Consider the following 72,089-nt stretch of genomic DNA (forward strand, 5'->3'; position numbering starts at 1 on the left):
CACTGTGTCGGTGTGTGTGGACCAGGTGAGATCCTCACTGATGTTGACACCCAGAAACTTAAAGCTGCTCACACGCTCCACAGGTGTCTTGTCGATGGAGATGGGTCTGTGTTCTCTGCTCTGTCTCCTGAAATCCACCACCAGCTCCTTGGTCTTGTCAATGTTTAGTGAGAGGTGGTTCTTCTGACACCATTTGGTCAGAGTGCTCACCTCTTCTCTGTAGGCCGTCTCATCGTTGTCGGTGATCAGGCCTATCACCGTTGTATCATCAGCAAATTTGACGATGATGTTGGAGCTGTGTGTAGCTGTACAGTCGTGTGTATACAGGGAATACAGGAGTGGGCTGAGGACACAGCCCTGAGGAGCACCGGTGTTGAGGATCAGAGGGGATGAAATATTGCTGCCCATTCTCACCACCTGACTTCTGCCTGTCAGGAAGTCCAGAATCCAGTTGCACAGAGATCTGTTTAGTCCCAGAGTCTGAAGCTTCGCTACAAGTGTGGCAGGCACTATTGTGTTAAATGCTGATTTGCGCCAAATCAAATAGTGGCAGGCACTATTGTGTTAAATGCTGATTTGCGCCAGTTCTCATTAATATTCAATGAGCTATGCTGCTTGGCTCCGATTGGCTAACCGCTAGGATATGAGAGCATGACTATTCATTCACCCAGCGCAATAAGTAGCCTAGGATAGAGGAACTTTGTTTACAATCACCTGGAATTATGGCAGAATGGCTTCTTCAGGTATATCACATATGTATATTATATGACCCTGAATCTGAAAAGGAGACAGAAGCACCAGAAGAACCACAACCAGCTCGTGTAGTCATGGATGTATCTGGATGGTAATTTAACTATTTAAGTAAACCATCAAGCATTTTGAAACGTAATAATATGTATTCGAGGCAATTGTCTTCTGACATTATCACTTTTAAACCATTACACCATTGGCTAGTGGCCAAATGTGTGTGTAGATGACAAAAAGGGCAATGCCTGCATTTTCTTCAGAGTGCTGCTGCATAAAGTTTCATTCACATGAATGGGCCTTCCGAGGTCTGTTAAATCTATATAATTAGGCTACAGTATATAATAACCGCAGTGAATGGCAACGGATTTTGTGCTTTTAATTCACGTCTTTCATATCATTCTGCAAGAGATCCGTTCAATTATTTCAATATAATTCCATTGAAGGTGAAAGTCAGCTAAGACGCCTCGCAATTACCCACGGACAATACCCCTATTATTATCAATTTACAATTATTCCTTACATAAGCAGCCGAATTTATACCAATGTACGTATTAGCCTAATAAGTTTTGGCTCACAAAAAACCTGATCTTTGACGTTCAGCCATCCTTGCTGTATTGGAAACTCACTGAGCTACACAAATTCTGTGGGCGCGGTCTCAAGTGGGAGAGCTCATGAATAGTAATGAGCTTGATCATTTCTACAGTACGTTACTCTGAGCAGCTTTTCTAACTGACCTGAATTCTCCGCTTATTTCTTTTAAGTGGCTAGAACTGACAGGGGAGGTAGCAGTTCATTTTCACATTCCCGACAAAACACAAACACATATGGACCTACTGTAACACATATCAAAAAAACAAGTAAAAACAGTTTTGTGTGGAAGGGCACCTTTAATATTTTATCCTGACGCTTTAGTTTATTACATTTTTTACTTTCCTATCACAGTTAATTTTATTCTTATTTTTTGGGATACGTTTTTTGTTTCCTGTCTTCAAACAGCTACTGCAGGAAACGCTATTTGGATCTTTTTAATATTCCGTTTAGAGGAGATTTCCATCTTAAGGCATGTGAAATAAGCTAGGCCTTTAGTTGCACTGGTTAGGTGTATTCCGTGAGCTAGGGCACCGGACATAGCAGGTAATCCTAGGGTCCTAGGCTAGCATAGGTAGTCGAAGGTAGTTTTCCATTTAGGAGCTAAAAATATACACCTTTGTCAGTCAGAGGTTACTAAGAGTAATATTGTAGAGGTGTGTAAATTAGCAAAGGCGATGTCTGATGATGTAGCATGCTATGATTCCATCCCAATGCGGCATGGCAATGCAGCTTACAGCAGGTTATGGTCGCTGAACTGCAGTATGTCCAAGTGGGGTCCAAAAACAATATGGGGTTCATAGATAATTGGAGCACTTTTGAGTGCAACACTGGCCTGTTAGGACAGGAAGGTGTCCATTACACTCAGGAAAGTGCTTCTCTCATTTCTTGCAGAATAGCACATGGTTTAAGAACAGGTCTAGTTAATTGGTGACCGTCTAAAGCCAGGGCCAGGGAGCAGACAAGCAGTCTCATCTGACAGTCTGTTAGCTAAAATGAGATGGTTCACAAATGGTTCACAATATAGAGACTGCCTGTTTCTCAAGTTAAACAAAAATAAATAAACACTCAGAAAATCTGTTTTAGTAACCTTATGGCTTAAAATTAGATCATAGTGAATACACAGCCACCTTTGATCTATTCAATTCAATTCAATTCAAATGTATTTTTATAGTGCTTTTAACAACGAACATCATCTCAAAGCAGCTTTACAGAACTTAAGAAACATAATAAAATGAAAACTATATTATACAAAGATTAATATAATACAAAAATTCAAGATTAAGACCTTCTGGTCTGAAGAACCAGACTCAAAAACAAACCCATACTCATTTGAGTGACACTGGATGGTGTAATTATAAATATACAGTCCGGAAATTGTGTATTGATTAGCAGGTTGTTGTCTTCAAAGATGATATGTAGTTGGCATCTCCTCTTAGAATGTCCAAATACTTCATAAAGCGGAATCCACCTGGAGCTGGTACTGTACATGGCTAGATGCCTCAGGATCCCCACAGGGTTGGCCTCTTCTCAATGAAGGTCCAAAATCTTCATGACATGGAACACAACTGGAGCTTTTACAATCTCTGGATGCCTCGGGGATGGGTAGAAAAAGAGAAGCAGTGGAAAGGAATTAGCATAGCTGATTAAAACGTTTTAAGCATATATTTATGTCTGCTACTGCACATTATCGTCCACGATTGGATCACTATCTGACCCTACAGAATTTAATCAGGTGACTGACTATTTAGAATGTTAGAACTCCACTTAAAAGGAATGTAATTAAAGAGAAAAATCTTGGACCCTGGTACAATGAACACACAAACTGTGTAAAAAAAATCAGCTAAGAAATATGAACGTAAATGGTAACTAAATTACTAGTATTTCAATTAGCATAGATGGAAAGCCTTCATAGCTAGTGCTGCTAGATAAGATTATTTCTTCAGCCTAATTTAAGATAACAAAAATAAATCCCAATTTTTTATTTAATATGGAGCAAACATAACTAGGAATAAAAACACTGTCGAAATATTGCACACCATCTATTTGTAGACGTAATGATTTCATGAATTATTTAAATGGAAAAATTTACCATTAATTTAATTCCAATGTAGTTGATAGATAATGCTCAATTAAAAATTGTGTGAACCCCATCAGCTAGACCCACAGTTACGCACCAGTACTTCAGACTTGCACCTTTTTTATGAACAGCAAATATGTTAATCCCTCTACATTACTTCTCTCTTTCTACCCATCCCGAGGCATCCAGACATTGTACCAGATCCGATCGTCTTCTGTGCAATGAAGATTTTGGACCTCCACTGAGATGAGGCTGACTTTATGAAAATCCTGAGACATCTACAGATCTACCAGCTCCAGTTGGACTCTATGATACCAAGAGGAGATCTGAACTCCATGTGATCTTTACACCAATTCAACACTTGTTTGACTGTATATTTGTAATCACACCCCAGTGTCACCCATATGAGGATGGGTCCCCCTTGAGTCCGGGTTCCTCTCAAGGTTTCTTCCTTACCAATTAAAGTTTTTCCTTGCCACTGCTGCCTGAGTTACCTCAGACTTGCTCATTGGGCATAAATAAATACATACATACATACATACATACATACATACATACATACATACATACATACATACATACGTACACACTGTGAACTATATATATCTTAATTTTTTACTATATTAATTCTTTTTTCTCTTTATGTTTAACTTCTGTTCTATGTTTATGTTCTGTAAAGCTGCTTTGAGACGAAGCCCATTGTAAAAAGCGCTATACAAATAAACTTGAATTGAATTGAATTGAATTGAAGCTATCGGATGTTTACTACTTTCTTCTGCTTAACTCTGACAAGACAGAGGTGCTTTTTTTTTTCTAGGACCACAGGCAGCCAGAAGTGAGGTTTCTGATTACAGAGTAACTCTAGATGGTCTTTCTATTTCATCATGTGCAGCACTAAATGACCTTGGTGTGATTATTGACACTGGTCTCATTTAAAGATCACATAATTAATATCACAAGGGTAGCCTTCTTTCATCTCAGAAATATTGCTAAGGTAAGAAATATTATGTCACTACATGATGAATAAACACTAGTTAATTGATTTGTTACCTCTAGGTTGGATTATTATAATGCTTTACTGTCTGGATGCTTTACTGTCTGAATAAAAAAGCTCCAATTTGACCAGAATGCAGGGGCTAGAACACATTACTCCATCTCATCCACACTGCATTGGCTCCCAGTCAAATTTTGCATTGATTATATAATACTATTACTGACCTATAAAGCACTTACTGGACTTGTGCCACAGTACCTGAGAGAGCTGATGTTTTTTTTGTTTTTTTATCCATCATGACAATAAAGGTGCAGGCTATCTGGTAGTTCCTCAAGTACAAAAGGCTACATCATGGGGCAGAGATTTTTATTACAGAGACCCACAGTTATAGAAGAGACTTCCAATTAGTGTTCAGGACTCAGACAGTCTCAGTGTTCAAGTCCAGGCTGAAAACGCATTTGTTTAGTCTAACCTTTTATGAATAGCCTTTCTTAGGTAAAGGAGCAGATCTGGAGGGTTACTGGGCCTAGGATTTTTTTGGTAAATTTGGGTGTCTGGATGCTGTCTACTTACCACCCTCGCAAGTCACTTAGGTTTGCTGACTGAAGTTGTGGATGCTTTACGTCCAAGGAAGCCTACAGGTGTCTGTGCCACCTTCTGGCTCTCCCTTTACTTATGCTGTCAGAGCTAGTTCTGCCAGAGTCCCTGACTGCATTTTGCACATATTGTACATGTCCAACACATGAATACAATCATACCTAACATCCCCTTTCTGTCAAGCTACTTCCTAGCTCCCCGTGTTCTGAGTTCCTAGTCCGATCACCTCTTCTTTTGGACCTACTTCATAAATCCTTCATGCAACTCCTGGTTGGAGTCTGGTTCCCCGGTGTGCACACTGTCGGGGATTGAACTGCATGGACAGTGCCTGGGATTGCTGTGGATTGGGCCACCCAGCGACAATCGTGTCTTTTTTGAACCACTGTTGCATCAGTCAGCTTTATGGGGTAAGTCAGTTTTATAGGGTCTTTATCAGCGATCATTTGAAGACTTTGGCAGAAAGGAATTAGTGTTGGGTCTGTGGTTAACTCAGAATTTGTGCTGACACATTAGTTCCTCAGGGGCTCTTGGCTGCACAATTATAAACTGTTGTAGAAAAGACATTATGTGCAAATAGTGGATATACATACACAAATTCAGGTATACTCAAAATTGGTTATCTCTTAATGTCATTCCTCACACAAAGATAGCAAGGGCAATTTTGCACCCCGACTCTCAGCCACAGATGACTGGGGTAACATTACTATCCAGCTATGATAGACTGAATGCTTCTCTATTGTGCTACTATTGATAACATGTGAGTTCTTTGTTTTTTAATTGTTGTCATATGTTTTGAGAATGATGTTAAGGTGAGAATGATGTTAAGCGAGGTGAACCTGATCTGAAATGGGTAGGTTTAAGATCAGGTCTCTCAAAAAAGAGAGGGGGCATCTTAAAAATTATTAATTTATGATCATAGTGTCTTCAAAGTTATATAAGTTATATAAGTCTGATGTTCACACACACACACACACACACACACACACACACACACACACACACACACACACACACACACACACACACACACACCTTTACAATGTAAGAAACAGACACACCTCCTTCTTTTCCATTGCTGTCTTTCTACCCCTCCCTTCTGCCTCTGTAATTCATCATACTTCCATCATTTTCTTAGTCACTGTGACTTTTCATGGTTTCCATGAAGAATATGATGCATGTACTCTGGACCTAAAATAAATTAAAAAATATAAAAATGAGCAAAATAAACTTTCTGTTTAACCAGGAATTGTTCCTTAGATTGTGATGTACGGTATAATGACAGCAAAAATGGAAAAAAGGCTGAAGCAATACACCAGATTCACTGCTAACCCAGAACAGAGTTAATAATCTTGTCTTTCTGACATACTAGGGGCATGACAGACTACAAAATCAGCACCACATGTGTTTTTAGATATGGTGAGATTTTTATTAATTGACAATGATGTCAGCCACAGAGAGAAGTGGAAAAAAGTAGTGATGGTGATTCACACCTTGAATGCTCAGTGGGCATGCATCTGCACACTTCACATAGCAGTGGGGTAGCAGATGACATTTTGACTTCAGATAGGTGGACTTACGTCATGCTGTGTTGGTTTCTTTATTGAACCCAGGAAATACAATTGCCTACTGCACCATATGGCTGATTTGGTTTCTCTTTATAAAAGTTCCTCTTAAGGGTTTAAACATTTTCTCATCTTTATTATTTTCTCAAATTTATTAGGTGACATTAACTCGAACAGAAAAACTCTGTAGCTCTATCCCAAGTGGAACACAGAAATTGATACACACTTTCAAAGTAGTCCCACTCATTTGTCATGCAATTTGTGGAATTTGTGGAGTTTATTTATATAAATGATTTTTCTTTTGATACATACTGACAACTGCAGACCAGGAACACCCACAAGAGCTGCAGTTATGGAGATTCTCACAGTCATCTAGCCATCATAATTTGGCTCTTGTCAATCAAAACCTTACACTTGCCCAATTTTCCTGCTTCTAAAACATCATCTTTGAGTAAAAAACGTTCACCTGCTGCCTAATATAGTCCAACACTGCTCGCAAGGCACACAGAATCACTCCTAGTACCTCCGAAACAGTAGTGCTGAAACAACAGCATCACTTCAGAACCTAGGCTAGCACATTTGAGTGTGGATGCAGGCAGGTGACCATCAGCACGCCAAAACTAGATGGATCGATCAGTATGTGTGTAACTGAGAAACTAATTAAAGTGTTGTTCTTCTCTCTTTACTTTTTTTTTGCTCTCTAGAATTGGCAAATTAAGAACGCGATGATTCCCATGCTGCTGAGCTTGGAATTTATCCAATTAAGTTTAGGAAGTTTCGGTGTGTTTTAATGTGTCAATATTTATGAAACCTTCTCTTAGCTTACTTTTGTTGTATATGCTACCATAATTTATGACCACTGCCTTTGGTAAAAAAAACAACTCCCCCTCAACACACCTTTATTTTCATTCATGTTTAATTAGTAACATGTTATTCAGAAATGTACAATAAGTAGAAGTCACCCCTATCTGTGGTGTAAATACCTTTCATCTTACCATTCAGGATTGGCCAAGTTAAAAATACATTAAATGTGTCCTTTCTCACACAGGAAAGTCTGCTTCACAATATCTTAATTGAAATCCTTATCTTACCCACATGTCCCTGGTTTTTTCATAGGTGAAGAAAAGAGAATCACTATATGATATGAGACAGAGGGGGGAAATAAAAAATAGTGAGAAACCTTTTCTTGCATCTGGCATATGCAGGTAGATGTCTGAAAATTGACATTTGACATTGACAATTCACAGTTGCTCTTTTTACCTGAAAACAAAAGTTTTTGTTGGAAGTCTGCAGAGCAGAGGTTTACTCATAACCTGTTAAGACTGCCGAGCAAAAGCATAAATATTTGAGAGAGGAGAAGAAAAAGGGAGAACTTGCTGCATTAATGTCGGCAAAAAAACACTCTCTGTTTGTTGCCAAAATGAGGATGGGTTCCTCTCAAGGTTTCTTCCTCATACCATCTAAGATAGTTTTTTCTTGCAACAATCACCTCAGACTTGTTCACTATGAATTAATAGGGATAGGCATAGGCATCTCTGTCCTCGCTCCATTATGGGGGATCGCTCACACTTTCTCTGCATTTTTGTTTGCTAAAGCAGCATGCATGGATGGTTCTGTAGGGAGATGGCTGTGTGCACTGTGAAACTTCTTCTCCATAAGCTCCAGCCAATTCTCCAGCCAAGCACCTTCACACTGTGACTTTGGTTCCACCTCTGCTGAGACAGGACCCCGAATTATCATGGGTCTTGCAGGTTGAATTAGTGGAGGTGGAACAAGAGTCCCCCTTCCTCTTGTCCCTTCTCCTTACAATTAATTGCTTCCTAAGAGGAACTGGTAGTGAAAGCAATTTTGTGCACTGTCGCTAAGCTCATTCCGCACTTGCTTGGGTGTATTTCTTGCCAAGCCCTATGGAGGTCACAGGATGAGCTAGCAGAAGTTGAACAAGAGATGGGTAAATCCCTTTCTCTCAAGATTCAAGATTTTTGTAGTATGCATCTAGGTACAATAAAATACTTATTTTCTTAGTTTCAGCTCCAGGAGCTTGTTTTGTGGTTTCTCCTGACTTGGATGAGTATATAATGTAGTCTGCATCAGACTCTGAGCAGCTCAATGTGGGCAATGAGGAGCAAGCAGCAGTCAAATTTCCATCACATTCTGTGTTAGAAGAGCTCTGGGCGGTGATGACGTGTTGTTGCTTAGCTTAGATTGGCCTGATGAAGAGGTTTGTGTTGTCTGCTCTAAGCTTGACAACCACTGCCTGGCATTGTGTCAACTCCAGGCATCTCCTATTTTTCTCAGACCTCCACACTGAGGTGTCAATGTAGTGGAATAATCCTTATTCTGTTTGTTTGTTCTCCTCGGACACTGCTAACTAGTCAGCCATTGTGGGCCTAAATGAACACAGGAAGGTTGCCTAGGGTTGAAGAGACAATTGCAAGCTATCCTTTCCCTTCATCAGTTGCATAGAGAAAGTCTGCGCTACCATTGAAGCTCTGTCTGGCCACGTCTGCCTTTATGGGGAAGGCCTACATAGCTGCAGGTTGAGCCATTGCAGCACTGAACACAATTACAGTTTTTCAAGTGTAACAGGCTTGTTAGGTATGATTGTGATCAGGTGATGGACAATGTAAATTATTTTGAAATAATTATTTCAATGTAAATTATTTATTGATTTGAAACTCCTATGTGGGAGGAATTGTGTAATCCTCATGAGGAGAATATCGACAATCTAACAGACTATATTACGGTGTATATCAACTTCTGTGTGGAGAATACTGTACCAACCAGGACTGTAAGGTGTTTTCCCAACAACAAACCATGGATCAACCCTGATATAAAGACTCTTCTTAAAGAGAAGAAGGGGTTTTTTAAATCAGGAAACAACAAAGAGCTGAAAATTGTCCAGAGAGAACTGAGAAAGAAGATCAGGGAAGGAAAGGCATGCTACAGGAAGAAGATGGAGGATCAGCTGCAGCAGAACAACGTCAGTGGTGTGTGGAAGGGGCTCAAAACAATCACTGGTCATAAGTAGCCCAGCTCTCAGGCTGAGGGTGATCAGAAGTGGGTGAATGATCTAAATCTATTCTTTAACAGATTTAATCAGCCACCCTCCCCTGCCCCATATAGTCCCCTCTACTGCAACCTCCCTTTTCTGCTTCCACAGCAGTTCCAGCCACACCTCTCTCTGCACTGCTATCAGCCTACACACAACATTACAGATGATGATGACGGGGAGTACAGAGGACTGATCCAGAACTTTGTGGACTGGTGCCAACAGAGCTGCCTCCAGTTAAATGCGTGGAAAACCAAAAGGACCTTTTTTGACTCTGTGGTTGCCTCAGCCAAATTCTGTGGTGTGGTATGCTGGTGTAGCAGCATCTCTACTGCAGAAAGGAAGAGACTGGACAAGCTGACCAGGAAGGCCAGCTCAGTCCTGCGGATTCCTCTGGACACTGTACAGGAGGTGGGAGAAAGAAGGATGGTAGCAAAACTATCATCATTGCTGCAGAACGACTCTCACCCCCGTGTATGAAACGGTTTCATCTCTGAGCAGCTCCTTCAGTGACAGACTGTTATCCTAAGTGTGTGAAGGAGCGATACAGACGGTCTTTTCTCCCTGCTGCTATTAGACTTTACAATCAACGCTGCTCCCAGTGAACCAGTCACTATAATACAAACTGTTATTACTGTTATTAACTGCAATAATAAACAATAACAAAGTAACAAAGTATTTTAAACATGTGCAATAACAGAAATGTCTCCATTCTTTTTATATATTTGCATTTTATAACTCTTGGCTGCTGTAACAGGGAAATTTCCCCATTGTGGGACAAATAACGGTATATCTTATCTTATCTTATCTTATCTTATCTTATCTTATCTTATCTTATCTTATCTTATCTTATCTTATGTACAAAGTGCAGTCAGGGACTAAGAAAAGCTATTCATAAAAAGCTAAGCAAATGTCTTTTTAGCCTGGACTTAAACACTGAGCCTGTGTCTGAGTCTGGAACACCCACTGGAAGTCTGTTCCATAACTGTGGGGCTCTGTAAGAAAAAGCTCTGCAGCCTGCTGTAGCCTTTTGTACTTGAGGTATTTCCAAATAGCCTGCACCTTTTGATCGTAGAAGGATCATAAGAAAACAAAAGATCGCTCTGGTACGGTGGCATGAGACCATTAAGTGCTCAATAATTTAGTAATAGTATTTTATAATCAGTGCTCAATAATCAATAATCAAGTTTGATACAGACTATAAGTTTAAAACTAGACAATTTGATAACTTACCCTGTAGATAACAGGGTAAGTTAGAATTAATTAAGTAATTTATGAATCAGATCTTAAATCTAATAATAAATTTAACAAAATTAAATTAAATTAATTTGTGTACTAGAAGACCCAATGAGATAATTTCGATTGCTGCTGCCATGAGACCACATACCTCTAAGCCAGATGACAGATAAGTCTTGGCCTATCCTGATTCTGTTCATAGCAGGGAGGATCAAATTCACATGTGCAGGAGACAGTTGTGCCTGAATCATGGTCAAATCCTAAATTACCTCTAATGAAGTGTTTCAATAAGTAAGATAAAGTGCACTCTTGGGGTTCAACCTGAGCCCTATGCACCTTATGTGGGCAAGCATGACATCTCCTTGCCTTACTGCTAGACCTTTCGACTGAGCTAAGATGAGGCAGTTTTCAATATAATTCAGTAAAAATATGCCCTGGAGTCACATAGGAACCAGGGCTGCCTCCGTGCACTTTGTGAAGGTGTGTGAAGACAAAGCTAGACCAAAAGGAAGAACCTTCAGAACAAATCAGTCTTTGACCATATTCATGAGTTTAAGAATCAGCATTTGCACAAAACTATGATTCAAGGTACACGGATCTAAAATTGGATGCAGCCCCCTATGCCTCTTAATAAAAAGCTTTAAAAGTCTTTTTAAAAAAGTTTTTTTTTTAACTATCTTTAAAAGTCTAACTCTTTCTTGGGGAGGGAAACATGTTCAATGTCCCCTTGTCCAAGAGAGTGAGATCTCTTCACTGTGCACCACAATGGGCATCATACCTATGAAAGAAGGGGGTCGGGTGGAGAATTGGATTCTGTAACCCTTCCTTACAATGTCTAGAACCCAAGAGATACATTTGGCAGAATTATCCATGCTGCCAATTGATCTGAGAGAGCTGCTAACTGGGTGACTGTTTAAATGTCTGTATAAATGTTTGTAAAGGGGTGTAAGTTTAACTTCTGCTCCTCCTTGTGGGAACTAGGCATTTTGAGATTAGTAGAAGGCCCTGGCTCCCAGATATTGTGACAGATTAGATTGATTCAGAGATGCCTCTTTGTGACAAATATGGCATTCATTAAACTGCCAAGCACTATCTGCTTGGTGGCATGGAGGCTAGGCCTTGGCCTAGTGGAGTTCTCAAACACTGCAAAGACTAATCCCTTATCCAACTCTTTCAACAGGTCAGCCTGGTAGGCCTCCAAAACCTCCCATCTTTTGCAGGGGTGCTCCAATCTGACCTGCCACCATATTGGCTTTGCCTATGAAGACAGACATAGCCCAACATGGCCTAGAGAGCAAAAGCAGGTTATTTCCAATACACTCCAAAAAGGGGAAAAAACAGCCAAGTACTGTATGGGTTCCAAGAAAGGGCATGCATAAACCACTAATGTTACACATCTCACATTTGGTCAGGAGGTTCCGACCTACAACATTCCAATACTCAAAGAATTGGTAAAACATATAATGCATTTTTTGAGGTATTAGAAAAGCTCTTAGAGTTTGATTCTAAACAATGTTTCTACACTAAATACAGTTGCTCATATTTACAAATAGCTTTGTAGCAATTAAAGATGACTACACTACATAGAACAGAACAAAACAGCAGAAGCACTACAATTATTTAGACAGCATAATAATTTTTCTGTGCTGATGAATTAGATTGGTTCCTCTGAACTGAAATGCAAATAAAATGGCCTGGTCCGAAAGGTAAGGCATATTGTTATGGTAATAAGCTGAGCTTTCAGAATTGTCATCATTACAAAGAAAAAAAAGAAATTAGTAGCCCTCAAATGTTGTGCATTTGAGGCCCAGTCTACCATGCAATAGAGAACATTTTAAAGTTAATTGAGAAACATGCAGGATGCTGCTTAAGATTCTTAAGGCTGCACCCATAAGCACAGCAAATTTTTCTGCACATTCCTTCTTGTATCTCTGTCTGGAGTAACAGTGCATTCAAAATTATCTTTAAAAGCCTGGAAGCCAGTTTGAAAGGTTAAACCAAAAGAAGAATGACTCAAATTTTGATGCTGTCAAAGTATTTGTTCTATGGAGTTTGGTGTGTTTGGACTGGATCGTGAGGGATGTTTAAGGAAAGAGGCAGAGCGCCCCCCCATGTTTGAAAAAATAAAAAACCCTCTCAATGCTTGCACCTGAGCCCCAGAAAACTGTGGGTTACCAGTGAGGGGTAATGAAATCCACTGTGAGCTCCAACTCCACACGCATACAATTCCTATGGAAGTCATTTACACTTCAAAGCCCCGCACAGCATGTGTGTATCCAAGTCTAAACACACCCATACACAAACAAATGCTTCACGGCATGGCAGCTTCCTCTCCTGCTGCCCCTCTCACTGTAAGTTATCACACACATACACATACTCCACCTGACTACTGATCTGCTCCTATCTCTCTCTCTTTACCTCTCTATACCTCTCTTTACCTCTCTCTCTCTCTGTCTGTCTCTCTCATGGACACACATTCAAAAAATTAAATAAAAATAAATAAATAAATGTGTGTGTGTGTGTGTGTGTGTGTGGTCCTTCTATGATATTTATATAAAGATCTTTATTCTAGCAGGGACATATGTAAAGGTTTGTGTCATAAGGCATTCCTTATCTGTCTTTCCCACCTCTGGCTATCTTTTCCACAATCTCATTTGACCTCTGGCACTCATTCACAGACTCCACTACTACCCACATATATATATTGTCACGAACACGGGAATAAAAACAGACCCAAATGCAGCCAAATTAACGGGATTTAATAACAAAAAGACATGAAACATGACACGGACTAGCGACAGGACAACAGGACAAAACAACAGTAGATTCCACATAGCACAAGGCAACGGTAAATAGACAAGGTAAAGACAATGGGAAACAGGTGTGTGGAAACGGGAGGAGCAGACAAAGGCAGGGCAGACACGTGACTAGGAACATAAACAAAACGCACATGGCCAACGTCCGGGCTGAGTCCTAAAAGTACCCCCCCTGAGGCGTGGCTCCCGAAGCACCGAATCCTGACAAGGTCCAGGAGAGGGGGGCGAGGCACACGGCAGGGAAGATGGTGTTAGCAAGGAACACAGCGAGGCAGGTGGGGGAGCAAGGCACACTGTGGCGCAGCCAGATAGGGCCGAGCGACGTCCACAGCCAAGCTGAAGGGCCGAGTGATGTCCACAGCCGAGCTGAAGGGCCGAGCGACATCCACAGCCAAGGTGAAGGACAGAGCTGAAGGGCCGAGCGACGTCCACAGCCGAGCTGAAGGGCCGAGCAACGTCCACAGCCGAGCAGGGGGCCGAGCGCTACCCCGACGCACCACGGCCAGGCCCACCTCTCAGAAACCAGGAACGGGGAGAGGGAGGGTGGGGGAAAAAAAATCCTCCACCAAACAGAACAAATCCAAAGGGGCCAAACACTGGCCTGCAACACCCCCTGCAGACAGGAAGTGGGGCAGCGTCCTCCACGGAAACCAAATGTGAAGCGACGCCCCCCACCGGACAGATGTGGGGTGATGTCACAGGACGCTGAAAAAACAAAACAAAACTCGGGCTGGTGACATGGCCTGCAAACAGGAAGTGAGGCGGCACCCTCCATGGAGAAACCGGAAGCGGAACAGCGTCCCTCACCGGAAAAATGCGGACCGATGTCACAAAAACCGCGAAGTCCAGGGGAAAAAATCCAATAAGAGAAACAAAAAAAAAATTGCTCCCAATCGGCCGGTCCAGGTTACAGCTATACTGCTGGGTCTTGGTGCGGCGGAATCTTCTGTCACGTACACGGGAATAAAAACTGACCCAAATGCAGGATAGCCAATTAAACGGTGTTTAATAACAAAAAGACACGAAACATGACACGGACTAGTGACAGGACAAAACAACAGTAGATTCCGTGCTGCACATGGCAACGCGGCACAATTAAATAGACAAGGTAAAGACAATGGGAAACAGGTGTGTGGAAACGGGAGGAGCAGACAAAGGCAGGGCAGACATGTGAAGAGGAACATAAACAAAACGCACATGGCCAAAGTCCGGGCTGAGTCCTAACATATAAATACATATAACACTGGGTTTAACACTGGGTTTTCCCAGATACAAATCATATCTAACTCTTGAGTGCAAGAGAACACAACAGATAATATTGACAGTATATTTCTTGTATTAGCCACATTTGATGTACAAGATAAATTGCAGGGAGTGTTGTTTGCTAAAGGTGTTGAACATAAGTAAAGACCCAGAGTAAGGTTCTATTTCTTATGTGAATCTTTAGTCCATAACAATTTCACTATTATTTATATATTAACACTTAACTAATGCTTTCATAAAGAATTAATAAATGCATTAATCCTTAGCATATCAGAAAATAATTAAGATAGACATTATAATTATATATGAACAGCAATTAATAGGGGAAAGTTGGGTAGATACTGTAATATCTTGAAAGTTGGGTAGATAATATATTGCTTAATTGTTTTATATAGATGTCCAGCCATTTTAATAAAGATCATGTACATGATAAAAATAAATGTCTGTTTGGAAAAATCCATTTGGAAATTTTAGGTCATATCTAAGGTAAATTTTAGATCGTTTTAAATATTTGATATTGTTAAACTTTTAATCCGAACACCCCGGACATTACTTTTTTGTGTTTAGAGAATGTTACTGCCACTGTCAGTACAATATAATTATCATTAGCAGTAGCAGTAATAGTACTATTAGTAGCAGTAGCATTATAATAATGATGATTGATTTTCCATACAATTATTTAGGGAAAGTAAATCATCTAACAAGAAAAATTAACTCTCCAAAGTTTTGTTTAAAAACACTCAAAACTCTATAAAGTCAACTCTGAACTTCTGTGAAAGAATCCAAACATTCATGCATGCAATTGTCTTTACTAAGCTAACTGCTTGTTTAAGGGCATGGTGGCTGAGGTTGGAATGAATTTGGAGCTAGTCAAGTTTGGAGCTCAGTCATAAGACATACGGAAGTAATATCTGTAGTTTGTCTTATTTTCTGTCTTAAGATCTCCTTCGAACTGTACAAACATAACTGTATGACATCAGCAATGCTGCTTCTACCTTAACCTTCCTAAAATCTCATTATTAATTATTACAAATTTTTGTTTCAGATTTGGTAGTTCTGAGTTATCCTAACTATGAAATATTACAAACTAAATTCAAGGGCTTAAATGAATTTAGAGTGAATGATCAAGACAGCTAAACTTTGAATCTGGTAAACTTCAATCATGTGTATCATGGGTATAGTAAATTTTACTGACTCTTATCTACCTAAATGTCCGCACAATTAGCACAATAAATGTGCTACCATCCTGCCCGGGAGCAGGGTGCAAACTGAATTGGCTATTTGAAATTATTGTCATATCTGTTTACAGTTGGTGATATGAAGGTTTAGGTGTGCCAAAAAGATAAAGATAAAAATTAGATAGTCTTGATAGGGTGCTTTAAGATTTTATATACTCAATGATTCTGTTTAGGAAGACTCGAACAAGCACTGCAAAAACTGCAACTGAAAATGCAGGAGCAGAGAACAAATATTTGTAATGTAGTCTCAGAAATATAAAATCCATTAATTATTACATAATGTATACATTAAAATCTAAACAACACTCTAGAGGCATTTTATTCTGTAATGATTCTATGTATGTGTTTGATGTGTTTGATTGGATTGAAGTGACTTTGTATTTTGTATTAGAGCCATTTAATTCTATATCCGCATTCAACTGACACCATCATGGGTGTTGGATCTTATCAACAAATGGCCAGTGTGCATAGAGGTTTCATTCCACTCAAGCAGGAGACACATCTTATTGCACATGTTAAATAAGTTGGTCTTGACATTCGATTATCATGTGTAGCTTATATAAGTGAAAACCTGCACCAATGGGGATCCTTTCCGAATAGGATTAATCACCCTCTTATAGGTTGATTGAGATCTACTAATATAAAGATGAAATAAATTCCACCATTTCATTCTTTTATTCAGGGATTTTGTAATTCCAATTTTAGTTCATTTTGAATTTGTTGGTTTTCTTTCACATTTCAATTTGCTGTCTCATCATTGGTTCATAGACATAATATATTCAATTACTAACATAACTGCACAAATCAAGCACTTAAACCCAATTTTCCAAACAATCTGCCTGTCTATTTATTTACTGGTTCATATTATTAAACTTGGCACTCCGTCCAGGGTGTATCCCGCCTTGATGCCCGATGACGCCTGAGAGGCACAGGCTACCGTGACCCGAGGTAGTTCGGATAAAAGCGGTAGAAATGAATGAATGAATGAATGAATGAATGAATGAATGAATGAATGAATATTATTAGACTAGACCCCTTCTCTTTATACTTCTTGATGGAATTGTTTTGCCTTAATGCTTTTTTCCTGTATGATGTCCAAGCTCAAGTCAAATGTAGTTTGTAAAGGTTTAAAAAGTGTATGCAGTATGGGAGAAAGCAATGGGGTGCCTTCCAGATCTTCTAAATCCTTCCCGGTCTTTGGTTCAAGAATTAAGCACTATGTCCTTCCCAGTCTAAGAAAGAGGTAGAAACACAAAGAAGAAGAAAGATCAAGAGAGGAGGCATACTTTGATCTGAATCCTACGGCTTCTTTAGCCATCCAAAATGATCCAGTCACAAGATCATCCAGAATAGCTGTTTGATCGGAATGGAAAAGCCATAAGTGACATCACTACTTTGTCTCTTTTCTTTTTCCCCAACACATTCATACATTTTGTGTTTTTTTGCTCTTATTGCTCTTTATTGTCTTAAACTGGGAACAGATTGGATAGATGCTAAAGTGGCAATAAATTAAAAATAAATTATATATTTTTTGTCCTCTTATCTCTAGTTAACAAATATTTTAAAACGTTGTTTGTTTTTGTGAGAGCAATCGCAACAGCACCACCAGCGGTTGTAAGAAAAAAACAAAATGGTATGAAGCAATGCTGTGAGCTAACTTTAACAAGCCCAGTGCTGTGGATTCATACAGCCACTTAGTGACAGTTCATTACAAAGAGTGACACACTCCTTGGTTTTAATCTCCATGTGGGCTAATATCTTCCAGCTTGTTTCATTGACAATTCTATTGAATGTAGGCATGTAAATGACTAATTCTCAAGTGTAATGATGGAAGACAGTTGCCAGACTGAGTACACATTGTTTCAAAATACAACCTGCACAAAAGGACAGATGACAGGGTATAGGGTTAGTTATTTGTTAGGTATGTTTTGCTGGCAAAAATTTAAATATAAATTTAATAAGCTTCACTCTCTGCTACATTTTGAGGCTATGTTGGTTTTCATTCGCTGCTATCCATGTCAACATTTCATTTTCTTTGATTTATGTGCTTTTACTAAACACATTAAACATATCAACATAAGTACATTTTCAACTTTGCTGTATGATAATTATTCATGTTTCTAGTCATATAATGTCACAAAAAGTGGAATGACCTGAGTGGAAACAAAACTACAAAAGAGATTGTTGCACAACAACCTTTACTGTCAATGTTATTTTATAACTCTTATCATCTTATCAACCTTGGATCACAAGGTGAACCTGATAATCCACTGTCAATGGCACTGCTATATGTGTCCATTTCCGGCTCATGTGTTGATAATAAGCATATCTAGAGCTACATATGCAGTCATTCACTCCTTAATTAATGTGACTGCTAACTTCCTTTCAAAAGTACAAATGCAAATACAGAAATACAAATGCATCTTGCACTGTATAACAAATATCCGTGACTGGTGAATTACCGTGCCGGTTTGCCTTAAATGATCTAAACATTTTTTAGGTTTATGGTAGCCTATGTATGTATGTGTTTCTTTCGCTAATTAGTAGGTGCCATATAGAGACAAAACTGATCATATCTGTTATGATTTTACCCCAGCTGAAATTGAGCAACAGTGCAGTGTTGTATAAAGTACTAGAAAGCAATACTTGAGTGAAAGTACAAGTATCGTACTAGAAAAAGACTTTGGTAGAAGTGAATGTCACCTTTTAGAATATTACTCAAGTAAAAGTCTTAAAGTATCTGATATATACTGTACTTAAGTATCAAAAGTAATTTTCTGATATTTAATGTACTTAAATATTTGAAGTAAAAGTAAAAAGTAAAATTTCAGTGATTTTCGGTAGGCATAAGAGCAGGTGTGGTTCTAGGATTTCATCGTTAGGGGGCTTAGATCTCAGTGAGAATTTAAAACAAGAAGTTTTATATTGTATATTATATGACTACATACTGTAGTAAGCCAAAAGTTATGGTATTATTAAATGGCAAAAGTGGACACCAAAATTTTATGCATGATATAATGATGCCAGTCTAGAATCAAATCAGTTCATGTATGTGTGTATGCCAAACCTCCCTTACACATTTCTTCTGATTTTATTTTGTAGTAAGGAGTGACGAAGATGCTTAGTGGAAATATGACAGAGTAAAAGTATACATTTTTTCTAGGAAATGTAGTGGAGTAAAAGTGAAAGTTGATATATATTTAAATAGTGAAGTAAAGTACAGATACGTGAAATTTCTACTTAAGTACAGCAATGAAGTATTTGTACTCCGTTACATTACAACACTGCAACAGTGGGATTTATTTTTTACATTTACAGCATTTGGCAGAAGCCCTTATCCAAAGTGACTTACATTTATCTCATTTATACAACTGGGCATTTGAGTGTTAAGGTACCAGCAGTTGGATTTACTCACTCACTCACTCATTTTCTACCGCTTTTATCCGAACTACCTCGGGTCACGGGGAGCCTGTGCCTATCTCAGGCGTCATCGGGCATCAAGGCAGGATACACCCTGGACGGAGTGCCAACCCATCGCAGGGCCAGTTGGATTTATATTAGTTGATTTTGGTTTTGTTTTATTTCATGTGGCTAAGAGTATTTGCATGCCTATACCAAGTAGCATGTGATTAGTTGTGGTGAGGGGTTGTGGTAGCTCAGTGGTTAAGGTGTTGGGCTACTGATCGGAAGGTCATGGGTTCGAACCCCAGGTCCACCAAGCTGCCACTGCTGGGCCCCTGAGCAAGGCCCTTAACCCTCAGTTGCTCAGTTGTAAGTCACTCTGGATAAGGGTGTCTGCTAAATGCCGTAAATGTAAAAGATGGGTTGGCACTCCGTCCAGGGTGTATAGTCACAGGCTCCCCGAGGTAGTTGACCTGAGGTAGTTCTGATAAGCGGTAGGAAATGAGTGAGAGAGGTGAGTTTGGCTCCTCATTTTTCACCCCTTCAAACAGAGACTTATACATGACTGTATAATTATTTATCCTAATTTTACAAATGTTCCATGGGATTTTTATCTTGTTTTGACACAATGAGTAACATATAGTGTAAGTCTGACATATGAAGTATGTGGAAGACCAAGATATTTTATAACCATTGGTACTGTTGACAGACATAAACTTGTCATTTATAAGGATATTTTTTTCATTTTCAACCCAACACCTGCAGGGTACATGGCTGCACTTATCTCAGGTACAAGGGATATATGTAAACAGTTAGGAATAACAGATCTCTATTTTATCATTACCAACATTAACTGTTTAAAATGTATGTATATTCATGTTCACATAATAAATACATACCACACTTAAAAATCTTTTTTGCACACTTGTGAAACATCCTAGATATAGGACTGCATGTCTAAGAATAAATGGTAACTGTTTCTTGTACTATTACTATTACTATTACATAAAATAATATAGCAATCAAATCTAAGGAAGGTAAGGATAAGGTATACATGGACTATACATAAGGTATATATTATACATAAAATATAAAATTAAGGGTTATACATAACCAGAATAGCTATGATTATATTTATAGTGTCCCATTCCCTGCAAACTTCTTCTAATTAAAAATCATATTTTCTTGATATCTTCAAAATAAGAACAAAATTGATCCCATGTTTTAGCATAGTTGTATAAACTTTAAGCCTATTTGAAAGACATTCACTTGTAATTGTCTGCAGTAAGACTAATTTTCCAGGAGAAAATTTGTCAAATAAATCTACATAAAAAATATATGACGTACTGTAGGGACACAGCACACTCGAAGCAAACATACTGTAGGTCATAATCAATCAAACTTCATGCACAAACAAGGATCATAGTCTGATAAGGACTTTAACAGCACAATCAAAGCAGAGGCATAATAAACTACACTTTTGCCATTGTAGACGTGACCAGATAAAAGGTCAGAGAAACAATTACCAGAATTATTACTCCTTTTTACTGTAAGCATTGGCCAATCGTGTCATCTGATAGTATGCCATCAAGATCCTCCTTCGTTCTTAAGTCTTGCCCCAACTCCCTCGTTTGACAGAATGCTTTGAAAAACTATTAAACAGAACAGCCAGATTAAGATAGCAGAAAAAACTACCAGAAATTACTACAGCTAAAATTTTTTTAGAAGCACTAAACTTTTAAAAAGGGATACAATGGCAAGCCATATGTGGCTTCGCCTTCAAGTATTAGTCTGCATATACGTGACGATCACTGAAGCCTTATTAAGGTATGTTTTTTTATTATAATTTTTATATAATAATCTCATAATTGTTGAAAATATTATTACAAATTATTTATTGCATTGATTTCTTTTTAATTTACAAAGCAAGTCTTCAGTTACTCTTCCTGATTGGGGGCAGAATGCAGGTTAGAATTTAACCTTAATTCTTTTCTGTTTGTTGTCTGATACAGTATATTGTTGTTAAAATCACTGTAGTATCACTGATTTGGTGATTTATTTAACAGGTATACAAGTTGGTCCCGGTTTGCTATTCAATTCATTTCTTAATATTTTTCTACAATGCTTGTATTTGTTTCAGATTATATTACAAAGTGTGACTTTGACAATAATCAATCTCCGTTCTGTGACTGGAGTGCAAAGGGGTTAATCAGAAGCCAAGCAGGACATGGTAACTTGTACTTGGACAGAAATATTTTTTACAAATGCTATAAATTACCATACACACTTTGTAGATTAAGACAGAAACTTAAGAAAGTACTTCATATAATTTAATGTGCATAGACAGTTGCATTTTGAATCTGGTATATATATAATTAGATATGAAGAAATTGTTAGGTTTTCAGGACTTGACAATTAAATGTCTAGAAATGCGTTCATGACATTTACATGTCATGGTATTGTGGAGGAAATTCTGTTCTATTTATCAGAGATAACAGTTCAAGTGAACTTTTCTTAAGTTGCAGAGAAGAACGCAGCAGAGTCCAGGGGAATATCAAACTTCTTTATTCAAAGCACTGGCAAGTGTGAATCAGTTTGTCCCAACCTTAGTCTGAACAGAGTGAGATATTTGGATATGAGGTAGTTTTCTATTTATACATAGAGGTAGACAAAAGGTTTGTGAGTGTGGGTGTGTCTTCCACTGTTCTTACTGCAATCGTGTCATTGCACAAGCAGTGCGATGGGCACGCCGTTATTCTCCATTATTTCCACTCACATGCAGCCTACAATTTTCTTGTCTCTTCAGCCTAGTTTGCAACTGGAAACAGTTCAGTTCCCCTTTGTTACTATTTTGCTGTTCCTAGTTTTTAGTGTGTGAGTGTATTGGTACAGAATGTTCAATGTTCATTTTTGTTATTCACAACATTTTTCTATTACAGTATATGGTATATATTGTTTATATACCATATTTACCATGACATTTACATATCATTAATCATTATCAAAGTAAGTGTTTATAAATGACATTTATTGTTGTCTATATGTTTACACTATATTATTATGAAATTATGAATAGTCATCCCAAATTTGAAAACTAGTTGTTCTTGTGGTAGCAACCCATGCAACTCAGTCAGGCCTACCCTGAAATGGTGACATGGAACCATTTTGTGGGCCTAACACAGGTATGGGATACTGAAATATATAGAAGTTCTGTAGTTAAAATATATTCTGAAACTTTTTTATATTTTTTGAATGAAAAAATGCTTTCTTTTCAGCAAGCCTGGTTATAAATTTTATTGAGTCATATGTCCATAAACATGCTAGTTTTACTCAATAATTCTACCAATATTGTGGCATCATGCTAAGATGCTGTATTACATCGGGGATTGCACTTTCATACACATATATACTTATGTTAAATGTATATGTTTTTGTTAAATTCAAGATAAAGTGAAGTACTTCAGAAACATGCTCACATTGCACACAACACACGGCAGATACATATTTACACGCTATTTGGCAATGCACTGCGGTTAAAAAATTCTGGGAAAACGTTACCGACTCACTATCCAACCTTATGGGTTGTCACATCCCGCTGTCTCGCTCCCTCTGTATATTAGGTGACATAGCCATAATCAATTTAAACAGTACAAACAGTTAATTACTCCTAGTGGCTCTAACTATCGCCAAGAAAACTATCCTCACAAACTGGAAATCGAGGAACGCCATACACATTACAACTTTTGAAAAATTTACTAATAGAGTACATCTCCATGGAAAACTTGTCTACCTCCACTCAAAATAATACATCAGAATTACACCCGTCTTGGTTATCTCTCTTTAACTTCAAACAGTCATGAATCCACTGACCTTCATTGTCTGAAGCCATCCTCAATGATACACCATCATTAATGACATCAATAATCACACATGATTGGGAGGAGGGAGGGTCAGGAAGAGGCAGCAACACAGACTAATAAATATAAATTAAATACTTATTATATTTAAAACTCTCTCTCTCTCTCTCTCTCTCTCTCTCTCTCTCTCTCTCTCTCTCTCTCTCTCTCTCTCTCTCTCTTTCTCTCTTTCCCTTTTTCGCTGCTTATGGAACCTGGTTGGCTGTGGCATACTAGTCCCTGCCATGTGCAGTTCTGATTAGTCGTGAGTGGGTGTGATGTGGGGCCGGGGGCATTGGACTTTCACCCTCCAGCTTGTACTTTTGTCTGATATTTCTTGTCTCCAGCTGGCCCAGCACTTGTCTCGCTGTTTTAATGCATCACATATTAGATGAGGTGCACACGCATTCATTTGGAGCATAATAATATAAAAAAATAAAAGTAAATAATACATAGGGTAAGTGTGTCGTGTGCACATACGTAGGGTAAGTGTGGCGCGGGCGTGGTGGCCTAGGCTTTGCACTGGGCTGGTTCCATGCTACACTCCATGCTTTTTTAATGCATTATACACTAGTTGACAAACATATCATGAGTATAACAATGAAAGCAGCCATATTTATTCCACAAAAAAAAAAAAAAAAAAAACATATACAAAGTACAATATACAATATTATTATTATTATTATTATTATTATTATTATTATTATTATTATTATTATTATTGCTATTATAAAGACTACTATTATCATTACTATTAATGGCTGTAGAAGCATTATTATTACTATTACTACTACTAGTTCTATTGGTCCTCTTTCTGATCCTTTAACCTCCCCTTCATTCTGGATGAAATGAGTATATTTGTAAATATGTTTATCATTACTACTACTGCTAATGCTATTATTACTATTTCTTATTAAAAAAAAAAAGATAAAGTAAATCTCAACAAAATATTTCCAATACTATAATTTATAATTTAATACCACTGGAATTATTTAATCATTGGTTTAATTTTGTCCAAATACAAAATAAAAAGCAGACAGTAAATGTTCGAATAAAAATGTTTCTTATTTAACAGAAACACAGAAATCATTATACAGTATGTAATTTAAAAAATTGTTAATTCTGTTCACTGTTCTGTACATTTCAGAGAAATTCTACCTCTCAAGAGATATTATGAGTCCTGTAACTTGGTTAGAGACTGAGGATTTGTATCTCTCTGGAGACTCGTGTCTTGAATTCTGGTATTACAAGCCAGCGCATGACAGCTCAGAATTGAGAGTCCTGCTAAGTAATGATGATGTCCTAACACAAATCTGGAGCTCTCTGCATACTAAGGGCTATGCCTGGAGGCGGGTGCTCATTCCACTGAGTTACTCAGAGATTCATTTTAAGGTACAATAAAATATATTTATACTATTGCAAAGAACATCTTATATTATTTGCTAGCTTTATGAAAAGGTGGAATGTTGAACACATTTATTCTGTCTAGTAATAATATTCTCCTTTGCTTTAGAATATGACAAAGTTACATATACTTCTTGAAATGTTGTTTTTGCCTACAGATTATTTTTGAAGTTGCACAAAGACAGGGAACAGAAGAAATTGTATTTGACAGAATAGGAGTCCAGCAAGGACAGTGTCGTGAGTGGTTCTGCAATTATATTAATTAACCATTAATATGTAGGACCCCCATTTAGTTCTTTATAATCCTAAGCAATGAGTAAGCAAACACAGGTAATCAGACATCAATCAGGGCACTCAATGTAAATGTATTAACAGGGCTAGAATATTGCAATATACTCTGAATTAATTTTTTTGAAGAAAATCATAATTTGTTTTTCCTTTAAGTTCAAAACATTTATACAAATAGTTAAACAAACAGGTAAAAGTTTTGTTGCTCATTTACAATTATTAAATTTTAACACAATGAAAAGATGTTTATTATCTATATACTGAAAGCTATATATAATGCTAAATCACTGTTTTCACCAGAATCCCAGTGCCAGCCAGACACTCGGTTCTGGACAGATGAATTCACTCAGTGCACCTGTATTGAAAGTCAGCTGACCTGTGCCCAAATTGCTTGTGGGGATGGTCAACCCTGTAGTAAGACTGTTCGGTCTAAAAGGTCAAGTGACTCATTCACATCTGGCACCTGCAAACTTACAAGTGACCTGCGATACACCACATTTGATGGGGTGAAATCCCGTTTTATGGGTCATTGTATTCATCTACTGACGGAGGTGTGTGTTGAGGCTGGAGTGCTTCCAGACTTTGTAGTGGAGGTGAAGACTGAGCAAATAGGCAAATCATCTAAAGTCCAAATCCAGCAGGTTAATCTGAACATACAATATCTAAGAGTGACTCTGCCAAGAAGGAACAAAAGAAAGATCATGGTGAGTGGATTTGCTGCTTTCATTTGTCCATCCAACCACTATGGCACTCATGCAGTTATGAAATGCAGTTATTTGCTGAATCCTATAATAACCTAACGTCACTTAATTTAATGAGGACTTCTGAGGTCAACCACAAGAATGAACAGAATGTTTTAATTAATATCGGCTGCTCTGGTTGGAATAAATTGCCTGAAATTGTGGACTTCCATTAAGCTATATAAATGATCTTTCTTAACTAAGTGATAACTCCACAAGTAATAATTGTTTATTATTATTATTAATATCTTATTATTGTTTAGTATTAACTGCTATTACATGTAAAAGGTAAAACAAAAGTCATTAATTGTTTTTTTATGGTTATTAATTTTTAAGTTTTTCTTTTACGGATATGACTATTATTCACATTTAGTAGACTGTATTGTTTAGTATTGTAAAATGAATACTATTTAGGGCACTAGCTAAATAGTATTGTTAAATGAATACTATTTAGGGCACTAGCTAAATATTAATAGACAGATAAATAATTTTCAGTTCTTGTATTTTTAGGTAAATGGGATTTGGAGGAATCTACCCCTGAGTCTAGGTGAAGACACAATAAAAATTAATGCCCAAGGATCAGCCATAGTGCTTCAGACAAACTTCAACCTGTCTGTTTCCTTTTTCAAAACTGGTGCTGTTGAGGTAACTGTACCAATCCAATATTCAGACAAACTCTGTGGCATGTGTGGCAACTTTAACAATTTAATGGATGATGATAAGAACATACCGGGCGGATCTTCGGTCGAGGACACCCAGATTTTGGGGCAGACTAGGAAGAGTGACAGTTTCTACTGCCAAGACCCCATTGTATCAAGCGGGTGCTCAGAATCTGAGAAGCTGGAATATACAAGCAGGATGTACTGTGGCGTTCTGCTGTCCCAAAATGGCCCCTTCTCAAAGTGCTCTTCTTCACTTGATACCTCAGTCCTCTTCCAAAGCTGCATGTCTGAGATGTGTACTACTAAAGGAGACCATGAGGCCTTATGTGATGTAATGCAGGCAGTTGAAATGTCCTGCAGTGAGGTTGGAATTTCTGTGACTGGCTGGAGAAATGCAACTCATTGTTGTATGTTCCTCAGTATTTTCTACATCATAAAGAAAATTTTTGGTTAATATAAAGACATTCTTTAATTATCCCTGTATGATCCCTATGTTTTTGTCATACACTGATTCCAAAATTACACCACTTCACATTAAAACCACTTTGTTACAGTAATTGACACTCAATTGTTAATGAACCCTAAGCATAATATTTTGTTAAAATAAAATGAGCACAGCTAATGTAAAAGTGACATGAAATAAAACATGGCTGTAATACTTATAGATTTTCATATGTTCTATTTTAGATCTAGCCTGTGGGTCTAACAGCCACTTTAATGCCTGCTCCAGTGAGTGCCCTGCCACCTGTTCTAGCCTGGATGCTGCAGAGGACTGTGGTAGGTGTCAAGAGAGATGTGATTGTGATGATGGTTTCCTGCTTAGCGGAGGAAGGTGTGTACCAATGGAGGACTGTGGGTGCTGGGCCGATGGACAGCACTATGAGGTAAGAATAAAGACACAGCAGAAATAGATAAGCATACAAGTACCACATGTGGCACTGACCATTTTTTTATTCCACAATGAATAATCTATAATTAGTATGATTGTTATGAATGGTTTTTAACACTGCAGTTACAACTCTTTAATTGTGTAACTTTCAGATAGGAGAGAGATTTATGAAGGATGACTGTGAGAGGCAATGCATGTGTGCTGGGCAGGGCAATATTCAATGTTCAACTACATCTTGCCTGGCCCATGAAGTCTGTAAAGTCGAGAATGGTGTAATAGGTTGCTTCCCCTCCAGTCCAGTGACTTGCAGTGTCTATGGTGATCCCCATTACATTACCTTTGATGGCAAGGCCTATTCATTCCAGGGAACCTGTAACTACACCATTGCTAAAACATGTGACACTGGTGGAGTTCAGTTCACATTAACGGCACGAAATGAGGACCTGAGAAACTATACATCTTCATCTCTGAACTCTGTGGCTCTGGATGTGAATGGCTTTCACCTTGCAATCAGAAAGGACAAGCTGGTTTATGTGAGAAATACAATTTTTGTTTTGTTTTGAATATAAATTAGGCCATAGTGTAATATAGCAAATGGCAGAATTAAGAACTAATTTTTTCAAAAAGCTACAATGATATACAATATTCACATAAAAAATCTAACAATCATACAAGAAATAAAAAATAACTGCAAAATTAACAGATTAATCAGATATATGACAGAGTATTACTTAAAAAAACAATATAATGTATTCCTGTGGCTGGTCAAGTCAAGTCAAGAAGCTTTTATTGTCATTTCAACCATATATAGCTGTTTCAGTACATAGCGAAATGAGACAATGTTTCTCCAGAATCATGGTGCTACATAAAACAAAGACAGGGCTAAAGACTTGTAAGTAGTCTTAGCCACATACAGTGCAACTGTGCATCCTGGTGTAAACAGTGCAGGACAAGACAGACAAGACAGTGCAGGACAAAAGACAGTGTAGACTGAAAGTTACAAGACAATACAAAAAGTACAAAAAATACAATACACAAAAGACAATAAACAGTAACAGAAACAGCGCCGACCGACCAGTGTAAATACTGTATGTGAATACTGAATGTTCAAACAATATTTCGTGCAGCAACATTTGAATGAACACAGTTTCTTAGCAGCAGGTCCTTGGGATAATATATAGAATTGTGCAAAAAAAAAACAGCAAATGACTGAAATATTGAATAGTATGTGCAAAATGGCTGAGATATTGTACAATATGTGCAAAAACGGCTGAAATGTTGGACAGTTTGTGCAAAACAGCAGAAAAAAGTGTGCAAAACAGCATGTAAACAGTTTGATGTGTCAGTGTACGTGTTTTGTGAGGGTCTGTGCAGTCCATACAGATGATGTGTGTGTATGTTGTGTTCAGTACAGTTCAGTTCAGTTATTGAGAAGTCTGATGGTTTGTGGGAAGAAACTATTACACAGTCTGGTTGTGAGGGCCCGAATGCTTCGGTACCTTTTTCCAGACGGCAGGAGGGTGAAGAGTGTGTGTGAGGGGTGTGTGGGGTCATCCACAATGCTGTTGGCTTTGCGGATGCAGCGTGTGGTGTAAGTGTCCATGATAGAGGGAAGAGAAACCCCAATGACCTTCTCCGCTGTTCTCACTATTCCGCTGCAGGGTTTTGCGATCCGAGATCATACAGTTCCCAGACCAGACAGTGATGCAGCTGCTCAGGATGCTCTCCATGGTCCCTCTGTAAAACATGGTCAGGATGGGGGGAGGGAGATGTGCCTTTCTCAGCCTTCGTAGGAAGTAGAGAGGCTGCTGGGCTTTCTTGGTGATGGCGCTGGAGTTGAGTGACCAGGTGAGGTTCTCTGCTAGATGAACACCAAGAAATTTGGTGCTCTTGACGATCTCTACGGATGAAGTTGCTCCTGAAGTCAGCAACCATCTTTTTAGTTTTATCCATTTTCAGAGAAAGGTTGTTGGCTCTACACCAGGCAGTTAGTTGTTGCACCTCCTCCCTGTATGCTGACTCGTCGTTCTTGTTGATGAGACCCACCACGGTCGTGTCATCGGCGAACTTGATAATAAGATTCGATCTGTGCATTGCTGCACATTCGTGAGTCATCAAGGTGAACAGCAGTGGACTGAGCACGCAGCCCTGAGGGGCTCCAGTGTTCAGTGTGGTGGTGCTGGAGATGCTGTTCTCGATCTGGACTGACTGAGGTCTCCCAGTCAGGAAGTTCAGGATCCAGTTGCAGAGGGAGGTGTTTAGTCTATGAACAGCATTCGTACATAAATGTCTTTATTGTCCAGGTGGGTGAGGGCTAAGTGGAGGGCTATGGCAATGGCATCGTCTGTGGAGCGGTTTGACGATATGCGAACTGTAGGGGGTCCATTGAGAGTGGTAACTGGGTCTTGATGTGCCTCATGACGAGCTTCTCGAAGCACTTCATAACTATTGGTGTGAGTGTGACGGGATGATAGTCATTGAGGCAGGACACTGTAGACTTCTTTGGGACCATAACAATGGTGGTAGTTTTGAGGAACGCACCTTAGAAACAACTTCAGATTCTGGTCTTCAGGTCAGATTCTGAAGTCCAAAATCCACTGATTTTAAAAATGTTACAGGTGGTACATGGTACAGATTTTTTAGTCTTAGTCTTTATAACACTCATCTTAGATACAACCATAAACATTTCTAAGTGGATGAAATACTTTCCAGAGAAATCACAGCTAGAAAGAACAGTGTGTGTAGTCATGCAATGCATAGACTGACTAACAGTCCATTATAAGTTTAGTGACATGTTCAATGTAGCTATTACTAAATTTGGAATTTTAAGCATTGAACACATACAAGTGGAGTGAAACAAGTGTGCCAGTTCTGTTATACTAAATATTGGCACTTTTGGAACACCACTAATAGTTATGTAGCGGAACACTAAGATGCTGCCATTGAAAAAACATTGTGGAACTTCATTCATGTTGAGATCTTAGTCTATTTTTTTGCAATCTTTGGTATTAGATTGTCACTGCATTAAACTACTAGCAGCTTTATTTTAAAATAATAATGTATAAGCTGTCCTGTTGCTACAGCTCTTTAGCTTATTAACTTGATTCTATGTTCTTTTTTATGTAGGTGAATGGAAGCCAAACTACTCTTCCTTTTTCGCACAGCACCTCAGTGAGTGTGTCTCAAACAGGTCTATATGTGATCGTGGAAACAAAATTTGGTTTGAGGTTTCTGTTCAATGGAAATGACCGGCTATTTGTGCAAGTAGATGAGAGACACAAAGGCAGGCTGTGCGGACTTTGTGGAACCTACTCTGGAAGTCAGTTTGATGACTTCTTGACACCTGGTGGCAGTGTAGTTCCATATCCACATGATTTTGCTAATAGTTGGAATACTCATGACAAGGACTGGCCGTAAGCAGCTTAAGCCTAAATATATATCTAAATACAGATAATGGATATATAATTACTACAAAGTCTAAAAGTACTTAACAGCTATGTGTGTGACTAAGTGTATGAATTACAAGGTCTTTGACATACTTGTATAAGTGTATGACATACAGTACATAAATGTATGACTAACAAAATCCTTTTTTATTGACAGTTGTATCAATGGGTCTGAGAATAAACCTAAATGTTCATCTGAGCTAGAGAACAAGGGATTTCAGGAGTGTAGTAAGCTGTTTGGAGATGCCTTCAAAGCTTGCCACTGGTTTGTGCCCCCGCAGATCTTTGTGAACAGCTGTGTGCAAGACTTTTGCACCTCAGGGGGTGATCAGACTCAGCTATGTACTTCTTTAGAAAATTATGTGGCAGCCTGTGAAGTATCTGAGGTGTTTCTTGGAGACTGGAGGAAGGGAACAGTCTGTGGTAAATATTTTTTTTTTTTTGTTCAATTTTGTTTGGCAATGAACTATTTACAAAGACAGTACTTCTATAATTGTGGTAACTATGCTAAAAGATAGATTTTAATTCAAGACTCTTGATGAAAGCTTGGGTAAATTAAATTCCAATGTTGAAGGAATACGTGTAGCTTAATGGCATATAATGGCATTACAATCTGGTTCAGATTTTGATCATCCTCTTTTATCTTGTAGATGTTCCAACCACACTGCCAACAGTAAAACCAAGCACCCCAACACCTTTACAACCCACCACCCAAATTTCAAGTCCAAGTAAGCCATGGATCTGTGTGCTCAATTATTTATTCTTTGAGTTAACAGCATGGAAACTAATTGGTTATGGATTTAATTACACAGGTTGTTTATGGAGTTGCAACTTTGACCAGGATGAATGTGGATGGGATCAATTAATCCAGGACAGTTTTGACTGGTCAAGATTGTCTGGATCAACACCGTCTGATTTTACTGGCCCAAGCAGTGACCACACAACTGGAAGTACGAGCCTTAAAATTCTTTTGACTGGCAAAAATCTAAATTCAAAAGCTTCAAAAGCGTAGTTAATGGTTAACACTAAAGTTTTAAAGTTATAAAATATAAAAAAGAATTTCAATCTAAATCCATTTGATTATATAACATACTGTATGACTACTACTACTACTAGTAGTAGTACTACAAATCATAATAACAATAATAATTATACTACTACTACTACTACTACTACTATTATTATTATTATTATTATTATTATTATTATTATTATTATTATTATTGTTATTATTGTTATATTTGTATTATTATTTTTTTTCTTCTTACTACTTATTAGGTGGCTTTTACATGTATATTGAGGGTGACGGAGTCTATAATGGTGATTCGGCACGCATGTTGAGTCCAGAATGCAATACTTTGGGTACCCAGTGCATGTCTTTCTGGTATCACATGTATGGTGGGGCATCTATGATGCTTAACATTTACCTGTTAGAAGAGAACCGTGCCACCAAAATATGGTCTATAGCCAATAATCAAGGCAACCACTGGCACCCTGCCCAAGTTGAGATTAACCCAGTAGGACCATTCCAGGTATGTATTGGATAGGAAAAATTCTAGGTTTGTAAAACTGAAATTTATTAGATCTAAAAATACATTTTTGATCTATTTATATTTTAGGCCTAACATTGTCACCTCTTTTACCTCTAAATAAACATTTTAAATTGTATCAATGTATTTGCAATATTCAGATTGTTCCTAGTGATATTATCCTAAACAATGTTCCATTTCGACGGAACTCAACACTGTTCAGGGCTCACACTATGGGAATGCTTCATTGAGGAAGTTTAATGGCTCGGGAAGGACATGTGACAAAGTGATTACGCACCGGCAAGTCCATATAAGGGCATCTACGTTACATTATTCTAGCTTCTTTTCTTCGGGAAGCACTCTGTGTATGTTTGTGTCGATTGTCTGTTCTGTCGGTCTAGTGCAGGAAAAAATATATATATATATATACAAGAGGTGCGGGTGGGGAGGGGCTTTCCCTGGCCATGTCTGACTTTTCATCCATTATAAGGCTTGAAAATCATGGGTATGGGGTGAAGCCTGGTATAGAATAGATGATTGTGAGCTATGTCTCTCCTACATCTCCCGCATGGAAGAAGCCTGTGCCTCCATCCAAGCCTTGCAAAGCTACTTCAGCCCTTGTGGTTAAGGCCTATATGCAGTTTTGCATTCCTATCAGGCTGACCTGCTGAAAGAGGTTGATGGTGGCAAGGGATTGGAACATCAGGGGGTAGCTGAGCTCTGCCAAGCCACAGAACTTGCGCTCCGTGCCATAAAACAGACGCCCGCTTCATAGGCAGTTCAATGGCTGTGCTGGTTGCCACGGAGGTGCACCTGTGGCTCAACTTAACAGAGATTAGAAACAAGGATAGGTTCTTTCTCCTTGACGCCCCGATTTCACCTCAGGGCTTGTTTGGTGACGCATTAAGTACTATTGTCAACAGGCACCAGGAGGTGAAGCGTCAGTCGGCGGCATTCAGGGAGTGGCGAGCAGCCTGGATAAACTTTCAGCGGCACCTAACCCAACCAGGTCCATCATATCGGCCAGAGGAAACCATGATGCTTAAGGGCTGGGGTTCCTAGGAGCATCCTTTTCAAGAAGGCTTCTTTTACTTCCTGCCTTGCCACCTATGGTGCTTCAGGAAGCAGTAGGGTCTGTCCCCGCTCATCTTCCTTGCACATACCTGTACCCTGGGTTAGAACCTGCCAGTGCACTGTTTCAGGGAACTGGGAGATCTACCACAGGTTGACACAACTCTCAGACAACAGGGCAGTGTGGGAACAACTACCAGCCATGTCTCAGTGGGCCCTGGAAGTTCAAGATGCTGGTTTGTAATGATAGACCTCAAAGATGCTTATTTTCACATAGGCATTTTGGCAGAGCACAGAAAGTTCCTTAGGTTCACTTTTGGGGCTTAGTGTACCAGTATTGTTGTTCTTCCTTTTGGCCTTGCCCTTTCACCATGGACATTTATGAAGTGCATGTTCCCTGCCTTGGCACCGCTCCATCTCCAGGGCATCCATATAATGAATTACCTAGAAGACTGGCTCATTCTGGCCCAGTTGAACACTATGGCCGCAAGTTATTGAGATGCTGTGCTAGAACATATGAGGTCTCTAGGCCTCAGATTGAACCCAGAAAAGTGTGTGTTTTCTCCTTCTCAGCTAACCACCTTTCTGGGGGTAGTTTGGGACCCCACTTGCTGGCAAGTCTGTCCCCCGCTTGGGTAGCTTCCATCTTGTCAGCAGTGAAAGGTATTCGGCTAGGCCGAAGCCTCTCTATCACTAAGTATAGATGCCAAATTTATGCCTTTGGGTCTGGGCCATTCCAGCTCTGGCTCAGTTGTGTGGGCTTTCATCCTTGTAGACATCACATCACTTTTATAAGGGTTGCACATTTGTACCCTTTTTATGTGAAGAAGACCCCGGTTCCTGACCTTGGGTCCCACGATTGCGGCAAGTCACCGTCTCCTTCAAGTGGTGGTCTATGGGAGGGTCCTTATCTCTCATGGCACATAAATTGCCTGGAGATGTAGGGAATTTAAGGCAGACTTCCTGTTGAGACAGGTGCTCAGGCCTGGGAAGTGGCATCTTCACCCCCATGTGGTGAATCGTATTTGGCAGATTTCCAGCTAGGTGGAAATGGATCTGTTCACCTCCAAGGAGTCGACCCACTTTCCACTGTGGTTTTCCCTCTCTCATCTGGCCCCTCTGGGCCTAGATGCCTTGGTACAAACATGGCCGAGGCTCCATCTGTATGCCTTTCCCCCGGTAGCTCTGCTTTCACAAGTCAAAGTCAACCTTCACCTAGTTACTCCTTGTTGGCCCTCTCTAGTTTGGTTCATGGACCTAGTCTCCCTCCTAGATGGCACTCCATTGGAGGTTTCTGTCTAGGCTGTATGCTCTGAAGTTGAGGCTTTTTCACCTATGGTGCAATGAGTGCTGTCAGGATCTAGTTCACTGTGCTGGAGTTCCTGCAGTCTTGCTTTTCTCTGGGCCTGTCCCCATCTTTAAAAGTGTATTTGACCGGCATCATTGCAAACCATGAACTTGTCCTCAGGGCATCCTTTGGTAAGCACCCTCTGGTCTCTCATATTTTGTGTATTGTCAGGGGGCTGAGACCTTCCTATAGAAAGTGCCTTCATTCCAGGGATCGCTCTGTGGTCTTGGAGGGGCTGCTGGAAGCCACCTTTGATCCCATGGATTCAGCCTCTGAGAAGTTTGTGACCCTGAAGATGGCTCTAATCCTAGCCTTGGCCTCTCTCAAAAGAGTGGGAGATTTGCAGTCCCTGTCGATCGCCCCTGCCTGCATAGACTTAGAAGCACATCTAAGGCTATCCTACACCCCATAACAGCATATGTTTCTATGGTGACCAGGATGTCGATTTGTCCAGTCATCCTGCAGGCCTACTGTCCTCTAACCCATGAGTTGGTGGAGCAAGAGAGACTGCATTTGCTTTGCCCAGTAAGGGTCTTGAGGACTTATATCCACTGCTCAAGCTCGTGGCATAACTCTTTCTCCCTGTTTGTCTGTTTTGGGACCTGAAACAGGGGTGTAGCGATTTTGGCTCGCGAAGCAAGGTAAATATTTATAAGTAACTATAACGTGTTATAGTGACTTCTAAATATTTTAACGTAAGTTGAAATTAACGGTACTGGAATTAAGGTTACGCTTATTTGGTCTGTTCGTCCGGCGAACAGGCCGTGTGCCTTTATTAATTCTATGAAGGCGGTATCTTCCCGGCCAATAAAGATTCGCTTTCCTTTTACTGTATACCGTAATTTAAATTAAATTAACTGAATAGAGCATGTAGTTCAGACCTGATGTTGCAGGTACCTTAATTTGTGAGCGATATTCAGAGACAAATCACCTGTGGCTCAAAATTATGCCATTTAATGAATGAGACAAACACAACATAAAACTAACTACACAAACAAACAAAAGAAATAGGGAAAACGAAGATTAAAATAAAATAAAACAAAAGAAATTAAAATTAGGGAAAGGGGGGAAGAGACTGGAAAGAAGAAATTAGAGAAAGGAAGGAAAGGGATGGCAAGCTTAGACTCAAAATTAAAACACACCCTAACTGGGAAATCGTCACAGAAACTTAAGTTCACCTTAAGATTCAATGAAAGATTCCCACTTAAAATTACGCATCTAAATTGGTTGGTAAAGGAAACGGTTACTTGCATTGGCTTACTGCACAAGAGTCCGGATGCAACAGAGAAATCTCTGAAAAGTCAGTTAGAGTGGGGTCAGACGTTCTTCCAAGTTCTCCTGAAGATCAGAGCAGTTGTCGTTCTTGGAAGTGAAGCTTGCTGGAACTTCTTTGAAGGAAGATGGAGTCGTCTTGAAGCTGTTCCGAAAGTCTGACCACGGATTAGTGGTGTTTCTGACAATTTCAAGGTCGCGAACTCCACCCATCTTTGGGGAGATGACCAATACTTCGGTCAGGATTTTGGAGGGAAAAACTCCCTTTGTTTCAGGTGTCTGTGTGCGTGGTTTAGCTATCAAACTTTTAGATGACTTTAAAGTTTGATCCAGGGTGTATTAAGATGGTATGGCGCCTTTCGCTCTCTTGTACAATGTTGTTTTCTGACACATGAATAAAATACACCCTTGTCAGGAAATTAAGGAGCAAAAAATTTTAAGTCAGGCAAGCCTTAAAAGAAGAAACACACTACAAAAAGGGTTATAAGAATGAGAACCCTAGAGTACCTTATCTTGGGTTTTATTAGTAAAAGGAATGTCTCATTGTGTTTGTGTGTGTGTGTGTGTGTGTGTGTGTGTGTGTGTGTGTGTGTGTGTGTGTGTGTGTGTGTGTGTGTGTGTGTGAGTTCTGTTTGCGGGCCCCAATGAGCCGCATGGGGTTATCTGGTCTTTGTGGAGACTCCAGACATTCTTGAGCCAGGTGTGGGTATGTGACGCTGTGGAGTGTAGCCCTCAATAAAATCGTAAAACGGGGTGGTCATCGGTTAATTGAGGAGTAGATGTTGAAATTTAGGGTGCCTGGGACATGAAATCTAAAATGAACGGTGCCAGACGCTACAGGGGTAATCCAGTTTCCAAGCAGCACTGGGTAGTGGAGGCCATTACTATGAGGTCTTGCCTTGCCTCTTGGCATCGGTGCTCACTTCTCTAGGGGTATTGCCTCATGCAGTGCCTTAGCCAGGGTTGTTCCCCTTGAAGATATCAGTGCGGTGGTGGGTTGGTCCTCTCTGCACACCTTTAGGTTCTATAACCTGGACCTGGACCCCGCTCCAGGGTCAGAGGTCCTGCAAGGCATTTGATGTTCTGTTCCCAGTCCGCTCATGCTCTCTCACGGCCTCTGGCACAGTCATCAACCAGTCCATGGAGGTATGCTTATAGGCCCATAGCATCAGTCGCTGGCCAAGCCCTGTGCGTCTTCCCGTGCATCATTCAGACAAATAGAAGCTGCAGTAATTTGATCTAGATGCCCTTAAATGGAATTGCTGGCATGCAACCACTTTTTTCACATGTCCTTCCCAAGTCATTAAATTGGTGTTTGTGCACAGAGAGCTTCAGATACAACTTCCTCAAGGAAAAATTCCCATAGCATCAGCCCTGACAGCGTTTTGTTCCCTTTCTGGGAACTGGGTAACATACGTAAACCTGGTGTAGTTTTAACTTAAGTAATGTCATGAATCTAGTTTTTGATTTTCACACATATAAATGTACATGGAAAGATCCATATTAAATACATTTACATAAATTGTTTCAGATTATTGTGGAAGGCATAAGGGGTTCAAATGCTCAGTCAGATGTGGCATGGGATGATGTGACCATAGTAGATGGAAAATGTATAAGTAGCGTGATGCCAAAACCTGAGGTGCCATCACCAACCAGTGGAAACATGTTTGTTACTACCTCAGGTGACTAATCATCAATGATAAAAATAATGAATTTATCACATTGCTAATGTGTTTTAGAGATAATAATAGTGTAAAATAAACTAACTAGGAATGTACAGACTATGTAACTGGTACATAGTTTCTACAATTTTAAATGAGAGAATCAGTATTTGAGTTTATTGTTTTGTTTTATGTTATATGTGTAGTATGTGAAATTGTTTATGACTCAAATTAATTTACTATTTTGACAGTGTGTGGAATGAACTGCAATTTTGAGAACAATCTTTGCACATGGACTCAAATGTTAACTGATGTTTTTGATTGGACGAGACACAATGGTCCTACATCTACAGCATTGACTGGCCCTTCATCTGACCACACAACAGGAAGTAAGTATCCTCATTTATTTAATAACTTTGAACTTTTAAGTGCTTATGCACTATAATGAAATAAAAAAAAGTAGACTCTTTGTTACTGTTTCCCCAAATCATTATACTGCAAATTTTGCTTTAATTTTGGAGGTATAAACTGTCATTTATTGATCATTCCATGCAGTCTAAAAAATGATGGAATTCACCATCAATGCCTCTATTCAATTTACTTCCTCCAACTCTCCATTACTAGCTGGTTACTACCTGTACATTGAGGGAGACAGCGCCACTCATGGAGACACAGCTCGTCTCCTTAGTGAGGAATGCTCTGATGTCCAACCCCAGTGTCTGCAGTTCTGGTATCACATGTACGGGTCTAGCTGGACTATGGGACTGACTGTCTACCTTTTACATGGGAATGTGGCCCAGGAGGTTTGGAGAAAGAGAGAAAACCAGGGGAATGTCTGGCATCAGGCTCAAGTGGACATCACACCCCATAGCACATTCAGGGTCAGTTTAACAACATATTAATTTCAGTGTTTGTACTTGTTTAACATAATCTTTATTCAAAATTTTGAATGTACGTTTTCTGTTGCAGTTTACATTAAAAATAATATAAATAAGCTATTACTGAAGATTGGAGAGTAAATGTATATGTCAATGCTGTGCTTTACATAAACAGACAAGGGACATTTTAAATATTGATCATTTCAATCAAATAACTGATTAGATCTGTCTGTTTAGCAAACTCTAAAATCAATAAAGCTGAAAATCTATCTGTGTTTTTTAGATTTTATTTGAAGGACGCCGAGGAGAGAATACTAGGTCAGATGTGGCCCTGGATGACATCTTAATATACAGAGGACAGTGTGAAGGTGCTTGTTTATTTTTATAATCTTTCATCTTTATTAGTGTTCAAAATTTGGGTTAATTTTATTAAAGCCTTCATATGAACAGAACGTTTTTTGGCTAGTTTGAAGAATATGATGATGATAAATTTGCTATAACTGGACTGGATAAAAAGTACGGTGGCCGAGAAGTGCAAAACGCATTAACAAATCCGAAAACAAAACGACAAATCCGAAAACACATCAACAAATCCGAAAACAAATTAACAAATCCAAAAACACATTATCAAATCCGAAAACAAAACAACAAATGCGAAAACACATTAACAAATCCGAAAACACATTAACAAATCCGAAAACACAATGACAATTCAGACAACCCGGAAACGGTAGGTATAATTTGCGAATGGAAACTTACCGATCATCGGACAAGACACCTGTCATTCACCTGTATATGTTGAATGACAGCTCTCTTGTACAATGATCAGTAAGTTTCCATTCACAAACTATACCTACCTTTTCCAGGTTGTCTGGATCATTGCACGAAACACAATAACAAATCCAAAAACACAACGACAATTCAGACAACCCGGAAGAGGTTGGTATAGTTTGTGATTGGAACACGTACCGATCATTGGACCTGTCACTCGAGGTATACATGAAGTTCAACAGTCTGCCGCAGGTAAAAGTTGGAATGGATGGATGGAATGGATTACTGTGGATTAATTTTGTTATTTTTTAATATTTAAATGGAGAACTTTACACATTACACATAAGATTCCATACCTGTATATCTTGAGTGACAGGTGTCTCGTGCGATGATTGGTAAGTATCCATTCACAAACGATAGCTACCGTTTCCGGGTTGTCTGAATTGTCAGTGTTTTTCCGGATTTGTTAATGTGCATTCGGATTTGTTAATGTGTTTCCGGATTTGTTAATTTGTTTTCGGAGTTGTTAATGTGTTTTCGGATTTTTTTAATGTGTTTTCGGATTTGTTAATGTGTTTTCGGATTTGTTCATTTGTTTTCGTATTTGTTAAATTTGTTTTCGGATTTGTTGATGTTTTTTAGGGTTTGTTAATGTGTTTTTGGATTTGTTAATTTGTTTTTGGATTTGTTAATGCGTTTTTGGATTTGTTGATGTGTTTTTGGATTTGTTAGTTTGTTTTCAGATTTGTTTTGCTCTTCTCGGCCACCATAGAAGAGTTTCCAAGCATTTCTGATTGTTCAAGAATCTTTTATAAAAAGATAGTGTTTGTAGTATTTTTTTTTCTTTTTTTTTGGGGGGGGGGGTGTGTTTTGCATAGCTCTATGTAGAATTTTGAAGAGTTGTACCAGAAGGCCAAGCCAAAGCAACACAGTTTTTTCTCTTGTTTTTTTGAAGATACCACTTTTCCTTCTTACTTCTTAATTAGTTCTACAGTATTTTCATGTAACAGTGGTTCTTAAATTATTATTTTCAACATGCATTGTGTCATCAGGTTAAATTAAATTACATGGAATTACTATGATATTAGTAAAAATGTCTGACAAAACAATTCATTGTGCACATGAAGGTGGATACAATTCAAATATAATATCTCAGCATGTGAATATACTTTAGTAATAGTTATATTTATCTCTATGCTTTTATGATTACAATAAAATAAATTGTACATTAATGAACATGTTCATGGAGGTTTTGACTAATTTTAAACTTTAAATAGTCTTTTTTCTATTCACATATATTTATGTTCATTTTAAGCATTTATTTATAAAATATCTGCCAACAGAATGAAAAATGTCAAGATAAATATGTCATTTTATGACTTTTTAATTTTTTTATTTTTCTGAACTATAGATTTAATAAGCCATCAGACTGTTCACCCTGCACCTGGAAAGCCAGCAATAACCCCTACAATCAGCAGCCCAATAATCAAATCTGTATTTTCACATGTGTGCACATTTGACTGCAATTTTGACAATGACCTGTGCACATGGAGTCAGTTAGCGACTGATGTTTTTGACTGGACGAGACATAACGGTCCTACATCTACAGCACTGACTGGCCCTTCATCTGACCACACAACAGGAAGTAAGCGTCCTCATTTATTTAATAACTTTGAACTCTTCATTGAATGTACGGTAAAACTAAATAAATAATTAAAGAGACTTTGTTACTGTTTCCCCAAATCATTGTAATGGAAATTTTGTCTTAATGTTGGAGGTATAAACTGTCATTTATTGATCATTCCATGCAGTCTAAAAAATGATGGAATTCACCATCAATGCCTCTATTCAATTTACTTCCTCCAACTCTCCATTACTAGCTGGTTACTACCTGTACATTGAGGGAGACAGCGCCACTCATGGAGACACAGCTCGTCTCCTCAGTGAGGAATGCTCTGATGTCCAACCCCAGTGTCTGCAGTTCTGGTATCACATGTACGGGTCTAGCTGGACTATGGGACTGACTGTCTACCTGTTACATGGGAATGTGGCCCAGGAGGTTTGGAGAAAGAGAGAAAACCAGGGAAATGTCTGGCATCAGGCTCAAGTGGACATCACACCCCATAGCACATTCAGGGTCAGTTTAGCAACATATTAATTTCAGTGTTTGTACTTGTTTATGTTCATTTTTGTTCAAGATTTTAAATGTACATTTTATTGTAGTGGTTTACATTAAAATAATATAAATAAGCTATTACTGATTATTGGAGAGTAAATGTATATGTCAATGCGGTGCTTTACATGAAGAGACAAGGGGCATTTTACATATTGATCATTTCAATCAAATGACTGATTAGATCTGTCTGCTTGGCAAGCTTTAAAATCGCTAAAGCTGAAAAATTATGTATTTTTTTTTTTAGATTTTATTTGAAGGACGCCAAGGAGACAATGCTAGGTCAGATGTGGCCCTGGACGACATCTTAATACACAGAGGACAGTGTGAAGGTGCTTGTTTAATTTTATGATCTATATCAGTGTTCAAAATTTTGGTTAATCCCACTAAAGGCTTCATATGAACAGAGGGGTTTCGTGCTAGTTTGAAGATGATAAATTTGCAATAGCTGGACTCTTATGAAAAGAGTTCTCCAAGTGTTTTTGATTGTTCAATAATGCAAACTTTCTAAAAAGATATTGCTTGTATTACTTTTTGTTGGGCACTTAATTTTACATGGTTCTATGTAGTATTTTGAAGAGTTACACCTGAAGGACACGCCAAAGCAATGTTTCTAAAAAAAATGTTTTCATGTTTTTTTAAGATACCACTTTTTCTGCTTACTTTTTTATCAGTGCTACATTCATGTAAGAGTAGTCCTTAAGTTATTATTTTGAATATGCATTGTGTCACCTGTTTACATTCAATTAGATGAAATTAGTATAATAGTACTAAATTAAACTGACAAAACAATTTATTGTGAAGATGAAGCTAGATACACTACAACGATAATATCTTAGCACATGAAGTTATTTTAGAAATAGTTGTATTTATTTCTATGTTTTTATGATTACATTTTTACATTAATAAACATATTCATGGATACTATGACTAAATTAAATTATTATTTTCAGCATGCATTGTGTCATCAGGTTAAATTAAATTACATGGAATTTCTATGATATTAGTAAAAATGTCTGACAAAACAATTCATTGTGCACATGAAGGTGGATACAATTCAAATATAATATCTCAGCATGTGAAGATACTTTAGTAATAGTTATATTTATCTCTATGCTTTTATGATTACTATAAAATAAATTGTACATTAATGAACATGTTCATGGAGGTTTTGACTAATTTTAAACTTTAAATATTCTTTTTTCTATTCACATATATTTATGTTTATTTTAAGCATTTATTTATAAAATATCTGCCAACAGAATGAAAAATGTCAAGATAAATATGTCATTTTATTTATTTATTTATTTTTAAATTTTTCTGCACTATAGATTTAATAAGCCATCAGACTGTTCACCCTGCACCTGGAAAGCCAGCAATAACCCCTACAATCAGCAGCCCAATAATCAAATCTGTATTTTCACCTGTGTGCACATTTGACTGCAATTTTGACAATGACCTGTGCACATGGAGTCAGTTAGCGACTGATGTTTTTGACTGGACGAGACATAACGGTCCTACATCTACAGCACTGACTGGCCCTTCATCTGACCACACAACAGGAAGTAAGTGTCCTCATTTATTTAATAACTTTGAACTCTTCATTGAATGTACGGTAAAACTAAATAAATAATTAAAGAGACTTTGTTACTGTTTCCACAAATCATTGTAATGGAAATTTTGTCTTAATGTTGGAGGTATAAACTGTCATTTATTGATCATTCCATGCAGTCTAAAAAATGATGGAATTCACCATCAATGCCTCTATTCAATTTACTTCCTCCAACTCTCCATTACTAGCTGGTTACTACCTGTACATTGAGGGAGACGGCGCCACTCATGGAGACACAGCTCGTCTCCTCAGTGAGGAATGCTCTGATGTCCAACCCCAGTGTCTACAGTTCTGGTATCACATGTACGGGTCTAGCTGGACTATGGGACTGACTGTCTACCTGTTACATGGGAATGTCGCCCAGGAGGTTTGGAGAAAGAGAGAAAACCAGGGAAATGTCTGGCATCAGGCTCAAGTGGACATCACACCCAATAGCACATTCAGGGTCAGTTTAGCAAATTAATTTCAGTGTTTGTACTTGTTTATGTTCATTTTTGTTCAAGATTTTAAATGTACATTTTATTGTAGCAGTTTACACTAAAAAGATTATAAATAAGCTATTACTGATTATTGGAGAGTACAAGTATATGTCAATGCTGTGCTTTATATGAAGAGACAAGGGACATCTGAAATATTGATCATTTCAATCAATTAGATCTGTTTAGATCTGTCTGTGTGGCAAGCTTTAAAATCGCTAAAGCTGAAATGGAATCTTTTATTTTTAGATTTTATTTGAAGGACGCCGAGGAGACAATGCTAGGTCAGATGTGGCCCTGGACGACGTCTTAATATACAGAGGACAGTGTGAAGGTGCTTGTTAATTTTATGATCTATATCAGTGTTCAAAATTTTGGTTAATCCCACTAAAGGCTTCATATGAACAGAGGGGTTTTGTGCTAGTTTGAAGATGATAAATTTGCAATAGCTGGACTCTTATGAAAAGAGTTCTCCAAGTGTTTTTGATTGTTCAATAATGCAAACTTTCTAAAAAGATATTGCTTGTATTAATTTTTGTTGGGCACTTTATTTTACATGGTTCTATGTAGTATTTTGAAGAGTTACACCTGAAGGACAAACCAAAGCAATGTTTCTAAAAAAAAAAAAAAAATGTTTTCATGTTTTTTTTTTTTTAAAGATACCACTTTTTCTGCTTACTTTTTTATTAGTGCTACATTCATGTAAGAGTAGTCCTTAAGTTATTATTTTGAATATGCATTGTGTCACCTGTTTACATTCAATTAGATGAAATTAGTATAATAGTACTAAATTAAACTGACAAAACAATTTATTGTGAAGATGAAGCTAGATACACTACAACGATAATATCTTAGCACATGAAGTTATTTTAGAAATAGTTGTATTTATTTCTATGTTTTTATGATTACATTTTTACATTAATAAACATATTCATGGATACTATGACTAAATTAAATTATTATTTTCAGCATGCATTGTGTCATCAGGTTAAATTAAATTACATGGAATTACTATGATATTAGTAAAAATGTCTGACAAAACAATTCATTGTGCACATGAAGGTGGATACAATTCAAATATAATATCTCAGCATGTGAAGATACTTTAGTAATAGTTATATTTATCTCTATGCTTTTATGATTACTATAAAATAAATTGTACATTAATGAACATGTTCATGGAGGTTTTGACTAATTTTAAACTTTAAATAGTCTTTTTTCTATTCACATATATTTATGTTCATTTTAAGCATTTATTTATAAAATATCTGCCAACAGAATGAAAAATGTCAAGATAAATATGTCATTTTATGACTTTTTAATTTTTTAATTTTTCTGCACTATAGATTTAATAAGCCATCAGACTGTTCACCCTGCACCTGGAAAGCCAGCAATAACCCCTACAATCAGCAGCCCAATAATCAAATCTGTATTTTCACCTGTGTGCACATTTGACTGCAATTTTGACAATGACCTGTGCACATGGAGTCAGTTAGCGACTGATGTTTTTGACTGGACGAGACATAACGGTCCTACATCTACAGCACTGACTGGCCCTTCATCTGACCACACAACAGGAAGTAAGTGTCCTCATTTATTTAATAACTTTGAACTCTTCATTGAATGTACGGTAAAACTAAATAAATAATTAAAGAGACTTTGTTACTGTTTCCCCAATCATTTTAATGGAAATTTTGTCTTAATGTTGGAGGTATAAACTGTCATTTATTGATCATTCCATGCAGTCTAAAAAATGATGGAATTCACCATCAATGCCTCTATTCAATTTACTTCCTCCAACTCTCCATTACTAGCTGGTTACTACCTGTACATTGAGGGAGACAGCGCCACTCATGGAGACACAGCTCGTCTCCTCAGTGAGGAATGCTCTGATGTCCAACCCCAGTGTCTGCAGTTCTGGTATCACATGTACGGGTCTAGCTGGACTATGGGACTGACTGTCTACCTGTTACATGGGAATGTGGCCCAGGAGGTTTGGAGAAAGAGAGAAAACCAGGGAAATGTCTGGCATCAGGCTCAAGTGGACATCACACCCCATAGCACATTCAGGGTCAGTTTAGCAACATATTAATTTCAGTGTTTGTACTTGTTTATGATCATTTTTGTTCAAGATTTTAAATGTACATTTTATTGTAGCAGTTTACACTAAAAAGATTATAAATAAGCTATTACTGATTATTGGAGAGTACAGGTATATGTCAATGCTGTGCTTTATATGAAGAGACAAGGGACATCTTAAATATTGATCATTTCAATCAATTAGATCTGTTTAGATCCGTCTGTGTGGCAAGCTTTAAAATCACAAAAGCTGAAAAATTATGTTTGTTTTTTTTAGATTTTATTTGAAGGACGCCGAGGAGACAATGCTAGGTCAGATGTGGCCCTGGATGACGTCTTAATACACAGAGGACAGTGTGAAGGTGCTTGTTTAATTTTATGATCTATATCAGTGTTCACAATTTTGGTTAATCCCACTAAAGACTTTATATGAACAGAGGGGTTTTGTGCTAGTTTGAAGAAGATGATAAATTTGCAATAGCTGGACTCTTATGAAAAGAGTTCTCCAAGTGTTTTTGATTGTTCAATAATGCTAACTTTCTAAAAAGATGTTGCTTGTATTACTTTTTGTTGGGCACTTTATTTTACATGGTTCTATGTAGTATTTTGAAGAGTTACACCAGAAGGAAAAGCCAAAGCAATGTTTCTAAAAAAAAATGTTTTCATGTTTTTTTAAGATACCACTTTTTCTGCTTACTTTTTTTATTAGTGCTACATTCATGTAACAGTAGTCCTTAAGTTATTATTTTCAATATGCATTGTGTCACCTGTTTACATTCAATTAAATGGAATTAGTATAATATTACTAAATTAAACTGACAAAACAATTTATTGTGAAGATGAAGCTAGATACACTACAACGATAATATCTTAGCACATGAAGTTATTTTAGAATTAGTTATATTTATTTCTATGTTTTTATGATTACATTTTTAGATTAATAAACAAATTTGTGGATATTTTGACTAATTCTGAACTTGAAATAGTCTTGTTTTATTAACCTATATTTATGTTCATTTTAGACATTTATTTCTAAAATATTTGACAACACAATAAGAAATGTCAAGCTATAAATTTGTAAAACATGTGTGTATATTTTTTAATTTAAATGTTTTCTGCACTATAGATTTAATAAGCCATCAGACTGTTTCACCTGCACCTAATAAGCCAACAGTTATCCCTACAGTCACCAGCCCAACTACCAAATCTGCAGTCTCACCTGTGTGCACATTTGACTGCAATTTTGACAGTGACCTGGGCACATGGAGTCAGTTAGCGACCGATGTCTTTGACTGGACGAGACATAGCGGTCCTACATCTACAGCACTGACTGGCCCTTCATCTGACCACACAACAGGAAGTAAGTATCCTCATTTATTTAATAACTATGAAATCTTCATTGAATGTATGGTAAAACTAAATAAATAATTAAAGAGACTTTGTTACTGTTTTCCAAAATCATTGTAATGCAAATTTTGTCTTAATGTTGGAGGTATAAACTGTCAATTATTTTATTCATTCCATGCAGTCTAAAAAATTATGGAATACACCATCAATGCCTCTAATCAATTTACTTCCTCCAACTCTCCATGACTAGCTGGTTACTACCTGTACATTGAGGGAGACAGCGCCACTCATGGAGACACAGCTCGTCTCCTCAGTGAGGAATGCTCTGATGTCCAACCCCAGTGTCTGCAGTTCTGGTATCACATGTACGGGTCTAGCTGGACTATGGGACTGACTGTCTACCTGTTACATGGAAATGTGGCCCAGGAGGTTTGGAGAAAGAGAGAAAACCAGGGAAATGTCTGGCATCAGGCTCAAGTGGACATCACACCCAATAGCACATTCAGGGTCAGTTTAGCAACATATTAATTTCAGTATTTGTACTTGTTTATGTTCATTTTTGTTCAAGATTTTAAATGTACATTTTATTGTAGTGGTTTACATTAAAATAATATAAATAAGCTATTACTGATTATTGGAGAGTAAATGTATATGTCAATGCGGTGGTTTACATGAAGAGACAAGGGGCATTTTACATATTGATCATTTCAATCAAATGACTGATTAGATCTGTCTGCTTGGCAAGCTTTAAAATCGCTAAAGCTGAAAAATTATGTATTTTTTTTTTTAGATTTTATTTGAAGGACGCCGAGGAGACAATGCTAGGTCAGATGTGGCCCTGGACGACATCTTAATACACAGAGGACAGTGTGAAGGTGCTTGTTTAATTTTATGATCTATATCAGTGTTCAAAATTTTGGTTAATCCCACTAAAGGCTTCATATGAACAGAGGGGTTTCGTGCTAGTTTGAAGAAGATGATAAATTTGCAATAGCTGGACTCTTATGAAAAGAGTTCTCCAAGTGTTTTTGATTGTTCAATAATGCTAACTTTCTAAAAAGATATTGCTTGTATTACTTTTTGTTGGGCACTTTATTTTACATGGTTCTATGTAGTATTTTGAAGAGTTACACCTGAAGGACAAACCAAAGCAATGTTTCTAAAAAAAAAAAAAAAAAATGTTTTCATGGTTTTTTTTTTAAAGATACCACTTTTTCTGCTTACTTTTTTATTAGTGCTACATTCATGTAAGAGTAGTCCTTAAGTTATTATTTTGAATATGCATTGTGTCACCTGTTTACATTCAATTAGATGAAATTAGTATAATAGTACTAAATTAAACTGACAAAACAATTTATTGTGAAGATGAAGCTAGATACACTACAACGATAATATCTTAGCACATGAAGTTATTTTAGAAATAGTTGTATTTATTTCTATGTTTTTATGATTACATTTTTACATTAATAAACATATTCATGGATACTATGACTAAATTAAATTATTATTTTCAGCATGCATTGTGTCATCAGGTTAAATTAAATTACATGGAATTACTATGATATTAGTAAAAATGTCTGACAAAACAATTCATTGTGCACATGAAGGTGGATACAATTCAAATATAATATCTCAGCATGTGAAGATACTTTAGTAATAGTTATATTTATCTCTATGCTTTTATGATTACTATAAAATAAATTGTACATTAATGAACATGTTCATGGAGGTTTTGACTAATTTTAAACTTTAAATAGTCTTTTTTCAATTCACATATATTTATGTTCATTTTAAGCATTTATTTATAAAATATCTGCCAACAGAATGAAAAATGTCAAGATAAATATGTCATTTTATTTATTTATTTATTTATTTATTTATTTATTTATTTATTTATTTATTTATTCATTTTTCTGCACTATAGATTTAATAAGCCATCAGACTGTTCACCCTGCACCTGGAAAGCCAGCAATAACCCCTACAATCAGCAGCCCAATAATCAAATCTGTATTTTCACCTGTGTGCACATTTGACTGCAATTTTGACAATGACCTGTGCACATGGAGTCAGTTAGCGACTGATGTTTTTGACTGGACGAGACATAACGGTCCTACATCTACAGCACTGACTGGCCCTTCATCTGACCACACAACAGGAAGTAAGTGTCCTCATTTATTTAATAACTTTGAACTCTTCATTGAATGTACGGTAAAACTAAATAAATAATTAAAGAGACTTTGTTACTGTTTCCCCAATCATTTTAATGGAAATTTTGTCTTAATGTTGGAGGTATAAACTGTCATTTATTGATCATTCCATGCAGTCTAAAAAATGATGGAATTCACCATCAATGCCTCTATTCAATTTACTTCCTCCAACTCTCCATTACTAGCTGGTTACTACCTGTACATTGAGGGAGACAGCGCCACTCATGGAGACACAGCTCGTCTCCTCAGTGAGGAATGCTCAGATGTCCAACCCCAGTGTCTACAGTTCTGGTATCACATGTACGGGTCTAGCTGGACTATGGGACTGACTGTCTACCTGTTACATGGGAATGTGGCCCAGGAGGTTTGGAGAAAGAGAGAAAACCAGGGAAATGTCTGGCATCAGGCTCAAGTGGACATCACACCCCATAGCACATTCAGGGTCAGTTTAGCAACATATTAATTTCAGTGTTTGTACTTGTTTATGTTCATTTTTGTTCAAGATTTTAAATGTACATTTTATTGTAGCAGTTTACACTAAAAAGATTATAAATAAGCTATTACTGATTATTGGAGAGTACAGGTATATGTCAATGCGGTGCTTTATATGAAGAGACAAGGGACATCTTAAATATTGATCATTTCAATCAATTAGATCTGTTTAGATCTGTCTGTGTGGCAAGCTTTAAAATCACTAAAGCTGAAAAATTATGTATTTTTTTTTTTTAGATTTTATTTGAAGGACGCCGAGGAGACAATGCTAGGTCAGATGTGGCCCTGGACGACGTCTTAATACACAGAGGACAGTGTGAAGGTGCTTGTTTAATTTTATGATCTATATCAGTGTTCAAAATTTTGGTTAATCCCACTAAAGGCTTCATATGAACAGAGGGGTTTTGTGCTAGTTTGAAGATGATAAATTTGCAATAGCTGGACTCTTATGAAAAGAGTTCTCCAAGTGTTTTTGATTGTTCAATAATGCAAACTTTCTAAAAAGATATTGCTTGTATTACTTTTTGTTGGGCACTTAATTTTACATGGTTCTATGTAGTATTTTGAAGAGTTACACCTGAAGGACAAACCAAAGCAATGTTTCTAAAAAAAAAAAAAAAAATGTTTTCATGGTTTTTTTTTAAAAGATACCACTTTTTCTGCTTACTTTTTTATTAGTGCTACATTCATGTAAGAGTAGTCCTTAAGTTATTATTTTGAATATGCATTGTGTCACCTGTTTACATTCAATTAGATGAAATTAGTATAATAGTACTAAATTAAACTGACAAAACAATTTATTGTGAAGATGAAGCTAGATACACTACAACGATAATATCTTAGCACATGAAGTTATTTTAGAAATAGTTGTATTTATTTCTATGTTTTTATGATTACATTTTTACATTAATAAACATATTCATGGATACTATGACTAAATTAAATTATTATTTTCAGCATGCATTGTGTCATCAGGTTAAATTAAATTACATGGAATTACTATGATATTAGTAAAAATGTCTGACAAAACAATTCATTGTGCACATGAAGGTGGATACAATTCAAATATAATATCTCAGCATGTGAAGATACTTTAGTAATAGTTATATTTATCTCTATGCTTTTATGATTACTATAAAATAAATTGTACATTAATGAACATGTTCATGGAGGTTTTGACTAATTTTAAACTTTAAATAGTCTTTTTTCAATTCACATATATTTATGTTCATTTTAAGCATTTATTTATAAAATATCTGCCAACAGAATGAAAAATGTCAAGATAAATATGTCATTTTATTTATTTATTTATTTATTTATTTATTTATTTATTCATTTTTCTGCACTATAGATTTAATAAGCCATCAGACTGTTCACCCTGCACCTGGAAAGCCAGCAATAACCCCTACAATCAGCAGCCCAATAATCAAATCTGTATTTTCACCTGTGTGCACATTTGACTGCAATTTTGACAATGACCTGTGCACATGGAGTCAGTTAGCGACTGATGTTTTTGACTGGACGAGACATAACGGTCCTACATCTACAGCACTGACTGGCCCTTCATCTGACCACACAACAGGAAGTAAGTGTCCTCATTTATTTAATAACTTTGAACTCTTCATTGAATGTACGGTAAAACTAAATAAATAATTAAAGAGACTTTGTTACTGTTTCCACAAATCATTGTAATGGAAATTTTGTCTTAATGTTGGAGGTATAAACTGTCATTTATTGATCATTCCATGCAGTCTAAAAAATGATGGAATTCACCATCAATGCCTCTATTCAATTTACTTCCTCCAACTCTCCATTACTAGCTGGTTACTACCTGTACATTGAGGGAGACAGCGCCACTCATGGAGACACAGCTCGTCTCCTCAGTGAGGAATGCTCAGATGTCCAACCCCAGTGTCTACAGTTCTGGTATCACATGTACGGGTCTAGCTGGACTATGGGACTGACTGTCTACCTGTTACATGGGAATGTGGCCCAGGAGGTTTGGAGAAAGAGAGAAAACCAGGGAAATGTCTGGCATCAGGCTCAAGTGGACATCACACCCCATAGCACATTCAGGGTCAGTTTAGCAACATATTAATTTCAGTGTTTGTACTTGTTTATGTTCATTTTTGTTCAAGATTGTAAATGTACATTTTATTGTAGCAGTTTACACTAAAAAGATTATAAATAAGCTATTACTGATTATTGGAGAGTACAGGTATATGTCAATGCGGTGCTTTATATGAAGAGACAAGGGACATCTTAAATATTGATCATTTCAATCAATTAGATCTGTTTAGATCTGTCTGTGTGGCAAGCTTTAAAATCACTAAAGCTGAAAAATTATGTATTTTTTTTTTTAGATTTTATTTGAAGGACGCCGAGGAGACAATGCTAGGTCAGATGTGGCCCTGGACGACGTCTTAATACACAGAGGACAGTGTGAAGGTGCTTGTTTAATTTTATGATCTATATCAGTGTTCAAAATTTTGGTTAATCCCACTAAAGGCTTCATATGAACAGAGGGGTTTTGTGCTAGTTTGAAGATGATAAATTTGCAATAGCTGGACTCTTATGAAAAGAGTTCTCCAAGTGTTTTTGATTGTTCAATAATGCAAACTTTCTAAAAAGATATTGCTTGTATTACTTTTTGTTGGGCACTTTATTTTACATGGTTCTATGTAGTATTTTGAAGAGTTACACCTGAAGGACAAACCAAAGCAATGTTTCTAAAAAAAAAAAAAAATGTTTTCATGGTTTTTTTTTTAAAGATACCACTTTTTCTGCTTACTTTTTTATTAGTGCTACATTCATGTAAGAGTAGTCCTTAAGTTATTATTTTGAATATGCATTGTGTCACCTGTTTACATTCAATTAGATGAAATTAGTATAATAGTACTAAATTAAACTGACAAAACAATTTATTGTGAAGATGAAGCTAGATACACTACAACGATAATATCTTAGCACATGAAGTTATTTTAGAAATAGTTGTATTTATTTCTATGTTTTTATGATTACATTTTTACATTAATAAACATATTCATGGATACTATGACTAAATTAACTTATTATTTTCAGCATGCATTGTGTCATCAGGTTAAATTAAATTACATGGAATTACTATGATATTAGTAAAAATGTCTGACAAAACAATTCATTGTGCACATGAAGGTGGATACAATTCAAATATAATATCTCAGCATGTGAAGATACTTTAGTAATAGTTATATTTATCTCTATGCTTTTATGATTACTATAAAATAAATTGTACATTAATGAACATGTTCATGGAGGTTTTGACTAATTTTAAACTTTAAATAGTCTTTTTTCAATTCACATATATTTATGTTCATTTTAAGCATTTATTTATAAAATATCTGCCAACAGAATGAAAAATGTCAAGATAAATATGTCATTTTATTTATTTATTTATTTATTCATTTTTCTGCACTATAGATTTAATAAGCCATCAGACTGTTCACCCTGCACCTGGAAAGCCAGCAATAACCCCTACAATCAGCAGCCCAATAATCAAATCTGTATTTTCACCTGTGTGCACATTTGACTGCAATTTTGACAATGACCTGTGCACATGGAGTCAGTTAGCGACTGATGTTTTTGACTGGACGAGACATAACGGTCCTACATCTACAGCACTGACTGGCCCTTCATCTGACCACACAACAGGAAGTAAGTGTCCTCATTTATTTAATAACTTTGAACTCTTCATTGAATGTACGGTAAAACTAAATAAATAATTAAAGAGACTTTGTTACTGTTTCCCCAATCATTTTAATGGAAATTTTGTCTTAATGTTGGAGGTATAAACTGTCATTTATTGATCATTCCATGCAGTCTAAAAAATGATGGAATTCACCATCAATGCCTCTATTCAATTTACTTCCTCCAACTCTCCATTACTAGCTGGTTACTACCTGTACATTGAGGGAGACAGCGCCACTCATGGAGACACAGCTCGTCTCCTCAGTGAGGAATGCTCAGATGTCCAACCCCAGTGTCTACAGTTCTGGTATCACATGTACGGGTCTAGCTGGACTATGGGACTGACTGTCTACCTGTTACATGGGAATGTGGCCCAGGAGGTTTGGAGAAAGAGAGAAAACCAGGGAAATGTCTGGCATCAGGCTCAAGTGGACATCACACCCCATAGCACATTCAGGGTCAGTTTAGCAACATATTAATTTCAGTGTTTGTACTTGTTTATGTTCATTTTTGTTAAAGATTTTAAATGTACATTTTATTGTAGCAGTTTACACTAAAAAGATTATAAATAAGCTATTACTGATTATTGGAGAGTACAGGTATATGTCAATGCGGTGCTTTATATGAAGAGACAAGGGACATCTTAAATATTGATCATTTCAATCAATTAGATCTGTTTAGATCTGTCTGTGTGGCAAGCTTTAAAATCACTAAAGCTGAAAAATTATGTATTTTTTTTTTTAGATTTTATTTGAAGGACGCCGAGGAGACAATGCTAGGTCAGATGTGGCCCTGGACGACGTCTTAATACACAGAGGACAGTGTGAAGGTGCTTGTTTAATTTTATGATCTATATCAGTGTTCAAAATTTTGGTTAATCCCACTAAAGGCTTCATATGAACAGAGGGGTTTTGTGCTAGTTTGAAGAAGATGATAAATTTGCAATAGCTGGACTCTTATGAAAAGAGTTCTCCAAGTATTTTTGATTGTTCAATAATGCTAACTTTCTAAAAAGATATTGCTTGTATTACTTTTTGTTGGGCACTTAATTTTACATGGTTCTATGTAGTATTTTGAAGAGTTACACCAGAAGGAAAAGCCAAAGCAATGTTTCTAAAAAAAATGTTTTCATGTTTTTTTAAGATACCACTTTTTCTGGTTACTTTTTTATTAGTGCTACATTCATGTAACAGTAGTCCTTAAGTTATTATTTTCAATATGCATTGTGTCACCTGTTTACATTCAATTAAATGGAATTAGTATAATATTACTAAATTAAACTGACAAAACAATTTATTGTGAAGATGAAGCTAGATACACTACAACGATAATATCTTAGCACATGAAGTTATTTTAGAAATAGTTTTATTTATTTCAATGTTTTTATGATTACATTTTTAGATTAATAAACATATTCGTGGATATTTTGACTAATTCTGAACTTGAAATAGTCTTGTTTCATTAACCTACATTTATGTTCATTTTAGACATTTATTTCTAAAATATTTGACAACACAATAAGAAATGTCAAGCTATAAATTTGTAAAACATGTGTGTATATTTTTTAATTTAAATGTTTTCTGCACTATAGATTTAATAAGCCATCAGACTGTTTCACCTGCACCTGATAAGCCAACAGTAATCCCTACAGTCACCAGCCCAACTACCAAATCTGCAGTCTCACCTGTGTGCACGTTTGACTGCAATTTTGACAGTGACCTGTGCACATGGAGTCAGTTAGCGACCGATGTTTTTGACTGGACGAGACATAACGGTCCTACATCTACAGCACTGACTGGCCCTTCATCTGACCACACAACAGGAAGTAAGTATCCTCATTTATTTAATAACTATGAAATCTTCATTGAATGTACGGTAAAACTAAATAAATAATTAAAGAAACTTTGTTACTGTTTTCCAAAATCATTGTAATGCAAATTTTGTCTTAATGTTGGAGGTATAAACTGTCATTTATTGAAAAAAAATGGAATGGAATTCACCGTCAATGCCTCTAATCAATTTACTTCCTCCAACTCTCCATGACTAGCTGGTTACTACCTGTACATTGAGGGAGACAGCGCCACTCATGGAGACACAGCTCGTCTCCTTAGTGAGGAATGCTCTGATGTCCAACCCCAGTGTCTGCAGTTCTGGTATCACATGTACGGGTCTAGCTGGACTATGGGACTGACTGTCTACCTGTTACATGGGAATGTGGCACAGGAGGTTTGGAGAAAGAGAGAAAACCAGGGGAATGTCTGGCATCAGGCTCAAGTGGACATCACACCCCATAGCACATTCAGGGTCAGTCTGCTCAGAGATCTAGCAAGATCTAGCAAAAATCCTTGTGTGTTACATATCATTTAATATTAACAAACCAATAAAATTGGTCCATTTTAGATTTTATTTGAAGGACGCAGAGGACACAATGAAAGGTCAGATGTGGCAGTGGATGATGTCTCTTTCCACAGAGGACCCTGTGCAGGTATACACCTATAAACTGTCATATCTGCTACCTTTATTGTCAAAAAGCAATTTTTGATTAACAAAAATTAAAAAAATTATCTTTACTAGTTTGATTTCATGTTGTTTTTTCCATTTACAAGAATTGCCAATCGTTGTGTATTGAACATGCTTTTCACTTTTGCCAGTTAAATTATTTTGCATCTTTGTTATATTACAGATAATAATTAATAGTCTAATATATATTTAAAATAATTTGTGAATATATTCTTGCTTTGTATCATATAGATTTACTGAAACATGTGGCTGGTTCATCTACAACAGACATCACCCAATGGTAATCTCTATATTCAGCAACAAATCTCCAACTTCACATACTCATATACACCACTACAACCACAGCATACCATCCTTTCACAAATTTTAGCACCTGTGTCATAACATACCACCTATGTTAGTATCCTAATAGTCTGGGCCTTTGGCTTAAGTTAACAACCTTCCTTAACAAATGATTGATGTTGTTGAATATATTATTGTTTTGTTGTTAGATTATCTGAGAAAGTTAAAATTTTAATACAATTACTTTGTTACTGTACTCATGTTTATGCAAGTAACTGCACTTTAGAATTAGTTTTTTCTTGCACATAATATTTACTCTTACTCTTTGCATTTACTCTTTGCATTTCAAATGGAAAATCTGCACTGTCTATTCAGTCATTTCTACACTGTTGAATAAAATATGAACTCTAAACCATGATGAATGTTTGATACATTTTATTTCTTGCTGTTTGTACACATGCATACACTGTAAAAATTTGGAGTGGGATTTACTTGAAAAAAGCTTGGAAAGTTTTTTTCACTCAGAAAAGGCTAGTAAATTTACAAACATTTGTCAAGTAAAAGCCTAAACATAATTATTAGTAGGTTTAATTAGACATTTTTAAGTTAACTTTACTGGGAATTAACTTTACTTCCCAGTTAATTTTATTGACTCTTTGTTTGTAAATATTACTTAAGTAATGCTTATAAATATATTATGATTTATTGCATTTTTTAACACAAGAGCCTAGTTATCTTTTTAGTTATCCTGAGTGACCTTTACTTTAAATATTCTTTAAACATTACCTAACAATTTGTGATATATTATAACTGATGTCTTCAATAAAAAAAAACACTGACAGACATTTTCCTTTAGTACTTTTATTAAACTCCTGAAAAACAATTAAACAGAAGAAATGATAAAACAAATGGACAAACAGTCCATGTGAAACAGTCAGAGGTGGCAAAAGTACACACATCCTTTACTCAAGTAGAAGTACAGACACTCAATTTTTAAAAGACTCCAGTAAAAGTTGAAGTAGTGACTACACTCTTTTACTCAAGTTAAAGTAAAGAAGTATGGGCTCTGACATGTAAGTACAAGTATGTAAGTATGGGCTCTGACATGTATTTAAGTAAAAAGTTGCCGATACTTCTACCAGTTTAGTGTCATGCTGGTAACTGGACGTCATTCATTCATTAATTTTCTACCGCTTATCCGAACTTCTCGGGTCATGGGGAGCCTGTGCCTATGTCAGGCATCCTGGACGGAGTGCCAACCCATCACAGGGCACACACACTCTCATTCACTCACACACTCATATATATATAAGTTCCAAAAGTTTGGACACACCACCTTTTCAACAGGACAATGACCCCAAACACACCTCCAGGCTGTGTAAGGGCTATTTGACCATGAAGGAGAGTGATGGGGTGCTGCGCCAGATGACCTGGCCTCCACAGTCACCGGACCTGAACCCAATCGAGATGGTTTGGGTTGAGCTGGACCGCAGAGTGAAGGCAAAAGGGCCAACAAGTGCTAAGCATCTCTGGGAACTCCTTCAAGACTGTTGGAAGACCATTTCAGGTGACTACCTCTTGAAGCTCATCAAGAGAATGCCAAGAGTTTGCAAAGCAGTAATCAAAGCAAAAGGTGGCTACTTTGAAGAACCTAGAATATGACATATTTTCAGTTGTTTCACACTTTTTTGTTATGCATGTATATAATTCCACATGTGTTAATTCATAGTTTTGATGCCTTCAGTGTGAATCTACAATTTTCATAGTCATGAAAATAAAGAAAACTATTTGAATGAGAAGGTGTGTCCAAACTATTGGTCTGTACTGTATATCTGTGTGTATGTGTATGGATATTTGTGTTCATCAGCCACAAGAGTGTTACGAAAGGCAGGCACTGATGTAGATGAGGTAGGGTGGAGTCAGCGTTCACATTCATCCCAATGGTGTTCAGTAGGGATGAGATCAGAAAACAACCACATATAGCAGGAAAGGTCAGGTGACCCAATACTTTTGGAAATATAATGTATACCAAGTGTATCACCAAGGCCATATCCCAAACTGTAGGGAGATTCCAGCTCTGTCCTTGAAAACAACTCAAAATTGTGATGTTTTACAAATTACAAAATTAATGTTAATTAAATTAATGTTAATTAAATTAAGCACTTTTGTTTTTTGGGTTGACACCAAGGGCGGTTCTAGGATTTCATCTTTAGGGGGACATAGCACTCAGTGAGAATTTAAAACAAGAAGAGTTTTATGTTATATATAATATGACAACTCTGGTAATAAGAATAGTGAAATTTCACTGCTTTTGGTTGCCGTCTTTGCGTCTTTCCACCGATTAACGTTATAGATAAACGCCTCCAGCTCTGACTGCGCGTACACGCTGCGCGTACCTGTGCTTCTCCGTTCAAATAAAGCAGACAGCTAAAGACGCACTTTTGAAAGACTACAACACGCGTGTAAAAGCAAAGTAAAAAAATGGCTCTTTGATAAATAATTTTCTTTCCCATCGAACATGTCCTGCATTTTAACGTATTTTTTATTGTTTATTTATGAAAGTAAATGTAACGGGAATAATTATTCTCGTATAGTAAGGGAATAAATTTGTGCTGCCCTGGAAGACTGAGTAACGAAAGGATCTTTGTCCCCGCCCCCAGTGCTTTTAGTCTCTGTACACGACGGATTTTGTATGTTGTTTCCTACCTTATGAGTGAATGACCCTACAGACTGACAAGGGTAGGCTCCAGTTACTTTAACGTCACGAGAAAGCCTTCTGAAGTAAAACTGTATGTGAGACAGAATTATATATGAAAAGTTCACATACTCCTCCCTCCCGAAGTCTATTAAGGTAGGTGAGACGCCCTTACTCCCTGACAGACTTCACTTAAAGATTACACTTCAGGTAAGTATAAAGAAATATAAACCTTGTTTATTTTCTATATATAATTTCTTAAACAAGAATTAGTCTCAATACTCAATATAATGAAAACATCAAAGAAAAATAAACAGAGAAGTTACATAAATGTATTGCGTGGATTTCTTTGTACTGTCAAACACAATCACTTTCAATATATTCAGTATATAGTATAATACTTTAGAAAATAAAAATCCCTTCTTTTCTTCAAAGAAAACTCTTATTTTCCTTAAAATTCAAAATTCACTTAGAACTTCAGAACTAAATTTCAACACATAAATTGACCTTTTGAACACAAATACACTCAAAACAGTGAGAAAATAACAGTTCTCAATGAGCATTCACAATTTCACACACCAAACGCTCAACTTAAAGTTTTAACAAATAGGAAATACCAGTCTGTAGAATGATGAGTGGAAATACGTTGTCTGGACGTAGCGTGCGTTGCAATTAACTCGAGAGATGTACTTTAATTGCCTCTTTCCGTAGCAGTATCACGATGAATCAATCAAACGAATCACATAAGAGTAAATAATAAACAAATCACTTTTGATGTGAATCAGCTGAGATGTCGTTTGGATGGCAGGGTAAACTCGAATTCAAATCTTCTCAAAACAGTGCTTTACATCCCGAATACATGCAGCAGCCGATATTCGGCATTCACGAGCGTGCTTGCAGCTAGCATAAAGTTGAAGTTGCTGCCTCACTCCAGCAACGGCTAAGCTTCTCAGGAACCAATCGACCCAAAACGCAGTCTTTAACTGTGAAGAACTTACAGTCCACAAAACAGTGCTGTCCTTTATCCGACTTAAGCTCCGATCTAAGTTAGTTCTCTTAAAGAAATCTTATAGAACAGCTTCTCAGACGTGACACGACACTCACTTCTGCTAACCCTTTTTTTTCGCTGCGCGCGTTCCCTTTTTTTCCCCCACTCTCGCCACACGCATGAAAACCAGTCTGCTTGTCAAAATAAAAGTCTCTCAAAAAAATAATTACTATAAAAAATAGGTACATAAAAATTATACTTATAGTTTTAGGGTGGCTGAGATTACAGACAGGGGGGCTGAAGCCACCCTAAAAAAGGTCTAGAACCGCCCCTGGTTGACACAAACATCTCCCTCATATATGGCCATGGGTGTTCAGGAATGTCCTCGTTGTTAGTTATTTTAACATCGGTGACTCCCTCTGAATTAACATCAGCCATTCCTTTTGTAGGCGTGCTGCTCATTGTTAGCTGCGCTATCCTTAGTCTATGTCTGATAGCCAGTAAAAAATACAGTACACCAGTCACATGGTGAAAAAGCCGCACAATGATAGGATGATAGGCTGAAAACAGCGCTCAATGAGAAGAAATAATACTAAATGTAACGAGTCCGTTTTGAAAATGTAAGAAGTAAAAAGTACAGATATTTGTGTAAAAATGTAATGTAAAAGTAAAAAGTTGTCTGAAAAATAAATAGTGGAGTAAAGTACTGATACCAGAAAAATTTACTTAAGTACAGTAATGAAGTATTTTTACTCCGTTACTTCCCACCTCCGGAAACAGTACACTTTGCTCATATTTATCTTAACAAATCTTTTGAGGACATTCTCACTTGCAAAACAATGAGCAAATACAAAAAGTTTGAGTGCCAAACAAAATGGCCAGCTACCAGACTTTCATGAATAGCTTTGAGCTAACTTTTGGAGAAAATTTCTAAGCATCCAGTCCAAGAAAGATTTTCTGAAACACTTCAAATGTGTTTCTTAGCTTTGAAGGATAGCTTCAGTTCAGGGAGTAAATGAAGCCCATGAGCAGAAGGCAGGCATTTGTGAGATTCTTGCATCCCGACAGTACCTCAGTTCCCTCAATGATGATGATGCTATGTTGGCATCTTCCTCTCCTGTGGTGCTGCCCAGTACAATGATCTTCATTACATGATTGGTGAAGCTATCTTCAATCAGGTGTCCTCTGACATCCTGTCAAATGAGTGAAAAAGTAGTTACAATACTGTACAGTAAGTTGTATGTTCTCTTTAATTTTATGTGATAAGTGCCCCACACAGAGGTTAAATCTGTTATTAAATGAAAAATGAAAAAATTAAGAACTGAAGAACTGCAAGACACTTAAAAAACTACTTGCAACGCTTCAATACTGTAAAACGTTTTAGGCACTTGTGTAAATATTCTGTAAAGTGGGGATGCCTATTATGTGGTCTCCCCCTATTTTCATGATTTTCGCCTACATGTCCTCCCCACCTAAAAAGTGGTACAGCTCCCACATACTTTGACACACAGAGGTGAGCCTGGTCTCATTGGAAAGAAGAGAGTCTCTAGTTTCAGATACAATGTCAAATAAAGTGTCAGTGTGATTCTAGGCCTTACTGACACAAAGTTACAGAGGCTAGAATTGAGGGTTTTGATTTCCGTCTGAGTTGTTTACCTGATAAACTGATTAAAAACATTTCTGTATTTAATGATGGGAGGTAAACAATAACTGAGGGTCATAGCCACATGTCTTGGCTTTCACCAAAAAAATTTCAAATCAAAAGACTCAAAAATGGATTTTATATGAATATTTTTCTACGGACATGTCCGTCCGTTCATGTTTACTTGTTTACTGTATAACTTTATATTAAAAGACTGCATGCTCAGTTTAAAAGGCCTAAAACAAAGAGAACCCCTCTGCCTAGAAGCATGCTGTGAAAAAAGGCCTATACCCTGAGGCGTGAGAGTGAGAAAAGGTTGAGAATTGCGCAATAAAACTTTTGCGCAGCCTGTACTGCGCAGCCCGCCCTTCACAGATGTGTCATGTTGCATACCTTTGGAATCGTCTCCTTATTGGCTAAAGAGCTGTAAAGGTCCCGGATCATGAAATTGCTACTGGAGGAAGCAATTGTCAGTCAAAGGGAGGGTGTCCCACCTAGGATGGAGAGACATCATTGGCTTCTCAGCCGTCTATCTCTGCACTACAGGCGCCGATTGGCCGATTGGCTCATCTTGTTTGATTCGTTAGACCCTGGACTACAAATCTGATGCCTCAGTGTAATTTTAAGTCAAACAGTGTAGTTTTAAGTTAAGCCTCCTAGGACAAGTGAGAGCCGAAAACAAAGGACGGAAGTGAACTGTTGTTTACAGATTTCGGTCAGTAACGCATTTTGGATTAAAAGGCTTACATATTCCAGTTCCTTAGACTCTTGGGGATTTTTTTTACAAGCATTTGTTTTGGAAAATAAAGTGAGAGCCGAAAAACAAAGGACGGAAGTGAACTGTTGTTTACAGATTTCGGTCAGTAACGCATTTTGGATTAAAAGGCTTACATATTCCAGTTCCTTAGACTCTTGGGGATTTTTTTTTACAAGCATTTGTTTTGGAAAATAAAGTGAGAGCCGAAAAACAAAGGACGGAAGTGGATTGCTGTTTACAGATTTCGGTCAGAAACGCGTTTTGAATTAAAGCGTTTTGGATTAAAAGGCTTACATATTCCAGTTCCTTAGACTCTTGGGGATTTTTTTTTACAAGCATTTGTTTTGGAAAATATTACCCCAGTGAAGAAAGGGATGCATTTAAAGGTAAGTAAACAACTGGACTAGCGCCGCCTAGTTCAGGTGACTATCAACTTGGATTGAATTATTATGACTGCTATAAATCATATTATGCTTTGTGTGTGGGCTTAATAAAATCCTGAGAGTCTAAGCTTTCAAACAGTATATAATTTATATATGTGTATTTAGAGGATTTAATGCTTAAAAGCTACAACGAAGTTGATGCAGCCTCATCACCTAGCGGTAGTGTGCCGTTGTAGGCAAGGTCACCACATAAGTGGTCATAAAATGTTTTCATAAATGAATTTTCATTTACCTTCTATTGACTAATTCAATATTTGGTGTGATCACCCTTTGCACATAAAGGGTGAGTTCACCCAAAAATAAAATTTCTGTCAATTCCCCCCCCTCATGTTGTTCCACACCCGTAAGACCTTCGTTCATCTCCAGAACACAAATTAAGATATTTTTGGTGAAATAAAGAGGCTTCTGATCTACACATAGGCTCAATTCCATTGCACCTTTTGAGGTCTAGAAAGGTAGTAAAAACATTGTTAAAATAGAGAAAGTAACTACAGTGGTTCAACCTTAATGTTGTGAAGCGACATGAATACCGAGGCACGGAGAGAACACGCAAACTCCACACACACAAGGCAGAGGCGGAAATCGAGCCCCCAACCATGTAGGTGTGAGGCGAACGTGCTAACCACTAAGCCACCGTGCCCCCCACATGTGAACATTGTTTTTTTGTTTGTTTGTTTTTTTTTATTTCAGACTGGACCTCAGAAACAAGAAAGAAAGATTAAAGATTAGAAATTGTAAAATTACCAATATTTAAACAGACATGATAGATTAGTAAGTTAAAAAAATATATTTGTGTATTTAGTTAATAAAGATTCACATTTCATAGCCTCCTAGTACAACACACAGGATCGTCACTAGAGGGCAGTGTCACAACATAAGAATGGTTCCCACTCATGAGGACAATTATGCTTCTGTTCATGAAGGTCTTGTTATTTGACGTGTGTGTGTATACAGTAGATGTAAAACACAATGATAATTTGTAATCAAATCTAACAAATAACTTGAGATTAAAGAATTGCCATTCTTTACTTAACTACTTGGACAGTTAATAAATTTAATTAAAGCTGACAAATGACTGAATGCATACAAGTATTAATGCATTAATTTCAGTTTTATTAATTTGAAAAATGAATTTTAATTCAATTTGGTCATATTAGTATAGTACTTTTAACAATGGACAATGGCCAATGGTCAATGGTCACAAAATGCCTTTAAAAATATATATATAAATTCAGGATATGACTTTTTGTCCATAATAAGCAAGCCATAGGCAGCATTTTAGTATGTTATACATGCTAGCCAAACGTTTGTCTGGTTTATTAATTAAATGGTTTCAGAATGTATACTGTATGCCATTCTCCAGAATGACAGTGTGTTTAAACTTAAATATACAGACACACGTCATAAATAATAAAGCCTTGTGAACAGAACAAAACTGGCCTATCCAAAGATCATAAAAATCAACCCATGTGACATTATGATTTTTGACAATAATATTTGGATATAGCATCAAAAACATTCACGTTAACTCAATGTGCCATTGGGGATTTCATCACAGTTTTTATACAGTACTAGCAAAGGTTTTCCTTAATCACATGTATTTCAACATGTCTTGCATTGTTGTGGGATAACATTACAGACATAATGTGACTCAGTGTTCATCAGATGTCTGACAGACTTTTGGAAAAACCAGCATAGCAAGCTGGCAAGAAACTCGATCCACCCTTAGAACACGGCATATTCTGATGAGGAGAAATTGAAGAAAACGGGGAAGGGTAAAATGAAGGCGTTTTTTTCTACTTGCTATGCCCTAAACTCTCTGGATATATCTGCATATCTCACACACACTAAATACACACTTACATATTGTGGGTTGCTAGTCAAGAGGATGAGAATAATATGTTTTGAGATATTGCTCCTGATTTTGTTTAGAGACCAGGTACACCAGGCATCAGGTAAAGACCAACTATTTAAACGTATAAACTTGTCTTAAATACTGCTCCTAAATCTTATGTATGAGCTTTGTAAAATGACATTATAGCCTGTGTAGACTATAGATTCTAATTTTATTACAAGTTATAGGAAATACACATGAATACATTAATATCTTTTAAGATTATTAGTTCTGGTCTTGACCCAATTTATATACTTTATTTCCATAACTGTAATTAAGAAACCATTATGTAGTTATTATTTTATATTAACTGTTCAAATACCAGGTACATTAATGCATATTGACATACATTAATCCTAGACTCTGATCTACATTACAGAGTGAATAAATGTTTGGTAACACTTGTTATTTTATTTATGAATTTATGTAATCCTCATGTCAAAAGTTTTGCAAGGGGACATTAATGCTTTTGTTATAACATTGTCATCACATGAAGAGAAGTGTTTTATTATTTGGATTAATTACTCTTAATTAATTACTTTTATTTTTTTTAAAGTTGTTTGTTTGAGTTATTAATATGAAAAAAATATTCAAAAATCAACTGCATGTATTGTAAACTCTATTTACTTCTTATAGTATATTAGAATTTTTAAATGGAAGTTACGGTACACTGTTTGTATTCAATAGAGCTGTCAAGCACTTTTAAAATACTGTTTCACACATTTAAGGGGCGTTTGTAAGAAGAATTATTGATTTTCAGGCCTTCAAGTTAAAATAATAAATCTGACATTTATACAGTGGCATTATAACACATTCTTCATTTTACTTATTTGAAAAGTCCATATGTCAGACAAATAAATATGAATGAAATGTATAACAACATAGAAAATGGAAAGAAAATCGTTTCAATCAAATTAAATAATGTCACAAATAAAAAACTATTCAAAACAAAATATTAACAAATATATAGTATAAACAGTATATCTGTATGAGAACTGGGAAATGAGAAATGAGAAAGGTCAGAAGACAAAACATGGAACAATGATAACTGACACTTGGCATTTACATTGAGACATATTACATGTTAATCTATGGTGTAAGATTCCTCAGATTACACAAATGAAACACCACAATGCTACACAATAATGTGAGTAATCCAGACTAAACACCTGGTTCCCTCAATGACAGTCATTGTATTATCCTAAGATGTTGAACAAAAAGGAAGTCATTTACAAAAACATTTACATATGAAGAACAATACGTAGTGTTCCTTATGTGTTTTCTTCATGAAGATTCCTCATTGTTAATTTAAAATAATTACAGCTTTCCCCTGAATGAAACAGTGTGGCTGTTATCAATAGGTCATGCTAACTGGCATAAGCTTTCATTTACTTTATCTTTAACTTAAATTAAAATTTTCTGGTGGCACCATTTCTTAGTTAAGCAAATATGACATGTGCTTTGTCCCAATCTTTCACATAAATGCTTAAATTTCCGATCCTAAATCATAATAAAATCTATTTATAATTGTGTGTTACAGCTGGATGCTCAGGACCCACAGTATTATGCTGCGGAGGGGTAAATAACTTTTGCTATAGAGGCTGTTTCTGTGATGAGGCCTGTTTTCAGTTTCAGGACTGCTGCCCAGACTACAGTCAAACCTGCATTAAACGTGAGATTAAGCACAGTAACTGAATCCCATCCTTTTAATTTCATTAAAAAGAATGTTCCAATATAGTTCATGTCTATTCTGTACTTCATTCAGAGAGGACCCTTTAAGGGAGAATAAAAGGCATATAAACAATAGAATCCTGATAGGATTACTTAGGAAATCATAGAGTAAAAGAATTAAATTTTAGTGTAAAGCTATATTTTATTGTGTACCTACTATGCATATATATATATATATATATATATATATATATATATATATATATATATATATATATATATATATATATATATATATATATATATATATAATTTCTTTTCTTTTTTTATTTTAATGTTAATTCCATTTTTTGAGTCTAATTAAATTGTCTCTAATTGTGTATGTGACAAACTGCAATTAAATTAGAATTTGAAATAAAGCTGGTACAGTAGTTTAGGCATGACTTTAGATCTGTCTAAAGATTTGCTGAGAAGCCTATGTAGGATAGGTTTATAGCACTTACATGTGTCAGGATGCATAAATGAATTTATAATTGGGGGTTGACACAAAAAGGAATAAAGCGCTGGTAGATTTAATCTGGAATAAAGAAAGAAATTTATAAATACAGCAGGTGTATCACGGTGCCAAGCCTACTGCATGTAAAACATTTGGTACTTTCTAAAGGCATATTAGATCATTAGAAGTGTCATGTCCTGATTGATTGCTGGTGTAGTATGCTATAGCTAACTGACTCCTTATAGCTAGCTTACTTCAATTACCTTGTTTATTTAAGTTTATGTATTTTAAATAATAATTAATTAAAATGTTTCTATACATTCTTAGGAACTCCTGAAGTTACAACTACAACAACCACAATGACTACATCCACCTCAAGCATAAAATCAACAACATCTGTAACCATTATTACAGCAAAAACACCAACACTGAATATAACCTACCATGGTAAATAGTAATAATATTTAAACACAGTATCAATTATGGGGGGGCACGGTGGCTTAGTGGGTAGCACGTTCGCCTCACACCTCCAGGGTCGGGGTTCAATTGGTCGCCTTGTGTGTGCGAAGTTTGCATGTTCTCACTGTGCCTCGGGGGTTTCCTCCGGGTACTCAGGTTTCCTCCCCCAGTCCAAAGAAATGCATGGTAGGTTGATTGGCATATCTGGAAAATTGTCCGGAGTGTATGAGAGTGTGTGTGCCCTGCGATGGGTTGGCACTCCGTCCAGGGTGTATCCTGCCTTGATGCCCAAAGACGCCTGTGATAGGCACAGGCTACCCGAGGTAGTTCGGATAAGCAGTAGAAAATGAGTGAGTGAGAGAGTATCAATTATTCCAAACAGAACCAGGTACCATTAATCCACATTAATTTTACATACTATGTAAAGTACCATTACTTAGTCACCACTGGCTTAAAATAAAGAAACTGTTCTGTGCCATAGCTTCTGAGGGTTGTGCCAGCATTGAGAGACTAAAATTAGCAAAATGTGTCATCACAAAATTTTAAAGGTTTTCTTTGCATGTCTCGTTTTTCAATTTATTTAGGTTGTTAACTTCATTTCTCTAGGCAATTTCATTGACACCACAATAATGGGGTCTCATATTCACTCGTATTTTCACATCCAATCCCAATCCATATATCCAAGGTCATTCTTCATATAAGACACCCACTTCAGACACATAAACAAGAAAAAGACATATTCACAGCATAAACAAGAAAAAGACATCCTATAATATTTGTTTAATATTTAGTTACTGCCATTATTCTGTACATCATGTTGTTTTGTAGGTGCTAAACAGATTATTATTATTATTATTATTATTATTATTATTATTATTATTATTATTATTATTATCATCATTTTTCCCTACAGAGACTGGCTTGTTTGAAGACACAGCCACCACCATAACTCAGTCAAGCTCAGATCTGCCTACAACCTCAGAACATCACATTACTCAATCACTCACTCCTGACATTACATCTTCCAATAGCTCCACCAGAAGGAAAGGTACGATCATTCTCTACTTTTGCATAAATTACATAATCATAAACAGGTTCAGAAAAAGAGTAAAACATAATTACGGGACAAAACACACAATAACTAACACTCATGATCTGCTAAAATGCAGATATAATGTTAATAACTTAATAAAGAAAATAATAGGTAAGAAAAAAGCTGAAAAAAATGCTATTCTTTTTTATTAAAGCATTTTTCCACATGATATTATTATTCTTATTAATGGTGCTTGCAAAGCATCATTATTGTTATTTTGCATACTTATTAATGGTGCTTGCAAAGCATCATTATTGTTATTCTGCATACTTATTATTATTAATGGTGCTTGCAAAGCATCATTATTGTTATTCAGCATACTTAATAATAATAATAATATTATTATTATTATTATTATTATTATTATTATTATTATTATTATTATTATTATTATTATTGGTGCTTGCAAAGCATCATTATTGTTATTCTGCATACTTATTATTATTATTATTATTATTATTATTATTATTATTATTATTATTATTATTATTATTAATGTGCTTGCAAAGCATATTTTTATTCTCTTGCATACTTATTATTATTATTATTATTATTATTATTATTATTATTAATATGCTTGCAAAGCACATTCTTATTCTCTTGCATACTTATTATTATTAATGTTCTAGCTAAAGCACATTCTTATTCTCTTGCATTATTATTATTATTATTATTATTATTATTATTATCCATCCATCCATCCATCTTCTACTGCTTATCTGGGGTCGCGGGGGCAGCAGTCTAAGCAGGGATGCCCAGACATCCATCTCCCCAGACACTTCCTCCAGCTCTTCCGGGGGAATACCGAGGCGTTCCCAGGCCAGCCGAGAGACATAGTCCCTCCAGCGTGTCCTAGATCCTAGGTCCCACGACCGGGACGAAACCCACATTGTTCCTCCTGAATCCAAGGTTCGACTATCGGCCAAATTCTCCTCTCCAGTACCCTGGCATAGACTCTTCCAGGGAGGCTGAGGAGTGTGATCCCCCTATAGTTGGAACACACCCTCCGGTCCCCCTTCTTAAATAGAGGGACCACCACCCCAGTCTGCCAGTCCAGAGGCACTGTCCCCAACCTCCATGCGATGTTGCAGAGGCGTGTTAACCAAGACAGCCCCACAACATCCAGAGACTTTAGGTTCTCAGGGCGGATCTCATCCACCCCCGGTGCCTTGCCACTGAGGAGCTTCTCAACTACCTCAGTGACCTCAGCTTGGGGAATCGACGAGTCCACAACCGAGCCCCCGCCCTCTGCTTCCTCAGACATGTCGGTGGGGTTGAGGAGAACCTCGGAGTATTCCTTCCACTGTCCGAGGATGTCCCCAGTCGAAGTCAGCAGATTCCCACTCCCACTGTAAACAGTGTGAGCAGGGCACTGCTTCCCCCTCCTGAGGTGCCGGACGGTTTGCCAGAATTTCTTCGAGGCCAACCGATAGTCCTTCTCCATGGCCTCACCGAACTCCTCCCAGACCCGAGTTCTTGCCTCCGTAACCACCCGGGCTGAAGCTCACTTGGCCCTTCGGTACCTATCAGCTCCGGAGTCCCCCGAGCCAACCAGACTCCTTCTTCAGCTTGACGGCATCCCTTACTTCCGGGGTCCACCACCGGGTTCGGGGATTGCCACCACGACAGGCACCGGAGACCTTACGGCCACAGCTCCGAGCAGCCGCGTCGACAATGGAGGTGGAGAACCTGGTCCACTCGGACAATGTCTCCAACCTCCCTTGGGATCTGGTTGAAGCTCTCCCGGAGGTGGGAGTTGAAGATCTCTCTGACCGGAGACTCTGTCAAACGTTCCCAGCAGACCCTCACAGTACGTTTGGGTCTGCCAAGTCTGTCCAACTTCCTCCCCCGCCATCGGATCCAACTCACCACCAGGTGGTGATAGTTGACAGCTCCGCCCCTCTCTTTACCCGAGTGTCCAAGACATATGGCCGGAGGTCAGATGAAACAACCACAAAGTCGATCATTGACTTCCGACCTAGGGTGTCCTGGTTCCATGTGTACTGATGGACACCCTTATGCTTGAACATGGTGTTCGTTATGGACAAACTGTGACTAGCACAGAAGTCCAATAACAGAACACCACTCGGGTTCATTGGCCGTTCCTCCCAATCACGCCCCTCCAGGTGTCACTGTCACTGCCCACATGAGCGTTGAAGTCCCCCAGTAGAACGACGGAGTCCCCGGTCCGAGCACTTTCCAGCACCCCTTCCAGACACGCCAAGAAGGTCGGGTACTCTACGCTGCCATTTGGTCCATAAGCACAAATAACCATGAGAGACCTATCCCCGACCCGAAGGCGCAGGGAAACAACCCTCTCGTTCACCGGGGTGAACTCCAACACATGGCTGCTGAGCTGGGGGGCTATGAGCAAGCCCACACCAGCCCGCCGCCACTCACCATGGGCAACTCCAGAGTAGTAGAGAGTCCAGCCTCTCTCAAGGAGTTGGATTCCAGAGCCCAAGCTGTGTGTGGAGGTGAGCCCAACTATATCTAGTCGGTATCTCTCAACCTCCCGCACCAGCCTTACCGGGCGACGTAACGGACCTTGGTTTAACTTTACTCATAAGGGTTTGTTGAACCATTCTTTGTCTGGCCTGTCACCCAGGACCTGTTTGCCTTGGGAGACCCTACCAGGGGCAAAAAGCCCCAGACAACATAGCTCCTAGGATCATTCAGGCACACAAACCCCTCCACCACAATAAGGTGGCGGTTCAAGGAGGGGATTATTATTATTATTATTGATCTCGAAAGCTAGGCAGAGTCGGGCCTGGTTGGTACTTGGATAGGCGACTGCCTGGGAATACCAGGTGCTGTAAGCTTGCTTACGGCCATTCCACTCTGAGAATGCCCGATCTCATCTGATTATTATTATTATTATTATTATTATTATTATTAATGTACTTGCAAAGCACATTTATTCTCTTGCATACTTATTATTATTAGTAGTATTATTAATGTGCTTGCAAAGCACATTCTTATTCTCTTGCATACTTATTATTATTAATGTGCTTGCAAAGCACATTCATATTCTCTTGCATACTTATTATTATTAATGTGCTTGCAAAGCACATTCTTATTCTCTTGCATACTTATTATTATTAATGTGCTTGCAAAGCACATTCATATTCTCTTGCATACTTATTATTATTAATGTGCTTGCAAAGCACATTCTTATTCTCTTGCATACTTATTATTATTAATGTGCTTGCAAAGCACATTCATATTCTCTTGCATACTTATTATTATTAATGTGCTTGCAAAGCACATTCTTATTCTCTTGCATACTTATTATTATTAATGTGCTTGCAAAGCACATTCTTATTCTCTTGCATACTTATTATTATTAATGTGCTTGCAAAGCACATTCTTATTCTCTTGCATACTTATTATTATTATTATTATTATTATTCTGCATCTTCTTCCGGACACTTTTCGGCGCGTAACTTGTCCCGCAGCTTTTGTCTTAGACCCATAAATGAGGTGTCAAATCGACTGGCTCATTGAGGAGAGGTGTGCTATCTATTTTGTAAGCGATCAGAATTCCAGAATTCCCAGTATGGAAGTTCAAAGGGGTGTTTTTCCCCATAGACTTGAATGGGGAATC

At 37.3% G+C, this 72,089-nt stretch overlaps 1 protein-coding gene across 5 annotated transcripts; it reads left to right on the top strand.

Moving 5' to 3' along the window:
* Window positions 1–21,205: 21,205 nt before the first annotated feature.
* wu:fb63a08 (MAM and LDL-receptor class A domain-containing protein 1) lies at window positions 21,206–56,762 on the top strand. 5 transcript variants are annotated; one of them, XM_027143255.2, is made up of 43 exons: window positions 21,207–21,402; window positions 21,502–21,542; window positions 21,716–21,805; window positions 24,619–24,863; window positions 25,034–25,112; window positions 25,464–25,867; window positions 26,414–26,972; window positions 27,253–27,449; window positions 27,607–27,987; window positions 30,581–30,867; window positions 31,058–31,323; window positions 31,551–31,628; window positions 31,713–31,850; window positions 32,179–32,432; window positions 37,652–37,802; window positions 38,033–38,170; window positions 38,406–38,662; window positions 38,943–39,027; window positions 40,842–41,075; window positions 41,311–41,567; window positions 41,851–41,935; window positions 42,935–43,168; window positions 43,404–43,660; window positions 43,941–44,025; window positions 45,038–45,271; window positions 45,506–45,762; window positions 46,048–46,132; window positions 46,897–47,130; window positions 47,368–47,624; window positions 47,908–47,992; window positions 49,042–49,275; window positions 49,510–49,766; window positions 50,054–50,138; window positions 51,168–51,401; window positions 51,637–51,893; window positions 52,180–52,264; window positions 53,276–53,509; window positions 53,744–54,000; window positions 54,287–54,371; window positions 55,134–55,367; window positions 55,590–55,846; window positions 55,943–56,027; window positions 56,294–56,762. In XM_027143255.2, exons 1-43 carry the CDS (start codon window positions 21,329–21,331, stop codon window positions 56,344–56,346), a joined length of 8,385 nt encoding a protein of 2,794 aa, XP_026999056.2. In that variant the 5' UTR covers window positions 21,207–21,328; the 3' UTR covers window positions 56,347–56,762. The 5 variants fall into 5 exon arrangements, with proteins under 5 accessions (XP_047662630.1, XP_026999056.2, XP_047662628.1 ...); XM_047806672.1 differs by having other exon boundaries at window positions 46,957–47,130; XM_047806674.1 differs by lacking the exons at window positions 38,943–39,027; window positions 40,842–41,075; window positions 41,311–41,567 and having other exon boundaries at window positions 21,206–21,402.
* Window positions 56,763–72,089: the final 15,327 nt, after the last annotated feature.

Source organism: Tachysurus fulvidraco, chromosome 22 (assembly GCF_022655615.1).
Source record: "Tachysurus fulvidraco isolate hzauxx_2018 chromosome 22, HZAU_PFXX_2.0, whole genome shotgun sequence".
Lineage (NCBI taxonomy): Eukaryota > Metazoa > Chordata > Actinopteri > Siluriformes > Bagridae > Tachysurus > Tachysurus fulvidraco.

What these genes read in the sequence shown, in the direction of transcription:
- wu:fb63a08 (XM_027143255.2), top strand. Translation starts at nt 21,329, where the DNA reads ATGGCAAGCCATATGTGGCTTCGCCTTCAAGTATTAGTCTGCATATAC. An exon ending in ATCTGACCACACAACAGGAA is followed by an intron (nt 38,171 to 38,405) that starts GTAAGTATCCTC and finishes CTCCATTACTAG; the next exon opens with CTGGTTACTACCTGTACATT. An exon ending in ACACAGAGGACAGTGTGAAG is followed by an intron (nt 46,133 to 46,896) that starts GTGCTTGTTTAA and finishes TCTGCACTATAG; the next exon opens with ATTTAATAAGCCATCAGACT.